The 71,595-nt window shown below is 45.0% G+C and overlaps 4 protein-coding genes across 5 annotated transcripts in view; 2 read left to right on the top strand and 2 right to left on the bottom strand.

Moving 5' to 3' along the window:
• The window catches only part of DNM3 (dynamin 3), a 143,844-nt gene extending 134,269 nt beyond the window's left edge, over positions 1-9,575 (bottom strand). Inside the window, exons 1-3 of the mRNA XM_069967985.1 lie at positions 9,548-9,575; positions 5,546-5,699; positions 3,126-3,261 (exon numbers count right to left, since the gene is read on the bottom strand). Of these exons, the coding sequence (XP_069824086.1) occupies positions 3,126-3,261; positions 5,546-5,699; positions 9,548-9,575 (318 nt within the window). The remainder of the gene's footprint in view (positions 1-3,125; positions 3,262-5,545; positions 5,700-9,547) is intronic.
• A 7,231-nt stretch (positions 9,576-16,806) lies between these two features.
• METTL13 (methyltransferase 13, eEF1A N-terminus and K55) lies at positions 16,807-27,261 on the bottom strand. Of its 2 annotated transcripts, none has more exons than XM_069967612.1 (8): positions 26,861-27,261; positions 24,816-25,578; positions 22,637-22,836; positions 22,309-22,504; positions 21,368-21,529; positions 20,663-20,875; positions 19,828-19,959; positions 16,807-17,833 (listed from the first exon to the last, which is right to left on the bottom strand). In XM_069967612.1, exons 1-8 carry the CDS (start codon positions 27,011-27,013, stop codon positions 17,559-17,561), a joined length of 2,094 nt encoding a protein of 697 aa, XP_069823713.1. In that variant the 5' UTR covers positions 27,014-27,261; the 3' UTR covers positions 16,807-17,558. The 2 variants fall into 2 exon arrangements, with proteins under 2 accessions (XP_069823713.1, XP_069823714.1); XM_069967613.1 differs by having other exon boundaries at positions 24,816-25,612; positions 26,861-26,943.
• A 278-nt stretch (positions 27,262-27,539) lies between these two features.
• On the top strand, positions 27,540-36,136 carry ITPA (inosine triphosphatase). Its single transcript, XM_069967614.1, has 9 exons — positions 27,540-27,650; positions 28,692-28,749; positions 28,954-29,018; positions 29,733-29,806; positions 31,839-31,870; positions 33,330-33,445; positions 33,531-33,607; positions 34,584-34,710; positions 36,010-36,136. Exons 1-8 carry the CDS (start codon positions 27,588-27,590, stop codon positions 34,687-34,689), a joined length of 591 nt encoding a protein of 196 aa, XP_069823715.1. The 5' UTR covers positions 27,540-27,587; the 3' UTR covers positions 34,690-34,710; positions 36,010-36,136.
• Positions 36,137-46,219: 10,083 nt separating this feature from the next.
• VAMP4 (vesicle associated membrane protein 4) lies at positions 46,220-68,193 on the top strand. The gene is made up of 8 exons (XM_069967611.1): positions 46,220-46,317; positions 47,055-47,191; positions 53,969-54,015; positions 57,361-57,411; positions 62,956-63,056; positions 63,880-63,959; positions 65,213-65,264; positions 66,973-68,193. Exons 2-8 carry the CDS (start codon positions 47,126-47,128, stop codon positions 66,999-67,001), a joined length of 426 nt encoding a protein of 141 aa, XP_069823712.1. The 5' UTR covers positions 46,220-46,317; positions 47,055-47,125; the 3' UTR covers positions 67,002-68,193.
• The last annotated feature ends 3,402 nt before the right edge of the window (positions 68,194-71,595 follow it).

Raw genomic sequence — 71,595 nt, 5'->3', positions numbered from 1 at the left:
ACAAAAAACATGAAAAAAGAATAATTAGTGATAAGGTTTTATAATATGTTATGTATGGTCAGCAACAAGATGGTGTCCCTTTGTTTGTAAGGGTGATCTCCCTCCCCCCATACTGTAAGAATATACTGATTTGGACTATATCCTGAGTCCTATACATTACATGGAAGGGCCAATGATTTTAATGGTCACCATGTGATGCATCATTTTTCCTGTGGGGGCGCTGTACATTTGCTGCTTGGTCGATCTGCAGCATAAAGGCGATCACTGGGAATCAAAGTCATTTTATGGAAACGTATATTAGAAACACACGTTCCAATGGGTATAACTATATCATATGGGTCTATTTTTTACCCATTTCTCTCTTAACCCAAACAAAAAATACCATCAAAGCCTTATAAATAGAATTTTTTTTATACCAAAGAAACCAAGAAACCAAGGCTTATGCTAAAAGTCATTCATTTATTTTCAGATAAAAAGCTTTATAAAAAAATATTATACAGTATATCACGTATTCCAAAAGATTACAAAATGGCGTCCTACAAACACACTGCCTATAGTATATCATATACCAACTAAAATAACCAATGTTCTGAATCACCACAAATATAAGTACATATAGGAAATATAAGAGGGCCTCCTAAAATAAGAATAAAGCACAATTCTGGCCGCCCCTTAATAACACAATAACGTATAATAAAATCAAATCCATTACCAGTCTTAAAGGGGTACTCCAGAGAAAAAAATATGGAATGTTTTAAAATCAACTGGTGTCAGAAAGTTATATAGGTTTGTAATTTATTTCAGTTTAAAAATCTCAGGACTTCCAGAACTTATCAGCTGCTGTATGCCCTGCAGGAAGTGGTGTATTCTTTCCTGTCTGACACAGTGCTCTCTGCTGCCACCTCTGTCCATGTCAGGAACTGTCCAGAGCAGGAGAGGTTTTCTATGGGGATTTGCTGCTGCTCTGGACAGTTCCTGACACGGACAGAGGTGGCAGCAGAGAGCACGGTGTAGATAGACTGGAAAAAAATACAACACTTCCTGTAGGACATGCAGCAGCTGATAAGTACTGGAAGACTGGAAATTTTTAAATTGAAGTAATTTACAAATCTGTACAACTTCAGTTGATTTGAAAGCATTTTTCTTTCTTTATCTGGAATAACCCTTTAAGATGCACCCTGCTCTCTACCAACAGGGGGCAATAACAGCTCTCTACAGATGCTTCTTCTGGTGAGCTGCCCGGCTTGGCCTAAAGCCAATCAGATTCCTTATTGAAATTTCGGAAAAAAGGTGAGAGTGTAGGTATAGAATCGTTATTATATAATATTTTAGTATACACCAAATGTAAAAGTATACACACAAAATGCTCCACGCGTATCACTGCTACATTGCGGCTTCGTCAGGAGTCGCCATAGCCGCAATGTAGCAGCGATACGCGTGGAGCATTTTGTCTGCTACTGGAGGACGTGTTATTGCTTGTGGGTATGATACATCCATTATTTAGGACTGTATGTGTACTTTCTTATTTTGTGTCATTTTTATATTCCCCGTTTGAGTCCCATCCCTGTGGCTCCACCTGGCCTGTAACATTGTAGCAGTGTGATTCACCTTTATTACAGCTGCTGCAGGGTTTCTTTTCCCTTAATGGGATTTTAGATGTTTTTAACTTTTGCCGGTTTTCAATAAAGTTTATTATTACTGCAGTTATTACTGGTGTGCGCTTGACTTTTTTGCCGCATTTTTCTCCTGTCCCTCTCTCTATTTACATTGTTGTATACATGGGGTAGTCAGCTGCACCCACATTCATTACTATTTTTACGTAAGGTGGTGCCCACCCTACCTCTTGTGTTTTGTATTGCAATTAAAGTGACACTGTCAACTCCTTTTTGCAAGTGGGCGGGGCCTCACAGCTTTAGCACCACTTAGCCCCGCCCCCTCCTCGGCCATTGGAACAGGCTGGCCTAAAGGGACCAAAGGTGGGCGGGGTTAAGTGGTGCTATTGCCGCGAGGCCCCGCCCACTTAACACAGTCTGCAGTTGATAAAAGATGACTTTTTACTTGAACAAGCACCATGACGTATGATATAAAATAAGGTATGAAAACCGCTAAATTTACCCTTTACACCTGTGTAGAGATGTCAGAATACAAAAAGGAGGAGACAGTGTCACTTTAAGTTCCATTTACTTCAATGGAACTGAGTTTGAAACCCCACCCAATCTGGAGACAAGAGAGGGGAAAAAGTGGCCATGTTTTTGTAGCGCTGGATAACCCCTTTAACCCTGTTCAATCCTCACCCATAATCTAAGTTTGTGTGGAATAGATTTCTATTACATGAATTTGTAGTTTGGCTGCAACACATCCTAAAGCTGCTGAAAATCCTTACTTCCTGGTCCACTTTGTCTTCACTTCTCTGCCCTCCCCCATCCCTTCTGAGACAGAGATCACATAATCTCTGTCTCTTCTGTTGCCAGTCAAAATGTAACACTTCATCTGTAACTCCCCCCACCAGTGACATCACAGAGTGAGGGAAACAACAGCCTCTCCTGAGTAGTATAGGGGGAAAGGAGACACTGTTGTTTCATATCTCTCTCTCTCTCATCTATGGATTTATAGATAAATAGATAGATAGACACAGTGGGGGAGATTTATCAAACAAGGTGTGAAGTGAAACTGTCTCAGTTGCCCCTAGCAACCAATCAGATTCCACCTTTCATTTTCCAAAGAGTCTGTTAGGAATGGAAAGTGGAATCTGATTGGTTGCTAGGGGCAACTGAGCCAGTTCTACTTTACACCATGTTTGCTAAATCTCCCCCAGTGTTTACTGTGCAAAGTAGAAGCAGATGGAGCCTGTGGTGGGCAGATAACTACAAGACTGGGGCAGGTAGCCAGCAGTTGGTTCTGAGGTGCAATGAATGCTGGGAGATGTAGTTTCTCAGCCAGGTGCCATGATGTAAAACTCGGATCATTTGTAAAAGTTTGAATGTGAGGCTAGGAGCAGTGCAGACAAGCGGGAAAGGTGTCAAACAATCAGTGGGTGGGATCGGTGAGTGAACCTTTATGCTTCGTGTGCATTTTCATTTTTTTATGGAATCACTGGAGTTCCCCTTTAAGTGAAGGATTTTTACCTTCAGCAACTCGAACGGAAAACGCTCATGAAAGATCCGATTGATTTTCGCTCCGCTTGATAGCTCTAAGGTGTCTACCTGATGCCCCGATCCTCCGATTCTCTTCTCAAAATCTAGCGCAAACTTTTGTACCAACCTTCAAGATATATAGAAGAAAAAATGGCATCAACAGTTCAAGAAAAACATTTAAAAAAAATGTATAAATGTATGAATGGGGTGACTACTTCTTCCCCCATGCCATGCCCCCTGGCTAGCATTACTGCGCATATGCAGGATCAAAATGCATGCGTTTTTTTAAACGTACACAAAAACAAAGTTGACCATATTTTTGTGTACGCTGAAAAAAGAAACATGCATTTTGATCCTTTTTTTTATTTTTTATTATGGAAGTCAATGAAAAAACAGATACACAAACAAATGCATCAGTTTTTTTGCAAAAACTTATGAAAAAAAAAGCTAAACCCAGCTTTACACACACTGGGCGATATGTGGCCAATAACAATGATGGGGCATTAGGCCTCATTCACACGGATCCCAAAAAAATGCAGTGTTTGTTCACAAAGTTAAACTGGTTCAAAAAAGATGCCCAACCACTAAAAAGGACACATGATCGCTTTCAGCCTAAAACAATTCTTGGGGGACATCCCATAGACTTTCACAAAATTGCCGATCCCATAGACTCCAATTGGCGAATCGGTATAAAAATCTGGGTCTGTACTAGTACGTCCTTTTGTTTTTTGCTGATCGTATTGCACACTCGTGAATTGAGGCATGTGTGAATAGTCCAGTAGAAATCAATGGACACTAACTTAGATACATAATTACAGACTCAATTACGGAACGTGTGAATAAGGCCTAAGGCTCCATTCACACATTCCATAGATTGTCAATGGCTGTGGGCTGATAGCTATGGAGACCCCAAGGAAGTGCATCTGTGGCGTTTTGCCACGGGTGTTGCTGGTCTGTACAACCCTCGCAAAAACCTGTACTTCAAGTAAAGTGGTAATGAAGTTATGCCTAAGTTTTGCCACTAGATGTTGCTACTAAATATCTATGTACCTATATATTGCAAAGCTGTAGTGAGCAAGGGGTTATTGTTTCTATGTTATCTGTGCACCAATGAGAGCTCTTTCTTTTCTCCAACTATCTCTGTACTCCTTTTTCCTTTGCACTCTCTTCTCCACCACTCACAGTAGTTATAAAAATACCCTGTGGGAAGTTGTCACATGGGGAGAGGAAGTACACAACCACACTTAGGGAGTCTTACCTATGTCTAGGTAGAGAGAGGACGCAAGACAAGATGGTCCCTGCTGTAGTTCAGCTGGGCCCTGGCTCTGCCAGGTCCCCCACCAAGTCCAGTGTAGTCTAGTCTGGAGTGTAGTAGTGGACGGACACACATGGGAGACACAGACTCGTTTCTTAAAGCGTAACTGTCATGTTTTTTTTTTATTGCAGAAATCAGTAGTATAAGCGATTTTAAGAAACTCTGTAATAGGTTTCATCAGCCAAAAAAAGCCTCCTTCTGTACTCAAGAAGCAATCTCCCAGCCTCCCCCCCTGACTTCTTATCTGTGCATTATCAGGCAAACACGTCTTCATTACAGAGAAGCCAGTGAAGACGGGCTCTGCTCTCTCCATTGTAAGCCTATGAAGGGGGGAGGGGCTGAGGGAGATGAGGGAGCAGGAAGAGGTGACAAGAAGGTCAGCTGTTTGTAGACTCTCTGGGCAGCTAAAACGCTAAATTCAGGTGTCAGAAAGGTCAGTGCTTATCTATGAACTTACTGAGAGAAGATTGCAGGGTGTTGTGCTGTGCTGGACTGCTCCGTGCTCAGTCACTCCTAACAGCCCCTCCCCTCTCCATAGCCACATAATGGAGACACAAATCCTGCTTCATCTGATGTGAGGGGGGAGGCTGGGAGATTGCTTTTTCACTACAGAAGGAAACTTTTTTTAGTACAAACCTATTACAGAGTTTCTTAAAATCGCTTGTACTATAGATATTTAATGTTTTCAGAAAAATGACCCTGAGATGACAGTTACGCTTTAAAAGTTACCCTTATTCCGAATATGTAGTGATAAACCACTCAAGAGAGGACAAATCAGGGATCTTCCCAACCCATGCCGTTGAACATCTCTAAAGGTGCAGGACAGTATCCTGAAACAAGAGGAACTGATCCGGATAGAGCAAAGTTGCTATAAGCCTACGTAAGTGCAGGTGTAACCAGGTAATTTTTGGCCACACAACTAATTCAGGATAGCATAGGAGGGAGGATGGGTCAATCATAGAGACTCTGCGCTCCGGTGTAAATAATGGTATATTCAGCCCAGGGCATAGCTGGTTAACGCCATGCTGTGCCCTGATCTACCAACTAACCCGGTTGTAGTCACGCGCAATCAAGCAAACATAGCTTAACCACTTACTTTAACAACACTTTGGTCTTCCATATTGGCACCTCAGCCATGAGATTTTTTTCAGCCTCGGCATCATGTTCTAAGGAAGATGTCTGGCTTTGCGGCGCTGTATTCTGTATGTGGTTGGTGGACGGTTCCTTCATAGGACAAGATGATAGAAGAACTGCATTATACATAGAATGTTGTGTAATAAAATAAGGAGATCACATACATCCAATACTGGGATATGTGACGTACATGATGTGTCTATACACTGCACAAAGCAGAGGGCATCCTGTGCCACTATATCTCTATAGCACACCCCCAGAAGCAACAGTAGCAAGCAGAACATTATAGAGCAGTAATGATCAATGTAAGCTGCAAATCCACCACTGGAATGATATGTAACATTTACTAGAACTTTTAGCAGCTTATCTGTTTCTCTTCTGCTTCCCCCTTCCTCTACGGGCAACAACTGTAAACTGATCCCTCAGTAAAACTTAAAATCTGTCTCATCTAGTTTTCTTTGCAATTGATTTATGTGAAGTTTAAATCTTTGTCTATTATTAAAGATGAGCGAGCTGGCCGGCGTTCAGGTTCGTATGAACCCGAATCAACGGCTTTTGAATCCCGTTGTCTTCCCCGTCTGTGGGTAAGGTGGAGACAGCCTGAGTACGAATCCCAGCTCACTCATCTCTATTATACTACAGTTTAGACTAATCTAACCTACTGATAGCTCTTTATTGTGCACAGGGCGCTGAGGATGAAGGTATGTCTCTTACTCTTCTTATGATTATGAGGGAAGTGGGCTGCGGGAGGCAGGCCGGATCAGTTCTCTGGGGGCTATAGCTCCGCCTTCAGTTCTCCAAACTGCCTTACTGGAGACATAATTTCACTAGCAACTGCATGGGAACCACGCATAGGATAAAGGTAAGACACATACCTTCCTCCTCGGTGCCCAGTGCGCAATAGTGAGCTATCAGTAGGTTAGACTCATCTCACCTGCTGATAAATCTCCTGTTTTTAAAGGGGAACTATGAAAAACTTAGCACAGGTATGCCGCCGACACTAAACCTTACTATAATGTAGTTCATTTCTTTAAAAATGGCAATAGGAAGCATACTGGTAAACAGTGCCAGGTTGTATCTGAGGCTGTATCTGCTGGAAAACAGTGCCAGGTTGTATCTGAGGCTGTATCTGCTGGAAAACAGTGCCAGGTTGTAAATGGGTTTGTATTTGCTAGTTAACAGTGCCTTCTAAAAAGGTAAATCAAGGCTTCCTTCTCTCTTTTTTTTTTTTTTTTAAATTGTTCTTTATTAAAATTTTCAAAAAATACAACCATTAGCAATATAGAATACATTTGACAAACACATAAGTAAGCTCATAGGTGAACTCATAAACCCAACTCAAATATTACATCCTCCCTTCCTTGATCCGACCTATGTATTTATATTTATTTCCCAATTGCTCGTGGTAACAAGCAACACGAATAACATACAATTAACCCTATTCCAGGGCGGTAGTGGGGTAGAAACAAAAGAAAATTTTTAATTCTAGTCATATGTTTTCTTTCTGTTCTACAGGTATTTTCACTCTTTATATTTCCTCTCTTTTTTTTTTCTTTTACTACTTAATCAAAAAGATACTCTTTACTCAACACTCCCCAGTTCTGCCATTTTTTATTAAATTGGGTTATCTGATCTCTCTCTGTTGCGATGATTTTCCCCCCTTTTGTTGTATCACTGCCATTACTTCTTTCATTACTTCAGCCAATATTATGCAAATTAACCCTCGATGGGTGAGTATCTTATTAATTCATATCAACAATAACCCTCGTTGGGGAGACTTAGATATATTCACAATAATAGCCCATATGTCTCTCCAGTAGTCCCCTATGACAGGGACAGGTCCAAAATATGTGTGTTAGGGGCCTATTCCACGCAGCAATAATCGGCCTGATTCGGCCGATCATCACTCCGTGGAATAAATACAACGATCCGCCGATGACAACGATCATCGGCTGATGGTTGATATAGGTTTGAACCTATAATTGTCGGGCGCCGACTGCGCATCGATACGTGTAATAGCGGTGTGCAGCCGGAAACTGAGGATTTACATTACCTATCAAGGCTGCAGGGCTCCTCTTGCGGTCTTCTTCTCCCTGGATCCCATGTGCTGCAGCGGACAGGCCGCTCAGCCAATCACTGGCCAGGACAGTTGCGGACAGTAATTGGCTGAGCGGCCTGTCAGCTGAGAGAGGCCGCTCAGAAGCTGGAGCGCGTGGGACCCGCGGAGAAGAAGACCGCAAGAGGAGCCCTGCAACCTGGATGGGTAATGTATAAATTTTAAGCAAGGGCTGCAAGGACATCAGTAACGATGTCCATGCAGACCTTGTTAAACAATAATCAGGCCGTGGAATAGGCCCAATAAACGAGCGCTGATCCCATGTTTCAAAAGGCTTTGTTTTTCTTTAAACTGTCCATCCGTCCATCTCATTGTAAAGAGTTTTCAGTCCTTTCCTATTCGTACAGAAATATTGAAACAGTAGTTTCCTGCAGGGTCTAAACTTTTACGTTTGTTCCCGCAGGAAATGACTGATTCGTAGACGCTGTGACACCTCTTTGCTACTGAGATTGTATCTACACTGTAGTTCTGAGAAGTGAACCAATCTGTTTTCCGTATACAACTGTTTAAGCTATTGGCTTCCTTCTCTCTTCATCTCGGCAGCAACAGCAGCAGCTTTGTGTAACCCCTTCATTGCTGTGATGCTGCAGCCGTTTCTTTCCCTTTCAGCTCACATAGCACCTTGCAAACCCTGTGCATCAATAACCCCTTCTCTCTCCACCCTATCTATAGTACTGTACTGTGTAAATCATCAGCGAAGAACAGTAGAGCAGCCTGTTCTGCCTGGGCGGTCTATCAAGAGCAGAGAGGAATATACTGCGCTGTGATTGGCTAGGACACTAAGAGGGGAAGTCCATATGTGTGTACTGCTGGTAAGCAGCCATCATGGAAGGGAGACTTAATGGCCCAACAACATCCCCTGTGACCACTTTGAAGGGTTAATCTAACAGAACAATGCAGCTATATAACAATCTTTTGAAACAACAGGTACGCTATAAGGGCCCTATTCCACCGGACGATTATCGTTTGCATAATCGTTAACGATTAACGATCTTAAACGACCGCTATTGCGAAAGACCTGAAAATGTTCACTCATTTCCATGGAACGATAATCGTTACTTATGATCGTAATTGCGATCGTTTTTCTTCCCTATTGCATTTGTATCTATTGCGAACGACCAAACGACGTCTTATTCAATGTGAACGATTTGCGAATGAGCAACTATAAAAATAGGTCCAGGTCTTATAAAGCGATCAACCATTTCAACCGAACTAATATCGCTTAGATTCGAACGATTTAACGATAATCTGAACAATAATCGTCCAGTGGAATAGGGCCCTAAGCGTGATATTATAGAGATGAGTGCTACCTGTACTCTCTAGGGATGAGGAACCTTCGGCCCTCCAAAATTACAATTACCATGATGCCTGGACAGCCAAAACTAAAGCTTGGTTCTCCAGGCATGATGGGAATTGTAGTTTTGCAACAGCTGAAGGGCTGGGGGAGCTCTCTAGACGCGGGCTGTATGCCAGCCTTATATAACCCTTCCATGTGACGGCAATGGAGAAACCATGGACAATGTTGACATTTCACCAGTAAGATCACTTCATTCGGTGGTTGCTGCATGTGGCTTAATGGAAGACTAAGGGGAAGCCAATTCTGCATAGCATTATATATGAGGAGTACTGGCTGATCTCAGGCTATGAAGAGCCAAGCAATGACTAGCTCACTGGATTCTGCACTTCATATACATTTACCATATTAAATTTCACAAAACTACAGGATAGTATACCTGCGTGGAAACATCCGGAAGATGTGGTGTATCGAGGTGGTCCGCCATGTGTCTGTACGCCAGATGAAATAGAAAAAATCTGTCTGCTAGCAGAGCGGCGTGTATGTCCTCTTACCATCAATATCTTGTTGGCTATGATTCATCACGCCACTAGATCTCCAGATACTGAAAGCCTAAAAGCCGTACAATAAGTGGAAGAAGAGAGGAACTGAAAGATGTGATCAAATTCTCAATGGTCTTAAAGGGAGTTTCCTATAAAACTATGCATCCAAAGAACAGGACATAGACAAAGGTGGCAGCAGAGAGCACAGAAGAAAAAAAAAAAAAAAAAAAAAGGAAAAATTGGCCGCACCCTTATGCCTCTGTTCACACTGCAGGTTGCACGCTTCATGTGGCTTAAGTACAGACAAAAAAATAAGGAAAGTGCAACAGCAACCTACAGGTGCAAGTGCTTACCATACATACTCCTCTCGGTGTACATGCGATAAAAACCTGCTCTATGGATATTAAAAAATTAGGATCTTAGCAAACTATTTGATCAAACAAAATGTCACCAGGTTACAGAGTGCCCCATGTCACCAGGTTACAGAGTGCCCCATGTCACCAGGTTACAGAGTGTCCCATGTCACCAGGTTACAGAGTGTCCCCCCATGTCACCAGGTTACAGAGTGTCCCCCCATGTCACCAGGTTACAGAGTGTCCCCCCATGTCACCAGGTTACAGAGTGTACAGTGTGACCAGGTTACAGAGTGTATAATGTCACCAGGTTACAGAGTGTATAATGTCACCACGTTACAGAGTGTATAATGTCACCAGGTTACAGAGTGTCCCATGTCACCAGGTTACAGAGTGTCCCCCCATGTCACCAGGTTACAGAGTGTCCCCCCATGTCACCAGGTTACAGAGTGTCCCATGTCACCAGGTTACAGAGTGTCCCATGTCACCAGGATACAGAGTGTCCCCCCGTGTCACCAGGTTACAGAGTGTCCCATGTCACCAGGTTACAGAGTGTCCCATGTCACCAGGTTACAGAGCGTCCCGTGTCACCAGGTTACAGAGTGTCCCGTGTCACCAGGTTACAGAGTGTACAGTGTCACCAGGATACAGAGTGTCCCATGTCACCAGGTTACAGAGTGTCCCATGTCACCAGGATACAGAGTGTCCCGTGTCACCAGGTTACAGAGTGTATAATGTCACCAGGTTACAGAGTGTCCCCCCATGTCACCAGGTTACAGAGTGTCCCCCCATGTCACCAGGTTACAGAGTGTCCCATGTCACCAGGTTACAGAGTGTCCCATGTCACCAGGTTACAGAGTGTTCCCCCATGTCACCAGGTTACAGAGTGTCCCATGTCACCAGGTTACAGAGTGTCCCATGTCACCAGGTTACAGAGCGTCCCGTGTCACCAGGTTACAGAGTGTCCCGTGTCACCAGGTTACAGAGTGTACAGTGTCACCAGGATACAGAGTGTCCCATGTCACCAGGTTACAGAGTGTCCCATGTCACCAGGATACAGAGTGTCCCATGTCACCAGGTTACAGAGTGTCCCATGTCACCAGGTTACAGAGTGCCCCGTGTCACCAGGTTACAGAGTGCCCCGTGTCACCAGGTTACAGAGTGCCCCGTGTCACCAGGTTACAGAGTGTCCCATGTCACCAGGTTACAGAGTGTACAGTGTCACCAGGTTACAGAGTGTACAGTGTCACCAGGTTACAGAGTGTCCCCCCATGTCACCAGGTTACAGAGTGTCCCGTGTCACCAGGTTACAGAGTGTCTCAGGTCACCAGGTTACAGAGTGTCCCCCCATGTCACCAGGTTACAGAGTGCCCCATGTCACCAGGTTACAGAGTGTCCCGTGTCACCAGGTTACAGAGTGTCTCAGGTCACCAGGTTACAGAGTGTCCCGTGTCACCAGGTTACAGAGTGTCCCATGTCACCAGGTTACAGAGTGTCCCATGTCACCAGGTTAGAGTGTCCCGTGTCACCAGGTTACAGAGTGTATAATGTCACCAGGTTAGAGTGTCCCATGTCACCAGGTTACAGAGTGTCCCATGTCACCAGGTTACAGAGTGTCCCCCCATGTCACCAGGTTACAGAGTGTCCCATGTCACCAGGTTACAGAGTGTCCCCCCATGTCACCAGGTTACAGAGTGCCCCATGTCACCAGGTTACAGAGTGTCCCCCCGTGTCACCAGGTTACAGAGAGTACAATGTCACCAGGTTACAGAGTGTACTCAGAGGCATGGTCCCTACTCTAGCATTCTCATAGTGGCAATGGCCTCTCCTGGGCTGAACAAGCCTACGACTGGGCAGCCACACCCTCCACATACAACAGAATAAAAGGAAAACCTCTATGCCTCTGTTCACACTGTTGCACTTTTTGTAGTTTTTTTTTCTGTACTTGAGCCAAATGTGGTGTGCAATCTTCAGTGTGAACAGAGGCATAGACCCCTTGGAAGTCATAGTCAGTTTCTTTCTATAGCCATTGAGATTCTAGAACGTTTTTGGCCAATTTTAGCAGAATTAGCAAATAATTTAACAGATTATTAGACTCCATTATAACAAACCAGGTGATATCTACAACCAGTTCCCTGTCTCATGTACCATACTAAACCTTCTATAAATAACCATCGATCCCCCCCCCCCCCCCCCCCCCCCCCCCCCCGTATTATACCAACAACCTGCACATATATAATACTGATTACTCACAGCCGTGATACGTATGGGTTGTTTTATGTATAAATGATACAGACATTGAGGATTATTTCCAATCATAAATAAATTACTGACATGTGAAATAGTGGTGATGTGTCAGATAAAAGGAGTATAAAATACTTACATAGAGACATGAGTGAGGAGATAGCCGGGAGCAGGTCACAGGCTCAGTGTCTGAATGTCAATGCCGTCCCTGAGGCGGAGGGACACACACAAAACACTTCTTGTTCTACTATTAGGCAGAAGCTTCATTCACATCCCAGATGAAAACATTACATCCCCTTAATCATTCAGCCCAAATGTAAAACACCCTCATGGAAGTGTGTAACACAGAGAAGAGACATCATGTAAGTGTAACACAGAGGTAACATGATCATGTAAGTGTGTAACACAGAGACGATACATCATGCAAGTGTGTAACAGAGGCAACATGATCATGTAAGTGTGTAACACAGATGAAACATCAAGTAAGTGTGAAACACAGAGGTAACATGATCATGTAAGTGTGTAACAGAGGCAACATGATCGTGTAAGTGTGTAACACAGATGAAACATCATGTAAGTGTAACACAGAGGTAACATGATCATGTAAGTGTGTAACACAGAGACGAAACATCATGCAAGTGTGTAACAGAGGCAACATGATCATGTAAGTGTTTAACACAGATGAAACATCAAGTAAGTGTGAAACAGAGGTAACATGATCATGTAAGTGTGTAACAGAGGCAACATGATCGTGTAAGTGTGTAACACAGAGGTAACATGATCATGTAAGTGTGTAACACAGAGCTGAAACATCATGTAAGGGTAATACAGAGGCAACATGATCATGTAAGTATGTAGAACAGAGATTAAACATCAAGTGTGTAACACAGAGGTAACATGATCAAGTAAGTGTGTAACACAGAGCTGAAACATCATGTAAGTGTGTAACAGGCAAAATGATCATGTAAGTGTGTAATACAGAGATAAAATATCATGTAAGTGTGTAAGAGCTGAAACATCATTTAAGTGTGTAACAGAGGCAATATGATCGTGTAAGTGTGTAACACAGATGAAACATCATGTAAGTCTTACACAGAGGCAACATGATCATGTAAGTGTGTAACACAGAGATGAAACATGTAAGTGTGTAACAGAGGAAACATGATCATGTAAGTGTGTAATACAGAGATAAAATATGTAAGTGTGTAAGAGCTGAAACATCTTTTAAGTGTGTAACAGAGGCAACATGATCGTGTAAGTGTGTAACACAGATGAAACATCATGTAAGTCTTACACAGAGGCAACATGATCATGTAAGTGTGTAACACAGAGATGAAACATGTAAGTGTGTAACAGAGGAAACATGATCATGTAAGTGTGTAATACAGAGATAAAATATCATGTAAGTGTGTAACAGCGCTGAAACATCATTTAAGTGTTTAACAGAGGTAACATGATTATACAAGTAAGAGGTGACACAATCATGTATATGTGTAACACAGAGGCAACATGATTATTTAAGAGTGTAATACAGATGTTAACAATTTATGTAAGTGTGTAATACGGAGATAAAATATCATGTGTGTCAGAGCTGAAACATCATTGTGTAACAGAGGCAACATGGTCATGTAAGTGTGTAATACAGGGCAACATGGTTATGTAAGTGTGTAATACAGGGCAACATGGTCATGTAAGTGTGTAATACAGGGCAACATGGTCATGTAAGTGTGTAATACAGGGCAACATGGTCATGTAAGTGTGTAATACAGAGGCAACATGGTCATGTAAGTGTGTAATACAGAGGTGAAGAGATCATGTAAGTGTGTAATACAGGGCAACATGGTCATGTAAGTGTGTAATACAGGGCAACATGGAAATGTAAGTGTGTAATTCAGAGGCAACATGGTCATGTAAGTGTGTAATACAGGGCAACATGGAAATGTAAGTGTGTAATACAGGGCAACATGGTCATGTAAGTGTGTAATACAGGGCAACATGGAAATGTAAGTGTGTAATACAGAGGCAACATGGTCATGTAAGTGTGTAATACAGGGCAACATGGTCATGTAAGTGTGTAATACAGAGGTGAAGAGATCATGTAAGTGTGTAATACAGAGGCAACATGGTCATGTAGGTGTGTAATACAGGGCAACATGGTCATGTAAGTGTGTAATACAGAGGTGAAGAGATCATGTAAGTGTGTAATACAGGGCAACATGGTCATGTAGGTGTGTAATACAGGGCAACATGGTCATGTAAGTGTGTAATACAGAGGTGAAGAGATCATGTAAGTGTGTAATACAGGGCAACATGGTCATGTAAGTGTGTAATACAGGGCAACATGGTCATGTAAGTGTGTAATACAGAGGCAACATGGAAATGTAAGTGTGTAATACAGGGCAACATGGTCATGTAAGTGTGTAATACAGGGCAACATTGTTATGTAAGTACATGTGGTCTGCTCATGCACACAAGTTCCTGTACATCTGGGTGACTTGTTTGGTCTAATGGTTGCAGTGGTTTTAAACACTTTTCCTCCATGTGATAGTCGATGTGATTCCACACAGATTTGTGGGTCACTTCATTTACCAAAAATTACTCCTCACTAGTGATGAGCGGACCTGTGGCCATTCTGGTTCGCTCAAAGTAATAAAAAAATAATAAAATTCGCAGACCCGGACTTTTAACACAAACTTTCGGCCCTCGAAAATGGCTGTAAAATGGGGTTGGGAGGCTGCAAATGCAACCAACGTGTGACTAACAAGGCAACTGGGTTCAGGAAAGTATTTAAAGTAAGATTTAAAAAATTAATAAAAATACTTCAATTAACCGAATAAATAGATAATATTGAAAGAGGGCGTGGATGTCAAGGTGGAGAAGTAGGTAGAATTGAAAGGTAGAGGCCGAGGTGTAGGTGGAGGTTGCTGTGGAAGATAGAGGCCGAGGAGGAGGAGTAGGTGGAGGTTGCTGTGGAAGACAGAGGCCGAGGAGGAGGAGTAGGTGGAGGTTGCTGTGGAAGACAGAGGCCGAGGAGGAGGAGGAGTAGGTGGAGGTTGATGTGGAAGATAGAGGCCGAGGAGGAGGCAATAGCCAACATTGCAGATTTGCACATAGGCTCCTTAATGAGGCCGCGGGACTGACAGGTCATCTGGGGTACACGCCTTGATTATATTTAGTTTCTGCACATTGGCTGTGGATAGGCGGACCCACTGAGGACATCCCCTGCAGTGCTAAATACCCTTTCAGAGAGCACACTGGGCAGGGCAGGGCAGCACCTCCAAGGCATAGAGAGTGAGCTCTGGCCAGGTGTCCATTTTGGAGATGCAGAAATTGAATGTGGAGAAGCCGTCAGTCCGCACCAGGAGCTGTGCTGACCCACATCCACCATGTACTTATAGTTCTGCCTCCTGCCGATGGTGTTGGTGCATTTTGCAGCACGCTGAGGAAGGTGTTCCATGTAGCGGCCATGTCCACCCTCCTGAGGCAATGCAGGTCCCCAAGCTGTGGTGGTGATCTCCTCCTCCTCGGCCTGTTGCTCCCCCCAAGCCCTCTCTGACAGTAGTGCCCTTACCAGCTTTCTCTTTTTTGTATACCCTTATTTTTCTCTGCCGATCTACTACAGGCATTAGGGACATGATGTTATCCTTATAGCAGGATCCAGCAGGGCGGCCACCCAGCAGTCAGCACGGTTTAGGATTGTGGAAGCACACGTTTTTCAGGTACTGCGGCATTTAATGGCTCATATCAGCCAGGCTGCCCCCTGTGAGGGGTGGAAGTGTCATCCATTGGCAGATTGGTGGAAGACAACCTCATCAAACACTGGCGGCTAAAGCCTCCACCTGACTGATCATTCGCTGATTGATATCAGGGCCTAGTAATATACTGTAATCCCTGCTTGCACTATCTCCTCTATCCCCTCCCTAGAGCAGCAGCAGCACCACAGCCACATCCCTTCTTCGTTCTTTGTTTGGCCACTAGGTGTCTCCCTTCCCTGTAATCTGCTGTCCACTCTCTGCTGCTGGAGGAAATCTGTCTCTTGATTAAGACAAACTACAGTAACTGGGAGCGGGGTGTCACAGCTGCAGCAGCTCTCTGCTCTGTGTAACCCTTTCCTTGCTGTGATGCCGCTGCCTTCTTTCCCTTCTACTCACATAGCACCTTGCAGGTCCGGTGCATTAGTAACCCCTTCTCCTGTCACATGCCATCTAGTAGTGTACTGTATAAATCAATGCCCTGCATAGTGCCAGACAAGGTTTTCATCACCACATGACTATTATTTAGTTTTTTGGGGAGCAAAAAAATAAAAAATAAAAAACTCTTCAACTGGGTAACTGTAGCATATAAATGCAGGTAATTACTCAGTGGAGACTCCAGATGTTGGTGCCATCTTCTTTACAATTTAGCAGCTGAAAACACCCCTGAGGTTCAAGATACCTTTCTAGTAACAAAATCCTTGTGAAAATCACATGCCCAAAAATGTTTCTTCTGTAGCTACGGAACTTACACCATACCCAATAGTCAAGGTGCTCTAGCTCTTTGGCTGTCCGGGCATGATGGGAAGTGTAGTTTTGCATCAGCTATAGGCCGGCCGGATATCGGAGATACATCCTATTACTGGGAAAGGCTCCTTAAAAAACAAGTTGTAGTTTGCTTTTTATTTAAAAAATCAGGACTATGATCATTACATGGAGTTTATTTTTTTTTTTACAGATGGGAACGCTTCCTTCTGGAGGAGATTCTGGCCTGAAACTTTCAACTCCGAAGGTAAACAGTTGGCGAGGTGGTGCTGAGTACATCTGGACATGATGGACATATTGGGCTCGGCTGCCACACAAGACCTATTTAGCCCCTCAGTAGAGCAGGGGTGTCAAACCTGTCTACCTCTAGATGTTGCAGAACTACAATTCCCATCATGCCCAGACAGTCAAAGCTAAAGCTTTGGCTGTCCAGGCATGATGGGTATTGTAGTTTTGCAACATCTGGAGGGCCATGAGACTGACACCCCAGCCCTGGGGTATCCCCAACAATCAGCTATGATCAGTGGGATCATCCTGACATAAGTGTGCAGCTTCTCTGCAGTGCCACCACTGGGGATATGAAGCATTACACAGCGACCACTCACACCTATAGGTTGTGTTTGTAATCCAGCATAGGACGGGTCCTCCAATGAGATGAGGATCCTGAACAGAAGACCCCTCCCCCCATTAACTTATACTTCCCAAACATGTATGAAACTTCTCCCCCCATTTCCTGCCAAATGCTAATATAGACCAAAAGTTTTAGGAACAAATATAGGAACAGCATATGACTGAATCCATTTATTAAAATGCTCCCCCCGCCCCAACCGGCCGGTTTCGGCATTGAACACATTATGATCTGGTATCCACGTCCACCATGTGCATTTGCTCCGGAGATTCCTCAGAACCTCAGATGATCTGAACCGACTTGAACATGTCAGCAAGGACAAAGGTTTCATCCCATGTCGTCCCCGGCCTCCTCAGCTGCTTCTCTAAGCTTTTCGCAGACTCCTTTAGATCAGAGATTTCCTTACTCTGACCGGACACAGGGCGGCAAAACAGAATCTCATTCACTTCATCTTCAATCTTCTGCACATAAATTAAAGGGAAAACCTCATGGATTGTGCTGATCACTTGTCCCTTTAATACAGGGTCCCGGCACACCAGGTTCAGAATAAAGAGTCCTGTACAGAAAGAAAGAAGAGAGACCATTATCATTGGGCAAAAATAACCTATCCCCCCAGGATATGATTGTTGGGAATTGAAGACTTAAAGGGAATCTGTCATTAGGTTTATTTCACCTTTAAAGAGGGCAGCATAAACTAGTGACAGAAATGCTGAACAGATCGGTGTATGACTTACATCATTCTGTTCAGCCGTTCTCCTAATATGCTGGAGAATAGGATTCTTACCACACCCCCCCCCCCCCCTCCCAGCTGCTGATTGACAGGCAACTGCCTATACACAGCATGGATAGATAACTGCCAATCAGCAGCTGGTGGGCGGAGTTTTCTGCTTCTCATGAATATGCAGGACTACTGGGCTCATGCACATAATGGAGAGGACTATTTATTGTCCATGTTATACAAGAGGATATCTCTGGATCAGCTGCACAGAACTATGGAAGTTATACATCATTCTGTTCAGCTTCTCTGTCACTAGTGTATGCTGCCCTGAGATAGGACACCAGAAACCTGCTGACAGTCTCTTTAACCCCTTAAAGACAGAGCCAATTTCGATTTTTGCTTTTTTATTTTTTCCTCCTTGTGCTTAAAAGGCCATAGCACTTGCATTTTTCCACCTAGAAACCCATATGAGCCCTTATTTTTTGTGTCACTAATTGTACTCTGCAATGACAGGCTGAATTTTTGCATAACGTACACTGCGAAACCAGAAAAAAAATAAATGTGTGGTGAAATTGAAAAAAAAAAAAAAAAAACGCATTTTGTTTATTTGGGGGGTATGTGTTTTTACGCCATTCGCCCTGGGGTAAAACTGACTTGTTATATGTTCCTCAAGTCGTTACGATTACAACGATATGTAACATGTATAACTTATATTGTATCGGATGGCCTGTAAAAAATTCAAACCCTTGTCAACAAATATATCTCATTTAAAACCGCTCTATTCCCAGGCTTAGGCTCCGTTCCCACTGAGCAAAGGTAGCGGAATTCCGCGACGGAATTGTCCGCCGCGGAATGCCGTTAGCCTCCCGCTCATAATGGGAGTCTATGGGAGGCGCGCGCTCCTGCCCTGTCCGCGCTGAAGAATGAACATGTTTTTATCTTTTATCCTTTGGTCTATGGGGCTGTGTCAGGTGTCATTTTTTGCGCCATGACATGTTTACTTTCTATCGGTACCTTGATTGCGCATATACGACTTTTTGATTGCTTTTTATTAAGAATTTTTTTCGGATTTGATGCGACCCAAAATGCGCATTTTTGCACTTTGGGATTTTTTTGCGCTTACGCCATTTACCGTGCGAGATCAGGAATGTGATTAATTAATAGTTCGGGCGATTACGCACGCGGCGATAGCAAACATGTTTATTTATTTACTTTTATTTATAACCTGGGAAAAGGGGGGTGATTCAGACTTTTATTAGGGGAGGGGGCTTTTTATTGATAACACTTTTTTTTTATTTCCCCCCCCCCCCTGGGGTTAGGGTTATTGTCCCTGGGGGACTTCTAGTATATACACTTTGATCTCTCATTGAGATCTTTGCTGTATAGTTATACAGCAAAGATCAATGAGATTGGCACTCGTTTCCTTTCGGCTGCTGCAGCCGATAACAAACGAGTGCCGAGCCGGGGACGGCGCCATCTTGGAGCGGTCCCCAGCCGGCATCAGTCACGGAGATCGCTCCTCCGGGACAACGTCCCGGGGGAGCGATCTCCGCCACTAGACACCAGGGAAGTGCTGCATCCGGTAATCGGATGCAGCTGTCATGTTTGACAGCTGCATCTGATTACTGTATTAGCGGGCACGGCGATCGGACCGTGCCCGCTAATACCCGCAGTGCGGGCTACAAGCGGCACCCGGGGTCGCCGGTCTGAACACCCTTACCGGCAATAGGGTGTAAATATACGCCCTATGTCATTAAGGGGTTAAATTCAGTTTTTGTAGATTTACCTACCACATCTGCTGGAGGTTTGTACTAAGTATCTACAACTCTTACCATCATCTTTTAAGATCTTGCGGACATTCTGTAAAAATTTCTTCTCTACAAAAGCAGGTGGAGGGCAGCTCATCCCCAGGCTGGAGTCCTTGCTGTCCACGTCGAACATTACCACATCGTGAGACGCTTTTCCTACAGGGAGACAATTATGGTATTTTCTGCTTTAAACGCCATTTAATTTTTCATACACAAATCTATAATCTACATACAGGGCTGAATCTAACTAATACAACCTGTATGACAACCCAGAGCTGCATTCACAGTTCTGCTAGTAGATAAGTTATGGGGGGTTTAGTAAAGTTATGGGGGTTTAGTAAAGACCTTGTTTAATTTCTCTGCAGTGCCACCTCAGGAGAAGTGAAGCATTACACACAACCTACTGATATCAATGGGCTGTTTTTGTAATGGTGGACAGGAGAGGTCCTTCATGCTCTTTGCAACCTTTCTCCATTCCGACCATGAGATGAGGATCCAGCACAGGAGATCCTACTCCATTAACTTAAGGTTCCATGAATACAGAAAGGTCAGTGGTGTAGCTACCATGGAGTCAGACCATGCAACTGCTACGGGGCCTGTGCAGCAGGGGTGCCCAGCAAAGCATGGTCTGCCTCCATGTTATTCCTTCCTAGAGCAGCATACTTATACTCACCCGGCTCGGCACAGTCCCTCTGCGTTCGTTCTTCTGGTTCCACAGAGCATGACTGACATCACTCATGTGGAAGGGAGCTGGGAAATCAAAGTAACGCTGGGGGACTGTGTGAGGGGGGGGGATGAATCCTAGCTACACCCCTGAGAGGGGTCATCTAGAATAAAGCAGAAATAACAATGCTCTTACCTTTTTCCGCCAGGTCATTGATGTGAGCCAGACCATCGGCAAGATGAACCTTTATCCGGTCATCTAAAGAGAAGCCGAACCAGCGGCAGGCGACATCCAGCACCGCGGGATCAATCTCCACAGCTTCAACGTGTGATCCCAAGAAGTAATCGTGGATGAAAAGTGACAGGCTGCCCCCGCCGAGCCCCACCACCAATACCGATAAATGCTGGCCTGTAAAACATATATACTAAGCCTATCAGAGGTGTGGGATCTGTAGCGGACCTGGACATCATCAGTGCTAAATCATCATCTAGACCAGGGATGGGGAAACTTTGGCCCTCCATCTGCAAAACTAGAATTCCCATCATACCTGGACAGCCAAAGCTAAAGTGTTGGCTGTCCCGGCATGATGGGAATTGTAGTTTTGCAACAGCTGGAGGGCTGAAGGTTCCAACCCCTGATCTAGACCAACAAACTCTGCCTAATGCAAAGTGTCATAACTCTGCCAATACCCACAGAGGTGGTAACATACTTAGAGAAGCGTTATCCTGAATAGTCGATAGGTAGGGGGTCCAAAAACCCTGGAGAGCAAGGGGTCTCCCCGACAGCTGCGGCTGCCAAAGACCGAATAGAGAGGACATAAAAGCTGATGTGACCACCTCATCCGGCTGACAGGTGCCCCCAGCAGTCAGACAGTTACCAGTATGGAGCATTGGATTATACCTAGTGAGACCCCGGGGCTGTGAAGCAGAGACAGTCCAGAGATCATGGCTCTGTGGTGCTCACAGCACAGGAAGCTCTTGTCAATCACAGCAGTCGTCTCAGGATCCACCTTATCATTCGGTTTCTGCTGCTTCTTCTTGTCTTTCCTCTTCTTTTTCTGACCTGGAATGAAAGACACGGCTGTCAGATGGGGCGTCCATTGTCACGCTCTTCTACAAATAGTGAAAATAGTGAACACTCAGACTGTACCAAGAAAAACATTAAAATATAGAGAAAAAAGGTTTGATGTCAAAAAGTTACACAGATTTGTAAATTACTTGTTTGTAATCTCCAGTACTTATGTCCTGCAGGAAGTGGTGTATTCTCTCCAGTCTGACACAGTGCTCTCTGCTGCCACCTCTGTTCATGTCAGGAACTGTCCAGAGCAGCAGCAAATCCTCATAGCAAACCTCTCCTGCTCTGGACAGTTCCTGACATGGACAGAGGTGGCAGCAGAGAGCACTGTGTCATACTGGAAAGAATACTCCACTTCCTGCAGGACATACAGCAGTTGATAAGTACCGGAAGACTATAGATTACCCCTTTAATTGGAAAACAAAAGTGCTTTAGATCCGATTGGATACGATTGAAGCCTACGCATAAAGGACTTTATTGCGGTTGTCTCTGATCTAAGCTGTAACAAACCAAAGGATGTGTGATATCACTGCCATACTGTATGTGTACAGACTGCACTAACCCCTAGACAGCAGGACTGTATACACATCAGATGTTCACTTGCAATGAATAAGAGAATGTGCGGCTGATGGACGATTTATAGAACATTATAAAGACTCTGTAGCCGAGCACCAATCACAGACTGCCTAAGGACCCTTATAGGCCAGCGTTCCCACCATAGTTCAGTTTATCCCCAGCCCCCCATTACCCTGCCCCATGGTCCTCACCGCTCTGAGTGTTACCGGGCAGCAGCCGAGCTTCTGACTGGACGACATTTTGGTTACTGAGGAAAATAAGACGCCTGAAATAGCTTGTTCCATCTCCTCGCACGTCCTCCACCACGTAGTCGCCGCTCAGATCACTCACACCCCGATACTGGACGGTCCGGACCCCAATGTCTCCACCGGCTGACAGAAACGGGATCTGTGCAAAAAGAGAAAAGGAAACATCAGGGCCGGATCAGTCTCTCAGGACCCCACCATGAAACCACAGCATCCTGAGGACTTCTATGGGACCACCTTGTAATGATGAGGGGGGGGGGTCCCCAGGCCTTACCTGCTGGTTATCAGGCAGCCCCGGAGGAGCAAGTTCCAGGACTTTGGCCGACAACTCGGACTGGATGGCTTCCATACTCTCATACTGCTGATCTCTATGTAAGGCCACAATGAGAAGGCGACGGAATCCAACGCTTCCCGCCAATTGCCTCCGACCCATCTCTGAACCGAAAAGCCATTCTGTCTCCCTCCCCTGAGGAACTGAAAGAAATGCAAGAGGTCAGTGAGCTGCGGACACAGAGAGGTGAGGGGGGTTCCCTCCACTTATACTCATGATTCCAGGAGTTATGAAACCCATTTCGCAGCACATGGTCCATATATACGAGAGCGTGAATGACCCCCAAGGGCTGTGCTGACAGACAATGATGGCAATAAGAGGGTAATTACCCCTGCAGCCCATCCTGTGTGCTCTCCTCCCCATCTACAGCATGAGTGATTCCCCCTCCCCATGCAAACTGCCTTTTATGTTGTTTCCCCCCTATCTACACACATACACAGCCTGTACAGTTATCCCCCCCAGCAGCACCATGACTGCCCTGTGTGCTCTCCTCCCCATCCTCACTCATATACAATGTATGTGATCCCCCCGAATACTGCCCTGTATATCCTCTCCTTGTCTAAACTCAAAATGCAGCCTGTGTAATCCTCTCTTTCTCCACGCACGTGCTCTCCTCACCATCTACACTCATACACAGCCTGTAATTACCCCCCACCACCACCGACTGCCCTGTGTGTGCTCTCCTCCCTATCTACGCTCATACACAGCCTGTACAGTAATTCCCACCCCCGACTGCCCTGTGTGTGCTCTCCTCCCTATCTACGCTCATACACAGCCTGTACAGTAATCCCCACCCCCGACTGCCCTGTGTGTGCTCGCCTCCCTATCTACACTCATACACAGCCTGTAATTACCCACCACCACCACCGACTGCCCTGTGCGTCCTCTCCTCCCTATCTACACTCATACACAGCCTGTACAGTAATCCGCACCCCCGACTGCCCTGTGCGTCCTCCCTATCTATACTCATACACAGCCTGTACATGATGACTAAACCAAGCCTGGACACAGTTGTGTTACACGAATGTATATGGCTGTATCCCGGATAAGGTTATAGGTTACATGTATGTATATGGCTGTATCCCAGATAAGGTTATAGGTTACATGTATGTACATGGCTGTATCCCAGATAAGGTTATAGGTTACACGTATGTACATGGCTGTATGCCGAATAAGGTTATAGGTTACACGTATGTACATGGCTGTATGCCGAATAAGGTTATAGGTTACACGTATGCTTATGTACATGGCTGTATGCCGGATAAGGTTACACGTATGTACATGGCTGTATCCTGGATAGGGTTACACGTATGTACATGGCTGTATCCTGGATAAGGTTACAGGTATGTACATGGCTGTATCCTGGATAAGGTTACAGGTATGTACATGGCTGTATCCTGGATAAGGTTATATGTTACACGTATGTACATGGCTGTATCCTGGATAATGTTATAGGTTACACGTATGTATATGGCTGTATCCCGGATAAGGTTATAGGTTACATGTATGTACATCACTGTATCCCAGATAAGGTTATAAGTTACACGCATGTACATGGCTGTATCCCGGATAAGGTTACACGTATGTACATGGCTGTATCCCAGATAAAGTTATAGGTTACACGTATGTACATGGCTGTATCCCAGATAAGGTTATAGGTTACACGTATGTACATGGCTGTATCCCGGATAAGGTTATAGGTTACAGGTATGTACATGGCTGTATCCTGGATAAGGTTAGAGGTTACACGTATGTACATGGCTGTATCCTGGATAAGGTTAGAGGTTACACGTATGTACATGGCTGTATCCCAGATAAGGTTACACGTATGTACATGGCTGTATCCTGGATAAGGTTAGAGGGTACACATATGTACATGGCTGTATCCCGGATAAGGTTATAGGTTACACCTATGTATATGGCTGTATCCTAGATAAGGTTATAGGTTACACATATGTACATGGCTGTATGCCGGATAAGGTTACACGTATGTACATGGCTGTATCCCGGATAAGGTTACACACATGTACATGGCTGTATGCCGGATAAGGTTACACGTATCTACATGGCTGTATGCCGGATAAGGTTATGATTATATATAAAGGTTTTCCACCATACTCACTGATGAAGATGGCGAAGTGATTGGAGAGAGCCAATAGTGAGGGCCGTATGGTTGGACTGTCCACCACATGGAAGGTATACCGTGTCCTCCCCGAGACGCCATCACACAGGTCCAGCGACACCTCCGGGGAGCTCTGGTTCTGGTTCAGGCGGCTCCGGATCAGGGCGTAGCGCTGTCTTTCTTTCACCATGTCCATCAGTTCACCGGGACTCGCACAGCGCACTGATTTTCCGCCCTCATCATCCGGCATCATTTCTAAGACTTGAGGGAAACCCGGCACGGCCTTCACCTTAGTCATCACGAAGACGAACACCGGCAAAGGGAAGCGGCTGCCTGACTCCTCGCTGCTGCTCCGAGACACCTGGTGGATACGAACCATCCACCCTCCCTGAGAGAAGTGCCAGACCAGCTTGTCCAGGACATGGGCCTGAGCCAGGGACACACACACATAGCGCCCCCCGCACTGCAGGACGCGACCGATCTCAGTCAGTAACTTAGTGGTGGTCTCCAGCGTGGCGGCGTCTGTGTCGGTGAGGATGGCGTCCAGCGTCCCCTTATCCAGCACCGCCTGGAAGTGGCCGTCACTGAAGGAGGTCTGGGTGGCGTCCATCAGCTGGAAGGTCATGTTGGGCCTTCGGCTGGCATTGCGTTCGTTCATCTGGCGGATGACCACCTCACTCACGTCAATGTTTGTCAGATTCTGGCAGCCGGCATCGTAGAGCCGCTCGCTCAGCTCGGAGTTACCGCATCCCACAACCAAGACCTGGAGGAAAATGGACCCGGATTTTCAAAATGGCCTTTAATGTACAAAAGAAAGTAACATCACCGCAAGTGTGTATAGTGCAAATACAGCGCCACTACCTCCGTCAGTTTGTGTTTAGTATTGCAGCTCAGATCCATTTTAAGAGCGTGGACCAGAGCTGTAATACCACACACAGGGGGGACAAGTAAGAGATTGTGGGGTCCGACTAGTACTGCACTCTGCTCTCTCCGACGGCTCAATAGGAGACGCGGGTCATGTGCCGTAACCGTGGCTTTATTCAAAACAAAGGAGACGGAGGCGATATATATATATATATATATATATATATATATATATATATATATATATTAAGCAGCAGGGGGCGCAGCACACACACACATATATACAGTATATGAGCAGTAGGGGGCGCAGCACACACACACATATATACAGAATATGAGCAGTAGGGGGCGCAGCACACACATATATATACAGTATATGAGCAGCAGGGGGCGCAGCACACACACATATATACAGAATATGAGCAGCAGGGGGCGCAGCACACACACATATATACAGTATATGAGCAGCAGGGGGCGCAGCACACACACATATATACAGAATATGAGCAGCAGGGGGCGCAGCACACACACATATATACAGAATATGAGCAGTAGGGGGCGCAGCACATACATATATATACAGTATATGAGCAGTAGGGGGCGCAGGACACACACACACATATATATACAGTATATGAGCAGTAGGGGGCGCAGCACACACATACATACATATACAGTATATGAGCAGTAGGGGGCGCAGCACACACACATATATACAGAATATGAGCAGTAGGGGGCGCAGCACACACACATATATATATATACACAGTATATGAGCAGTAGGGGGCGCAGCACACACACATATATATATACAGTATATGAGCAGCAGGGGGCGCAGCATACACATATATACAGTATATGAGGAGTAGGGGGCGCAGCATACACATATATACAGTATATGAGGAGTAGGGGGCGCAGGACACACATATATATACAGTATATGAGCAGCAGGGGGCGCAGCACACACATATATATACAGTATATGAGCAGCAGGGGGCGCAGCACACACATATATATATATATATATATATATATATATATATATATATATACAGTATATGAGCAGCAGGGGGCGCAGCACACACATATATATACAGTATATGAGCAGCAGGGGGCGCAGCACACATATATATATATATATATATACACAGTATATGAGCAGTAGGGGGCGCAGCACACACCTTATCCTTAGGTTTGATATACTTGTGCAGCACAGAGCACAGCTCCAGGTAGCCTCCATACCACTCGAAGGCCCGCTCCCCCCGGCGGCGGAAGAACTGCTCCCAGTACTCGCTGGAGGAGAACTCCTTACTACTGCGCGGTAACAAGTTCATCTCTGCTGCTGCGGCTCATGGCTGTCACATGCTACAACAACTTCCGGGTCACGCCGCTCACTAAAGGCTGTGGGCCGAAGCGCGTGTTCTGATTGGCCGTTGATTTGATTTCTGATTGGCTGTTCATTTGCCGGCGCTGCTTTTGATTGGTCTGGGGGCGGGGACTGGGCAGCTGCTTTGGTTCTGGTCTCTCCACGTGTTAATGTCGTGACTTGTGTCTGTCATTAGAGGGGGGAGTGTCAGTCATTAGAGGGGGGAGTGTCAGTCATTAGAGGGGGGAGTGTCAGTCATTAGAGGGGGGAGTGTCAGTCGGCGACATGACGATATTCCTGGATCACCGACAGCTTCTCTGTGTACACAGGTTCCCCCAGTAGGCACAGAGCAACCTATAGAATGTGCACAGCGGCATCTAGTGGCAGCTCTCACACATTACACTATTAATACAGATAGGGAAAAAAAGTGACAGCCGGAAATTACTTCCGGGTCGTGGTGATTACGAGAACTAGAGAATGATTCTAATTGGTTGCGAGGTGTTAGGGGCGGGGCCTGTGTTGCACGCTGTGTGTGAGCAGTGATGGCTGCAGTAACCGGCAGGAGCGTCGTGTTTGTTACCGGAAATGCGAAGAAGCTTGAGGAGGTGAGTGACCCCGGGGTATAGAGCGCCACCTGGAGGAGGAAGGAGGAGGTGAGTGACCCCGGGGTATAGAGCGCCACCTGGAGGAGGAAGAAGGAGGAGGTGAGTGACCCCCAGGGGTATAGAGCGCCACCTGGAGGAGGAAGAAGGAGGAGGTGAGTGACCCCCAGGGGTATAGAGCGCCACCTGGAGGAGGAAGAAGGAGGAGGTGAGTGACCCCAGGGGTATAGAGCGCCACCTGGAGGAGGTGAGTGACCCTGGGGTGTAGAGCGCCACCTGGAGGAGGAGAGTAGGTGAGTGACCCCAGGGGTATAGAGCGCCACCTGGAGGAGGAAGATGGAGGTGAGTGACCCGGGGGTGTAGAGTGTCACCTGGAGGAGGAGAGTAGGTGAGTGACCCCAGGGGTATAGAGCGCCACCTGGAGGAGGAAGATGGAGGTGAGTGACCCGGGGGTGTAGAGTGTCACCTGGAGGAGGAGAGTAGGTGAGTTTCCCCGGGGTGTAGAGCGCCACCTGCAGGAGGGAGGAGGTGAGTGACATGGGGTATAGAGCGCCACCTGCAGGAGGGAGAAGGTGAGTGACATGGGGTATAGAGCGCCACCTGCAGGAGGGAGGAGGTGAGTGACCCGGGGGTATAGAGCGCCACCTGGAGGAGGTGAGTGACCCTGGGGTATAGAGCGCCACCTGCAGGAGGGAGCAGGTAGCTAATGTCTCTGTCTCTCTCTCTCGCCCGCCCGATCACTGATGTCTTTGTTTCTCTCTCTCGTCTGGTCGCTGATGTCTCTGTCTCTCTCGTCTGGTCGCTGATGTCTCTGTCTCTCTCGTCTGGTCGCTGATGTCTCTGTCTCTCTCTCTCTCGCCTTGTCGCTGATGTCTCTCTCTCTCTCGCCTGGTCGCTGATGTCTCTGTCTCTCTCTGTCTCTCTCTCTCTCGCCTGGTCGCTGATGTCTCTGTCTCTCTCTCTCTCTCGCCTGGTCGCTGATGTCTCTCTCTCTCTCTCTCTCTCTCGACTGGTCGCTGATGTCTCTGTCTCTCTCTTCCGCAGGTCATCCAGATACTCGGAGATAAGTTTCCTTATAGGCTTGTAGCTCAGAAGATTGACTGTAAGTGACTCCCTGGAGGTTGTTGTGTTATGTTATGGTGTAGTGTGGTGTGTTGTTATGTTGTGTGTGTGTGTATATATATTGCCTGTGTGTGTATGTATGCATATATTGCCTGTGTGTATATTACCTGTATAGACTGTAATAACTCGCTCTCACCAGATCACCTATTAACCCTTTGTATCTTTCCTTGTGTTTTGTGCTCAGTGCCCGAATACCAAGGAGAACCTGATGAAATATCAATTCAGAAGTGTAAGGAGGCGGCGAGACAGGTATAGACTACAGTGCACTGTGTATGTATCAGCATTAGCACTTGTTCACATCAGGATTCTTGTATACACGGCGCAGATACATCTGAACAAGGTCTAAATAGGCTGCAGACCTATCTGTGGCTAAGAGGCAGGGGCTCATTGGCTTCAATGGTAGCTAGTGACAGGGTAGCATAAACTAGTGACAGAGAAGCTGAACAGAATGATGGATCACTTACATTGTTCTGTGCAGCTGATCCAGAGATCTCCTCCTGAATAACATGGACAATAAGTAGTCCTTTCCATTATGTGCATGAGCTCAGTAATCCTGGATATTTATGAGAAGCAGAAAACTCCGCCCACCAGCTGCTGATTGGCAGTTATCTATCCATGCTGTGTATAGGCAGTTAGCTGTCAATCATCAGCTGGGGGAAGGGGTGTGGCATGATCCTATTCTCCTGCATATTAGGAGAACGGCTGATCAGAATGATGTAAGTAATACAGCGATCTGTACAGCATTTCTGTCACTAGTTTGTTCTGCCCTCATTTAAGGCGATATAAACTCGATGACAGATTCCCTTTAAGGAGCTACTTATAGAGCAGAATTCACAGTTACAAGCAGTCTACGACCTCCCCCGCAGTACATGACGCTTGTACTGTGCATTGTGTCTGAGCTGGTTCTGATGGCCACCTGGTCTTATAACATTGTATGACGTCTTCTCCTCTTTTCCCCCTCAGATTCGGGGTCCGGTCATAGTAGAAGACACGTGTCTGTGCTTTAACGCTCTGGGTGGTCTGCCTGGCCCTTACATGTAAGTGGGTGAAGTACAGAAATGGCCTCTCTGGTCTATGTGCTCCCGGCCTTCCTCATGAGGTGCTATGTGTCCAGGGACCCCACTGATAACCAGGACAAGGGTCGCTCCCCCTCACTGCAGTACCCGACACATTCATAGAGAGTACAGCATGAATAGGAAGCACATCCACACTATGTACAGGACATGGACACCTGTCAGTGATCACCTGACGAAGCACAGAAGTGCAAAACACGTGTCAGGTGGTTCCAGTCAGTAAGTGTCACTGTCTAAATTTTTTTTTTTTTTCAGAAATCAATAGTACAGGTGATTTTAAGAAACTTTGTAGAAAGAAAAATGCTTTTTTTTATCATAAAAAAGCAGTTTGAGGCTCTCTCCCCTGTCTTCATGGTTCTCTATGGAGAGGGGAGGGGTGGAGGGAGATGAGGCACCAAAACAGGACAACAAAGAGTTAATTTACATCCACATCACTGGGCTATCTCCTCTGAAGTCAGCACTGACCTCTCTGACCTCTGAATACCAGCTTTCATACAGCTCCCACTGTGTAATCCTTTGTTCTCTGCTGGTGACTAATCTCCCTCCTCCCCCCTCCCCTCTCCATAGGTTACACAGGGCTCGACTGATGTAAAAGAGTCGAGATTTCCTGATAATGAGCAGTGAATGGGGGGGGAGGGGGACCTGGGGAAAGTCTTTGTGAATGCAGATAATGGCAGATTTGCCTAACAAACCCAATTAGAAAGTTTCTTAAAATCGCCTGGACTATTGATTTCTGCAAAAAAAAAAAAAAATGAAACGACAGTGATACTGTAAAGGGAACCTATCATGGCGGAAATGAGGGGGTGTGATTCTAAGACCTGCGCTGGGTGATGGACCAGCACATTTCCTTATCATTAGGGGCATTTTAGCCGTGATTGGTTCCCTTTAAGAATTCTCCCATCTGGTCTCCCTTTACTACTTCTCCTCTTCTGACCTGTACATTGCTTTTTTTTGCTTGTTTTCCCTTCTGTGATGTTGGTGTAAATGCGACTGACGGTCACAGAACTGCACAAAGCGCTTCATCTATTAGTCTACTATGTTTTATCGCAAATGGCCAGTAGATGGAGCCAGAGTACTATGTAACTTATTATTATTCTTTTTTCAGCTCTAATACTGTATACAGGTGTGTAAATAATTGGTGCCTGGCCTCCTTACCAGAACCCTGTGTATCCCCCTGCTGGAAACTCTCCCTTGAGCAATAACCATGTAAAAGTTTAAGCATTTTTAGCATTAGACATGTCTTCTTTCGCTGACTAATTGATGTTGGTACTTTCCTACAGTCAGTTCTTACATGCCCTATAGTGCTACCATTTTGACTATTTCTGCACCAACATGCACACAGTGGAGATTCCTAGTAAAATCATATGTCCCTCTCTAGAAAGCATTTTAATTTGAAGGTGGTAGTTCCCACAAAAATGTTTTTCTTTCAAATCAACTGGTGCCAGAGATTTGTAATTTACTTCTATTAAAATAATCTCCAGTCTTCCAGTACTTATCAGCTGCAGTATGTCCTGCAGGAAGTGGTGTATTCTCTCCAGTCTGACACAGTGCTCTCTTCTGCCACCTCTGTCCAGGTCAGGAACTGTCCAGAGCAGGAGAGGTTTTCTATGGGGATTTGCTGCTGCTCTGGACAGTTCCTGACATGGACAGAGGTGGCAGCAGAGAGCACTGTGTCAGACTGGAGAGAATACACCACTTCCTGCAGGACATACAGCAGCTGATAAGTACTGGAACACTGTAGATTTTCTAATAGACGTAAATGACAACTCTTTATAATTTTATGAAACCATTTGATTTGAAAGAAAAAAGCAAAAACATTTTCGCTGGAATGCCCCTTAAAGTTTAATCGATCAGCTGAGGTGCGGGAAAACGCCCATTGGCTGGTGGTATTTTTTGAGCGGGCAATAAAATTTATCGGCTGCACTGTATTAATGATGACGCTATACTATATACTCCGCGGTGACTCCTCTTTAATAATGTTCCTTGTGTTTTGCAGAAAATGGTTCCTTGAGAAGTTAAAACCTGAAGGTAAGATGGAGACTACAGAGCCGTCCATTATACTGAGGAGAGGGTGCTGCTCCCGTATAATTATATGGCGTATCCCCGTATGAGTGTGACTACTCCTGTGTTATATATGGCTGCTCCTGTAGAATTATATGGCGTATGAGTGTGACTACTCCTGTGTTATATATGGCTGCTCCCGTATAATTATATGGCGTATCCCCGTATGAGTGTGGCTGCTCCTGTAGAATTATATGGCGTATCCACGTATGAGTGTGACTACTCCTGTGTTTATATATGGCTGCTCCCGTATAATTATATGGCGTATGAGTGTGACTACTCCTGTGTTATATATGGCTGCTCCTGTAGAATTATATGGCGTATCCCCGTATGAGTGTGACTACTCCTGTGTTATATATGGCTGCTCCCGTATAATTATATGGCGTATCCGCGTATGAGTGGGACTACTCCTGTGCTATATATGGCTGCTCCTGTAGAATTATATGGCGTATCCCCGTATGAGTGTGACTACTCCTGTGTTATATATGGCTGCTCCTGTAGAATTATATGGCGTATGAGTGTGACTACTCCTGTGTTATAATTATACGGAAGCAGCCATATATAACACAGGAGTAGTCACACTCATACGCGGATACGCCATATAATTCTACAGGAGCAGCCATATATAACACAGGAGTAGTCACACTCATACGGGGATACGCCATATAATTCTACAGGAGCAGCCATATATAGCACAGGAGTAGTCACACTCATACGCCATATAATTCTACAGGAGCAGCCATATATAACACAGGAGTAGTCACACTCATACGCGGATACGCCATATAATTATACGGAAGCAGCCATATATATGGCGTATCCGCGTATGAGTGTGACTACTCCTGTGTTATATATGGCTGCTCCTGTAGAATTATATGGCGTATGAGTGTAACTACTCCTGTGCTATATATGGCTGCTCCTGTAGAATTATATGGCGTATCCGCGTATGAGTGTGACTACTCCTGTGCTATATATGGCTGCTCCTGTAGAATTATATGGCGTATGAGTGTGACTACTCCTGTGTTATATATGGCTGCTCCCGTATAATTATATGGCGTATCCCCGTATGAGTGTGACTACTCCTGTGTTATATATGGCTGCTCCTGTAGAATTATATGGCGTATCCGCGTATGAGTGTGACTACTCCTGTGTTATATATGGCTGCTCCCGTATAATTATATGGCGTATCCCCGTATGAGTGTGACTACTCCTGTGTTATATATGGCTGCTCCCGTATAATTATATGGCGTATCCGCGTATGAGTGTGACTACTCCTGTAATATATATGGCTGCTCCTGTAGAATTATATGGCGTATCCGCGTATGAGTGTGACTACTCCTGTGTTATATATGGCTGCTCCTGTAGAATTATATGGCGTATGAGTGTGACTACTCCTGTGTTATATATGGCTGCTCTCGGGTTCCAGGTCTGCACCGGATGTTGGCCGGGTTTGAGGATAAATCTGCTTTTGCTCTTTGCACGTTTGCATACAGCAGCGGAGAGCCGGAGGAGCCTGTCCTGCTGTTCAGAGGGAAGACCCCGGTGTGTATAAGATGAGGAGCCCCTCCTTCTCTTCTCTCTCTGCATTTCAGTTGTCTGACATCATAAAATCCGTCCTTATTTTTAGGGTCAGATTGTGTCCCCTCGGGGGCCCCGGGACTTTGGTTGGGATCCCTGCTTCCAGCCTGACGGCTTTGATAAAACGTAAGAAAATTCTGATTATTGTCGACTGAAAAGACACGGGGGGGGGGGGGGGGGGGGGGGAGATTAATCAAACATGGTGTAAAGTGAGACAGGCTCAGTTGCCCCCGGCAACCAATCAGATTCCACCTTTCATTTTCCAAAGAGTCTGTGATGAATGAAAGGTGGAATCTGATTGGTTGCTAGGGGCAACTGAGCCAGTTTCACTTTACACCATGTCTGATAAATCTCCACCAGAGGGTCTGATCTGTGGGGGTCCAGCTGTTGCAAACCTACAATTTCCATTATACCTGGACATCCAAAGCTTTAGCTGCCCAGACACAATGGGAATTGTAACAGCCGGAGATGGAGGATTTTCATAGATTTCTTTAACAAATCTGCTGCATGTTACTTGTTTTAGTTGTTTTCTTGTTGGGCTTTTTATAAAGTCAGGCGTAATGTCTCTATATTTTACCTGTGTCGGAACGTGGCTACAATAACAGATCTGCTGCATAGAGTGATATGTTAGAGTAGTGTACCTAGTTACTGTGCAGTACATACCTGAGCCACTAGGTGTCGCCCTTGCATTAATAATCCTGCTGAAGAACGCACTATAACATATATAGCATTATAACATATTGTACACTTATAGCATCGTTATTTGCTTTCAGCTTTATAAAATAGTTTTTTGGGTTTTTTTCTGCTCTGAAAGGACATGAAAAACATGTATGTTAAAATATTGAATGATAAAATGCTGGTAATTTATTTTATTTATTTTTTTTAAAGTCTACTTCTGGTTTTCCATATTCTATATATATATATATATATATATATATATATATATATATATCTATTTATATATGTGTGTATTAAATATATATCTCAGAATTTTTTTATTATTATAATATATAATAATTTTTTTTATTACATACACACGTAATCTGTTACATAATAGCTCCACTTTCATCGCCACAATAAATCTTTCTTTCTATGTCTCCAGGTACGCAGAGCTGCCAAAAGAAGTGAAGAATAGTATTTCCCATCGGTACAAAGCCCTGAAAGAAATGTCCGATTATTTTATCCAGAATGGCGCCCCCAAAGGCTGAGAGGGAAACCTATCCATACAGGTAACCATTATGGATAGGTTATTGTAGGCCGCCTACCTTTCTATACTAATGGCCAAGGATATGGGGGAAACTGATCATGCGTTTAACCCTTTAGATGCCATGATCAGTACTGATTCACAGCGCCCAAATATTGTATTGAATTGGTGTTGCAAAAAAAAAAAAATTGGAGTCCTTTAAGCAGCACTCCATGTTTTTCTTTGCCCCTATCAGACACACTGACCATTATGTGTCCCACCAGTGCCGTTACAGCTGTATCAATGTGGTCAGTCCGGGGTGTTCACTCACATGTGCATGCTGCTGCTGTTGTGTGTGTGGAATCAGTACATACAATAATTATACACCTCCACTATGGCTGTGTTCACACTTTTTTTTTTTTTTTTTACTTTTTTTTCTTTAGTTATTGAAAACAAAAGTGCAATTGCTATTTTACTGCAATTGTGCAAATCACAGTAAAGTAATTTTATGTGCATTTGGAAACTTGCAGCGACCTTGTGTGAATACGACCTAAAGATTTCAAATCTTCATTAAACACTTTAAGGGAATATGTCACTTGGTTTATTCCACCTTAAATGAGGGCAGCATGAACTAGTCACAAATGCTGAACAGGTCGGTGTATTACATACATCATTCTGTTCAGCTGTTCTCCTAATATGCAGGAGAATAGGATTTTTGCCTCACTGACTATATACAGCATGGGTATCTAACTCCTAATTAGCAGCTGGTGGGCGGAGTTTTCTGCTTCTCATGAATATCCAGGACTACTGAGCTCATGCACATAATGGAGAGGACTACTTATTGTCCATGGTATTCAGGAGGAGATCTCTGGATCAGCTGCACAGAACAATGTAAGTGATCCATCATTCTGTTCAGCTTCTTTGTCACTAGTTTGCTATAAACCGTCTGACAGAGTTCCTTTAAATTATGACTATAGGTCAAATCCCTTTCTCCTCATGGTGATATTTCTCAAAAAAAGTGTATTAGGACTGCACATTGTATGAACAGACACCAACCCGCTGTACCTGGGCGTACAATGAACCCTGTGTTGCTCTGATTGGCTGACCTGTGGTGATGAGACTCCGCCCCCTTTTCTCTGCAAAGCCAGAGGCATCATGGGAATTGTAGGCAGCAGTAGAATAATCATTTCTGTGGCCAAATACACAAGAGCTTGTACATTATTCCCTAATAATACCCCATGCTGCAAAACCTAGTGGCGGACCCCTCTATATAGCTTGTATATCATATCTCATCATTGGTTCACTACTCAGTATTACCATTGTTCCTTGGCTTCTGTCTTTGCAGAATGGACATCTATGAAGTTGGTGCAGACCGTAATCCAATCATCTGACGGCTCCTGATATGTGGCACCGAGTGTACAATACATTATTTGTCTCTTTTTATAAAAATTTAGGGTCTACCTTGTATTTAACTACAGGAAGTATTAATTACGGTAGATAAATGCGAAATGGGTCCAGACAAGGTGCATCTGCTGCCTCGTCCCTCATGAGGTTTTCCCAAACATGGAGTAAAATGGTGGAAAAACTTGGTGCCTTCATGTAAGGCCTGAAAACTGATATATAAACTATATATTTTAAAGGGGTTGTTCACAAAAAAAAAAATTAAATCATCTGGTTCCAGAAAGTGCTAGGGCTTTGTAATTTACTTCTATTAAAAAAATCTCCAGTTTTCCGGTACTTACTAGCTGCTGTATGCCCTGCAGGAAGTGGTGTATTCTCTCCAGCCTGACACAGTGCTCTCTGCTGCCACCTCTGTCCATGTCAGGAACTGTCCAGAGCAGCAGCAAATCATCATAGAAAACCTCTCCTGCTCTCCAGACTGGAAAGCATACAAAACTTCCCGCAGGACATAAAGCAGATGATAAGTACTGAAAGACTTGAGATTTTCTATTAGAAGAAATTACAGTTTCACTTTACACCATGTTTGATAAATCTCCCTCTTGTCTGTGAATATATGACGGGCAGGCCCTGACCGGTGTAAGAACACATCACAGTATCCGGCTCAGACACCACTGATTCTCGGGTTCCATCAGCACCGAAGAACTAATGGTGTCCGTCCTGTTCTCATCCGGTCCTACTATAGAAGGTGCTAGATCTATGGAGAAGGATTGTGCAAGCAGAAATGGAGTAACTCTAGAAGCGCTCTGTCCCGGATAGCACACGCTTTCTGGAAGTCTGTGAGTAATTTTCCAGGCAGAAGACAACCGGCCCTGGCGGCATTGCGTTTCCTGTGGAGGTTGCCAGCCTGCGGCCCAGTGAGTTACAAAAGTCCCCATCTGTCCGGAAATAGGTCTTATAGGAGAGATCCCAGAATCGGGGTAATGAGATGGCTGCCCGTCCTCCGTCCGAAAACTTTACTTATTGGAAATGGATTTCAGGTTGTGGATTGCAGAATAGCTCCCCTCACTAGCGCCACCTGTAGGCAGGTATCCTGCACTGTGCAGCTTCTCTGACGCTCCCTCAGCCTGGCACAAACATCCTCCCTCACTTTAACCAGTCCCTTTAAGTACAACAATGTACATGCAGTCTATATACGTATAAATCACAGTCTATAGCTCATTCTCATCTTTAAAGCGATAGTTGAGCAAAAAAAAAATTCAAAAAAACTGGTGCCAGAGGTTTGTAATTTACTTCTATTTGAAAAAAAATAAAAATCTCCAGTCTTCCAGTACTTATCAGCTGCTGTATGTCCTGCAAGAAGTGGTGTATTCTCTCCAGTCTGGTACAGTGCTCTCTGCTGCTCTCTGGACAGTTCCTGACATGGACAGAAGTGGCAGCAGAGAGCAGAGAATACACCACTTCTTACAGGACATACAGCAGCTGGTAAGTACTGGAAGACAGGACTTTTTTTTTAATAGAAGTAAATTTACAAATCTCTGTGACAATTTCTGGCACCTGCTAATTTGAATTTTTTTTATTTTATTTTTTTTTGCTGAATTATCCCTTTAAAATAAAGGGCATGGGGGGGGGGTCATAACAAGCAATACTAAGGGTCCATTTTATCTGCTAAAGATTTGAAGCCAAAGCCGGGAACAGACTATAAACAGTGATCAGGTCATAAAGGAAAGACTGAGATTTTTCCTCTTTTTAAATCCATTCCTGGCTTTGGCTTCAAATCTTTGGAAGATAATCTGTCAGATAATCTTTCTGTGTAAATGGACCCTTACTCATCTCTCCCTGTGCTTCCCCAGTATAGAGTCGCTGCTCTGGGACCCCAGTGGGGCTCTGGGATATTTAGCAGGGCTACGCCGCTCAGCCAGTCCGTGCCAGGGGCGGGGCACCACTGCAGTCACTGATTGGCTGAGCGGGCTGTCCATCAGCCAGGACAGGCTGAGTTTGGTGATGTCACGACTCACAGAGGACAATGCCTGTTGGCAGGAGTCCCAGAGATGATCAGGTGGCGCATCGCGAGCATGGGGAGAGGTAAGCAAGGCTTCATTGTTATTTACTCCCCTGCCCCAGCCGCCTGTCCAAAGTTTGTTACGGCTGGACTTTTTACATCAACACAAGAACAGTATTTAAAGGGGTCGTGAAGCAAAGTTGGTAACATCAGATGTGCTATTCATAGTAAAGTAACTTACTGTACTGTTCTTCTCCCTCATGTATCTAATAACTTCCTGGTTTCCTCTCTGAACACTCAGACCCTGAGTCATCAACATTGTTCACACGTTTTCTTAATGACAGAGACCTTTTCCCCACGTCAGTCGGTGAGAGGGTGCACATAATTCAGATACTCCCCAGTGTCCTCCCTCTTTGCAGACCTGTTAACGTGCACCTGTTGCGTCCGAGCACTGACATGACCTCTCCGCCAGACATATAAACCTCCCATACTGTAATGTTATTTCCTGAGTCACAAGATCTAGTTTCCCCTTGTGCAATACTCCCCCGAGGCTGTGACTCCATCATCCTCAATAAAGCGGCTCTAAGGTTCTGTATGGCGACCGCCAGCGGCTCGGCTTTATGTAGGAAATCGCATAAATACACGGAAGTCATTGAGATCAACTCTAGAAAAGCTTAGAGGAAGCTGGCAAAGCCGTCCGATTCTGAGCAGCATTTATGGAATACATCTAGGGGAAGTATAACGAGTTGAATATATTATAGGAAGATCTAAAAGGGTCTGTATGGATTTTTTTTTAAGGAGTTCTCCGGAGAAAATATTTTTCTCTTAAATCAACTGATTTCAGAAAGTTATGTATATTTGTAAATTACTTCTATTGAAAAATATCCGGTCTTCTAGTACTTATCAGCTGCTGTATGTCCTGCAGGAAGTGGTGCATTCTTTCCAGTCTGACACAGTGCTCTCTGCTGCCGCCTCTGTCCATGTCAGGAACTGTCCAGAGCAGCAGCAAATCCCCATAGAAAACCTCTCCTGCTCTGGACAGTTCCTGACATGGACAGAGGTGGCAGCAGAGAGCACTGTGTCAGACTGGAGAGACTACACCACTTCCTGCAGGACATACAGCAGCTGCTAAGTACTGTAAGACTTTTAAATAGAGGTAAATTTCAAATCTATATAACTTTCCGAAACCAGTTGGTCTGAAAGAATTCTTTTTCCGTTTACAAACTTGCGTGTAAAAATCGAGAAAAGCTGGACTAAAGTCACTTATTTAGGTTTGAAAATCCTTAGATGAATATTTCCAAATTAGTCTCAGCTGCAGTACAAGTAGATATCACCAAGTATAAAGGCAGCAGTAGGAATTGTAGTTAGATGGTGCACAGGGTCAGGTGGGCGGAGTTTGGATGTAGGCCAGTGCCAGAACTGGTAGATTTAGACAGAGAAATCATTCATCATTCGTGATTCCAACAATACTAGCATGCACTGATTGCTTTGTGACCACCAGGGCGATGCAGGAATTGATGATAGGACAGACGACTAAGAGCTACAATGGGATGAGGTTGGTATAGCCTTCCAGTTTTTGCATTGAATATGCTAAAGAAGAGCCCGTGGAGCCTCATTGAAGAGTCTCGAAAGACAGGACTAGCCAGATGTCCCTCCGGGAAGGACCCAGCTAAGGGGCAGCTCCTGTAGGGAAACAACCAAAACCACCATATTAAGTGGCCCTATAAGTCAATGTAATGACAAGGGAAAAACCAAGGCCAGGTATCTATCCACAGACAGCTGTTTCAGGGTGTTGCCCCTCATCAGTGTGTAGTAGTTTTTGCATTTAGTTAGTCCTAGTAGTGATTTTTACTGGTGCGTTTACACAGAGAGGTTTATCTGGCAGATTTTTGAAGCCAAAGCCAGGAATTGATTAGTAAAGAGGCAAAATCTCAGTCTTTACCTTATGACCTGTTCTCGGTTTATAGTCTGATCTTGGCTTTGGTTTTTAAAAATCTGTCAGATAAATCTGTCTGTGTAAATGCACCATAACGATAAATGATCGCAAACAAGATTGTTTATTGTTAACCTGACTTCATTCACCATATAACACAGAACGATTTTTCATTCTAATATTTGTATATTTCGTTTACACAACCCTTCAAGGGACTAAATATACAAAAATTAGACCAAAGGTAGACCAGAAACCCTCTGCTCTTCTTGGTAAGGGCCCTATTACACGGCCTGATGTTGAGGAGGAATTGAGCATCGACTTGTCAGGTCAGCGTTCGCTTCCTCCTCGTTCCCTAAGCTATTACACGTACAGACATCAGGAGGGAGGGGCTGCCTGGCTGATCTTTAGATCGGGTGGCCCATAGAAGAGAGCAGCGGTCTGCAGAGTGTCAGGCGGCAGACCGCCTCTATCGCCATTGGTATTTTAGAACATGCTGAGAGAAAGAGATCAGCTGACATTGTGCATATCGGCTGATCATTGCCATTCAACATGAGCTATCACACAAAACGATTATTGGCCGTTAATCGTTTTATGTTATAGGGCCGTAAGGGGCACCTGGTTAATCGTTCAGCGCTAGTTTCCATACGTCTTTATGAGGCTTCCCTTATGGAGAAATAATACCCCCCCCCCCCCCCCCCCCCCCCCCCCCCCCCCCCCCCCCACAGTCATTTATCAGGAAATGGAAAAGAAAAAGCCAAAAAAAAGTCATAATTTCCCGCATCTCCGCACACTCAGAATTTTTGTATTTTTTGGAAGGAAAGCAATGAATGATTGTAGTTATTACCCAACCATATGTCACCACTTCCCAGTTACAGAACGGTTAAACTCAAGGATCTGTATTGTTTTCAGAAGAGATAGATGGCCCCAGATAACCAAGAGACCTGGAGGAAACAATCCGAGTCTTGGATTATTGGGTTATGGGCTGGAATCAGTCGCTGGCTCCTATCCCCCCTATTATTCATCAGATCTGATTGCTTTCACAGAAGCTCCGAAGACCCAGCGGAATGGCGTGTGGATGTTTATAGCACTCCTCCGCCGCTCCGAGGTGATGTACGGGGCAGGGTTTAGATGGAAATGTCGCAGGGCAGGAATGCAGGCTTATTTTCCAGGCAGACGGACAGCATCAAGGAAATATTTTGAGTTTCAAAAAATAATTCTCTACTAGTATTTCCATAGAACAGAAAAACATGACATATGCGTCGTCATGCTGAGACTAGGCAGGTAGGTCTTCTCTATTGGGTCAAGACAAATGGAGAACCAAAGTAGTTGTGTCTATAAAACAATGACAAAGCTAAATTCTGCCCTACACTGTGCCCGGTCTACGGTAATTTACATCTATAAACCTTAATATCGTCAAATCCAAGGAGAGCTGGGTGCGTCCCGACCTTCAAAAAGCAGTCCACATTTAATTCTATCCCTCCCCTGCTACGTGCTGGCGCATATACTCACCAATGATGATTGGTGTCCCGTGGTGCGGCTTTAGTCCAGTCATATTGTGCAGCGCAGGCGCCCATGTGACCTCTTCTCCAACTGGACTCCATATAGGGAGTCCCGAAGTCAGGGTCTCCAATGCATCTCTATAAGACCGCTCTCCTGAAGATGCATTGGAGACCCTAACTTCTGGCCTTCAATAGCCCTGGAGAAAGAAGAAGGGTCAGAAGAGCTATGGCGTCACCACCTGCGGGGTATGAACGCGCCACAGGACACCGACCATCATTGGTAAGTATATGTGCCAGTGGGGGGAGGGATAAAAAAAAATTGGACTGCTTTCAGGTTTTTTATCTTGTTTTTAAAGACACAGGGGGAGATTTATCAAACATGTTGTAAAGTGAAACTGGCTCAGTTGCCCCTAGCAACCAATCAGATTCCACCTTTCATTTTCCAAAGAGTCTGTGAGGAAAGAAAGGTGGAATCTGATTGGTTGCTAGGGGCGACTGAGCCAGTTTCACTTTACACCATGTTGAAAAATCTCCCCCATAGTCAAGAAATGGTGGACATGTATAAAAGAAAGGCTGAGACAGGTCATAAAGGGAAGACTGAGATTTCTCCTCTTTTCATATCCATTCCTGGCTTTGGCTTCAAAACTCTGTCAGATAAATCTTTCTATGTAAACACACCATTACAGTGACTCCCACTACTCTTATACCACCAGGACTTATGGGGGAGCAGAATTATGCAACAACCAGTCAAAAAGGATAAATCTCTGGTAGTTCGTATCAATGTAAGAAGGTGACAAATAACAAGAATAGGAACTCAACAGAGGAGAGGACCTGAAAGGTAATGAAAATAGATGACTGCAGAAGAAGGTGATGAGAATGGCAGTGTGGAATCAAACCTGACAGATGATGACCAGGAATAGACTACTAAAACCTGTACTTTCCCTAGAGCTATGATTAACATATCACAGTCCCTGCAAATATCCCTAATGAAAACCCTAATCTGCAAAACTGACCCTAACACCAACACCAAGAAGGCTCTAGTACCCAGAAACCATACACAAGGCTGGACACATACTGAGCAAGAACAAGAAAAACTGGGAGAAACAAAAACTGGAAGAAACACTGCAAAACAAATGCCCAGCATATGCTATAATCCGCACCACACTGCAAAATCACAGATATTTAGGGTGCCTTCACAAAAAGTGAGTTAACAGTCGATTTCACTGATTTTACAGTAATTTATTTTTTACAGTAAAATTCACTGCGATCCTCTGTACCTATAGCCCTATGGCCATTCTTCCAGTGGATTTTTATTTTGCTGCGACACTATAGAGACGGCCTTGTTTAACTAATTAAAAATAATAGACAGCCCCTGTTTGCTCATCTCTACTTATCACATTAAGCAAGGTGCTAGGCTGCACAACGACGTTCACATGGTGTGAGTGTGCTACAGTGTAAATCCAGTAAAACAAGAATGATAATTATAGAGCAGGTTAATGTAATGCAGATTCTCTTATCTACATAATGTAATTACATTCTGTTACTATTAAAAGCAGAAGTGACAGTCCGTGGTCTATACTGTGATCTGAGCAGAACATGCAGCCATAGACATACGCATTACAGGGGATGTCCAGGGGGAAACAATTGGCAGTATAACAACAGGGAACAGAGACAATTGCTTCCGGCTCTCGCCATAGTATGGGCAACATCGTCAGGGGAGTCGGTGTATAGGCCGTGTTGGCATGCTGTGCACTCCATTCCTTGCAGCAGTGGTTTTCCCTTTCCTGTGATTATATGGGGTCTAGGTAATCAGACCCTCAGTGATCACCTCCCCCCGCCCTCCAGCTGCTAATTAACAGCTGACTGCCTATACACAGCGTGGATAGATAACTGCCAATCAGCAGCTGGTGGGCGGAGTTTTCTTCTCATGAATATCTGGGACCACTGGGCTCATGCACATAATGGAGAGGACTACTTATTGTCCATGTTATTCAGGAGATCTCTGGATCAGCTTCACAGAACAATGTAAGTGATCCATCATTCTGTTCAGCTTCTCTGTCACTAGTCTATGCTATCCTGAGATAGGACAGCAGAAACCTACAGTACTGACCAAGTCTCTTTAATGTGTTCTCTAAATCCCAAGGTTATCAGAAATTTTGTGTTTCTCCATTTGTCTTCCCTTTGGCAATTTTATAAAACTTAGCCAACTTAAAAAAAATAACTCCATGAGTTTTTAACTTGAAGGAAAACGACCAGCAGGGCCAGACAGGGGCGGAACGGTGCCCTGGGGGCCAGTAGCCCCACCCCCGTGCTCCAAACTGCCTTACTAAATGCTGGATTCAACGACAAACTGTACAGAAATGGCATTGAGGATGAAGGTAAGAGAGATACCTTCATCCTCAGCACAATAGATGGCTAATTGGTTATCCGCAATAGGGAAAAAAGGATTGTGCAGTTGGATTTTAACATTTCGATTTTTATGACCTCAGGGAGATAAGCTGATGCCAGGTTCCCCAGCTAACTTATCTATGACCTGAAGTAAAGCCGACAATTTACGGTTAAATCTCATAGTATTAGGTTAGAAAAGTTTAATCTCTTCTTTTGAGAAATAAGAACGAAATCTCTCCAATACTTTGTTATCATTTTGTGCACAGTCAGGAGAAGGGATTTATCGGACCTCGGATGACTTTTTCCTGAGGCTTTTTTACTTTTATATTTTTCTTAGATCTGATCTGGAACAAACTATGAGTTTCTGTTACTGGCACGGGTTTCAGAAAAACAACAGGGATTTGGAAACATCTATTGGGTAACTGGGGACATTGAAACGCTAGGACTTCATTTATGGACACTGTAGGATTTTTTTTTCTTTACCTTTTAGACTAAGGTTTAAATGTGTTATTAAACGGGTACACCAGGAAAAAAAAAATAATTTCAAATTAACTGGTTTCAGAAAGTTATATAGATTTGAAATGTACTTTTATTTAAAAATCCAGTACTTATAACCTGCCGATTGTCCTGCATAAAGTGGTGTAGTCTCTCCAGTCTGACACAGTGCTCTCTGCTGCCACCTCTGTCCATGTCAGGAACTGTCCAGAGAAGTAGCAAATTCCTATAAAAAACCTCTCCTGCTCTGGACAGTTCCTGACATGGACAGAGGTGGCAGTAGAGAGCACTGTGTCAGACTGGAAAGAATACACTTCATGCAGGACATATAGCAGCTGATAAGTACTGGAAGACTGGAGACTTTTAAATAGAATTACGAATCTTTATAACTTTCTGAAACCAGTTGATTTGAAAGATAACATATCCCTTTAAATTAAAGACTCATGCTCGCATATTTTTAATATCAGTCTGCAAACTGATATTTTTGCTTTGTCACCGGACACCTCAACACTGATTTCTCCTCCGCTGCTCCCCCACTTTCAAAATTCAAACCGGCGGAAGTTCTCCCAAGTTGGTCAGATTACAGGGCCCTGATTGGCTGAGTCGCTGAGTAATTTTGGATCCTCTACCAACTATGGAGACCAGAATTATTTTTTTTTGGACTTATTTTATAAAGATTCTATTATACTATCGGGTTTACCAGAATCGCCATGAAGGGCGGGGGGACTTGGTGTGTACAATGGTTAGGTAGGTGGTATGTGTAACATCTACATGATGCCAGGACACAAGGTCTCCAGTAGAACATCGCCCATCACACTGCCTCCACCATCTTGTCTTCTTCCCATACAGCATCCTGGTGCCATCTCTTCCCCAGGTAAGTGACGCTCACTCACCCGCCCATCCACATGATGGAGAACATGACCCATCAGACCAGACTTCTTCCATTGCTCCATGCTCTATTCCTGATGACCACTATAGATACTTTCAGTGGTGGACAGGGGTCCCATGGCCGCTCTGAGCTGCGATTTCCTGTGTCATCTGACTCTTCTGTGGGATCGGACCAGACAAGGTATGGGGCGCTCGTTCACGAATCCCGGATAGGTGTCCTGGATTCCTGGGACTGCCTTGGAGCGCTGGACAGTCCAACACTGACTTTCCGAGGCCGATCACATCTTCCTCCTGGCCCGGCGACTACTTTCCCCTGCAGTAAGAAGTCACGGGGCCAGGAGGAAGATGGGAGGCCCTGGAACTGACTGTTCCTATAGCCACCAGTCGCCATTGCCACCACACAGGGGTGCCAAACTCGGGTCCTCCAGCTGTTGCAAAACTAGGATTCCCATCATGCCTGGACAGCCAAAGCTTTAGCTGTCCTGAGTGTGACCCCTCTGCTCCAGATAATCCATTATTGACGTCATCTGTCAAAAAATGGCTGATTGCCGTGAGACGTGGATTGTCACAACGTGGACACTAAAACGGTGTCTAAAAGCCTTGAGCATTTCTGGTAAAAGTAATCGAATATTGGCCATTGTTTACAGACGGGGCTTCCCATAGCCAACACTGTCACCCTCACCACCATCATCCTCCTCAACAAAACTAAGGGATGAAAATATTATGTAGATAAAAAAAATAAAAAATAAAACACCAAAGAATGAATCATCTTTTTTTTTTTTTTTTTTTTCAAATCATGAAATTCCTCTATAATCAAATCAATAGAGCTGCAGTATGCATCACCATGGTAATAGGACGGGAGTACAAACATGGCGGCGGTCTCGGCTTCACCACATCAAGTGCGCCTGCGCAGCTCTGTCATCTCGCTCAATCACGGAGCGCAGCAGGAGCGCAGCAGGAAGAGCAGTCGAGCGCCGAGTGATGATGATGATCGGTAGTGGATGAATCGCGGTGGAACTGCGGGGGGAAAGCGACGTCACCGGGAGCTCGGTAATTGGTTTCATGGCCCTGAGAGCGCCCCCCAGCGCTGAGGGTGTAATGTAATGGTCCGGACTGATGGACACCCTGGTCTGTGTCCTGCCATTGTCTCCGGGCTCCAGTCACACACAGTCATCACCTGTGCCTCATAGCTGCAGTGTATACAGGACTGTGCGGTATATACCGGCTATACACTATATACATGGTAAAGGCCTGGCCTGTGGGGGGGCAGCAGGGCCTGCTAGGCTGAGGCCCAGGGCTGCAACACTACAACTCCCAGCATGCACTGGTCTCCTCAGCCTACTGGGGGTTATAATCTTGCAGTGAGGCCTCCTATATAGTCCAGTGGTCCTTAGCTGTTATGGAACTACATCTCCCAGCATGCACTGGTGGGGGTTATAGTTTTGCAGCTAGGCCTCTTATCTAGTCCAATGGTTGTTCATTGTTGTGGAACTACATCTCCCAGCATGCACTGGTGGTCTTCAGCCTGCTGGGGGTTATAGTCTTGCAGCTACTTCTCCGCCTGATCTATCTTCATACAAAAGTTCAGGCATCGGATAAACACACGAGGCCAGTTGCTGCCACCTCCTCAGATGCTGCCCGCTGGCCTTAAGGCCGTATAACGATTTTAGGTTAACGATAAACATCTAGTTTGCGATCGTTAGTCGTTAATCAGTAAAAATCGCTTGGTGTAATAGGACCCTTACTCCCTGTATAGCAGTCGGTCACTTATTCTGGTTCTTTTGCAGCGGCCAGAAGCTGAGTAATAACGTGTCAGGTCGATCTTCTCGGTTCCGTCCTGTAGGATTCGCCCCGCACCATGCCTCCAAAGTTCAAGCGGCACCTCAATGACGAGGAGGTCACCGGGTCAGTAAAGAGCGAGAGGGTGAGTATAAGTGTGTACACACAGGCTATGGCCTCTATACACTCAGTTTAAGGCTATGTTCACTCATTGTATTTCTGTCGTTATTTCTGTCAGTCTTTTGGTCAGTATTTCCGTCAGTATTTGTAGCCAAAACCAGGAGTGGATCTGACGGCAAAATGATAATGAAAAGATTTGCATAGTTTTTGTTTTTTCAACCCTCTGCTGGCTTTGGTTGACAAAATACTGATGGAAATCCTGTGTATGAGCAGAGCCTCAGGCCGTGTTCCCATGTGACCAGTGTCGGGGGAGGCTGCAGCCTGTCGGTTTCCATTGTCGATTTTACCCTTTTCTTAGTAAAAACCCAAATGGTTCAATCTGCTGTAAAACCTCATTGTAATAAATTCTGCAAAAATCTATGTGAGAATGTAACCTTAAAGGGGTACTCCGGGCTAGGTGTATTACCAGTGTATGGCCTGGGAGGGGGTGAATATAGACGCCGCCGGTCACTTACCTGCCCGATTCCCGTTCTCCCGTTGTGCTGCCGCTTCCTGGTCTGAGTTGCGGCTTGAAACGTGACGTCTCAAGGCAGCTTTGCCATTCAGCGGTCATAGCGGAGTCCCGCCTCGGCCACTAAATGGCTGAGCTGCCTTGAGAGGTCACGTCTCAAGCCGCAGCTCAGAACAGAAAGCGGCAGCCGGACAGGAGAACAGGGCGGCGCGATCCGGGACCCGGCGATGGAACTGAGGAGGTAAGTGTCCGGCGGCGTCTGTATCCACCCCTTCCGCGGCCATACACTGAAAATACATCTAGCCCAAAATACCTCTTTAAGTTTCTCCGATTGTACAAACTTCATCAGTGCAGGAATACATGGACAGCTGCTGCAGACAGGATATAAGAGACCCCTGTCCTCAGGTTGTATGTGGTATTACAGTTCAGCTCTATTTAATTTAATAGAATTGGGCTCCAAAACCCCCACACCCAACCTGAGGACTGGAGAGGCACTGTTTCTGGAAGAAAGCGACCATGTTTTTGTAATAAATCCTTTAAAGCGAACCTGTCAGCACAGCTACTGCCGGAGTAGCAGCAGGGTCAACTCCTAATCCAGAAGTCTGTGTATGTTTGATTAAGCACCAGTGTCAAAGTGTCATTGAAATGTGCACCACCTCAACTGTAATCCAATGGGACGCCTGGTGCGTTACCTAAGATACCCATTCCAGATTCTGGATTAGGAGTTTACTCTGCTGCTAGTCCGGCAGCATCTGTGCTGACAGGTTCCCTTTAAAAATCATATCGGCATCAGTGAAAGGTCCCAGGAAACTGGGAGAAGGAGTGGATCCAGCTTTTCCAGGCACCCTGGGAGGAGCGGCGCGCAGTTCAAATGCAGTTGGCTGACATGCCGACCACCAAGCCTAGCGCTTCAATAGTATTGTAAATTCGCTCATCCCTAGTCGTGTGACATCAATTACATGTCATTGCAGCCCCTGTCTTTAGCTTTGGCGCAGTCCCTGTCTGTAGCTGCAGTGTACACTTAGGGGGACATGTATCATCCGGCGTACGGATGACTTTCGGCGGAAAGTGCCGATTTGCATATTATTTTATTTGCAAATGGCTGATTTGTGAATAAAATATTCGCAAATTGGCACTTTCCGCCGAGTACGCCGGGGGGCGGGGAGGGGGTGTGAAGGGGGCGGAACAGAGTCCGCGCGATTCACCATCCGTTCCGCCAAAAGATACGCCGAAAACCTACTCCAGTCCTCAGCTGGCGTAGGTTTTCGGCCAAGCGCACAGGATTTATGTAGAGGCAGTCCGCCTCTACATAAATCCCCGTAGCGCTGGAGATGCGTGGACATTTTTAAGTCCGGCGTAAAAAACGCTGGACTTAATAAATGTCCCCCATAGTGTGTGACGCTAGGAGCTTTTGCTAGCACTCATTTAGCACAAGGTGACCTCTCACTTCATATCATATCGCTGCGCCCCCCACTTATCAGATGATTTTTTAAATAAACTATGAGATTTGCAATTTACTTCTATTAAAAAAATCTCCAGTCTTCCAGTACTTATCAGCTGTTGAAGTGTATTCTTTCCAGTATGACACGGTGCTCTCTGCTGCCACCTCTGTCCATGTCAGGAACTGTCCAGAGCAGCAGCAAATCCCCATAGAAAACCTCTCCTGCTCTGGACAGTTCCTGACATGGACAGAGGTGGCAGCAGAGAGCACTGTGTCAGACTGTAGAGAATACGCCACTTCCTGCAGGACATACAGCAGCTGAAAAGTACTGGAACACTCAAAGTTTTTTAATAGAAGTAAAAAACAAATCTCTGGCACTTTCTGGCACCAGCTGATTTGAAAGCAAAAATTTTTGGTGAACAACCCCTTTAACCTTGAAGAATCATTCACACTCCGTAGTATAGATCATGTCCGCAGCGGGCGGTGCTATCAGTATTATCTGCATCCTATATCATCTATGGCGGCCGGAGGATAAGTCGGCGTTTCTCGCCTGTAATGTTACATAATGGATTTGTATGCCAAGAAAGTCTAAGAAGCTGAAATATAAGACGGCTCTATCGTTCCGTGGATCCAGCCCGCTGCCATAAGCTAATAGATAGCAGACGGAGGAGCGAGGCTCTGGAGCCGGTGTGTGCACTTAAAGCGACTTTGTACCCACAATCTGTCCCCCCCCAAACCACTTGTACCTTCGGATAGCTGCTTTTAATCCAAGATCTGTCTTGGGGTCCGTTTGGCAGGTGATGCAGCCCTGTGCCAAATGGCTGTGGCCTGGCTCTGCGCCCGTGTCCTGGGTGACAGGTTCCCTTTAAGGCACCTTTGCAATGTTCAGACAGGAGGAAATGTTCCAGTGGCATTCCTAAAGATGAAGAGGGTGGGGAGGAGGGACGGAGGGGTGGTGCAAAGTTAGGGCGCAGACACTCTAGGCCCCGGCCGTTGGGCACAGGGCTGCAAGTTTAAAAGTATTTTTTTAGGACAATAACTGCATCACCGGCCGAACAGACCCCAGGACAGATCTTGGATTAAAAGCAGCTATCTGAAGGTACAAGTGGTTTGGGGGGTCAGATTGTGGGTACAGAGTCACTTTAATCATCCTCGCTGGAGCTTCTCAGTTTGGCTGTTATACCCGATCAGGATTTGTAACATCTTCTCATCTATAACTTGAGATATTACTTCTGGATGGAACAGTGAAGCACAGATTGTGATCGCCTCGTCTTCTGCGTCATCATTTGTAACAGATCAAAGATGGAGAATTTCTTATAATAATAATAAAGGTATTATCCAGGATTAGGAAAACCCAGCCACTTTCTTGTACAAATAGCACCACCCCTGCCCTCAGGTCGTATGTGGTATTACAATTGAGCTCCATTCACTTTATCCCTCCACATCCTAATCTATATGACGGCTTAGATGACCCGCATCTCTGGCATCCTAAACATGTGGCCATGACATAAATGACCATATAAATGTGAGTGTAATCATCAGTAAGGCGGCTCAGTGACCGAGCACATGAAGCTATTACACTATAAGTTGTTTTCCTTTGTGTTCTGTGTGTATATGCTGTAGAACTTCATATATAAGGCCGCAGTATGGACAGGATACTTTAGCATTTCCCTATGTCTGTATCTCTTTCATAGAAAAGCCTGTGCAGATATGCCTCCTGTAAACAAGCCTTCCCTCCAGAGCAGCGCTCCCCGAGATCAGATGTCACTAGGGTGTATATCGGGAAGCCAGTGTGTATCTATTGCTCTGCTACATGATCCTTATTTACAAACTCCAAGTGAACCCATTTACAGAGGTTATCCGGCCTTAAATCTTCATAATTTATCCTTGGGGTCGGCCATGGTGGGGGTCCGACTGTTGGCACGCCCACCAATCGTTTGTTTGAGGCGGCCATGGTCGGGGGCTGACTCTTTGCATGTCCATCATTTGAGGCGGCCATGGTGGCTAGCTGACTCTTGGCACGTCTACCATTTGAGGTGGTCATGGGGGGGGTTGCTGAATCTTGGCACGTCCACCAATCAGTTTAATTGAGGCGGCCATGGTGGCTAGCTGACTCTTGGCACGTCTACCATTTGAGGTGGTCAAGGGGGGGGTTGCTGAATCTTGGCACGTCCACCAATCAGTTTAATTGAGGCGGCCATGGTGTTGGCCTGACTCTTATCACATCCTTCATTTGAGGCGGCCATGGCGGGGGGCTGACTCTTGGCAGTCCACCATTTGAGGCGGCCATTATCGGGGGCTGACTCATAGCTCATCCATCAATCAGTTGTTTGAGGCGGTCATGGGGGGGGGGGGGGGCTAACTCTTGGCACGGCCACCATTTGAGGGGCCCATGATGGATGGCTGACTCTTGGCACGTCCACCGTTTTAGGGGGCCATGGTGGGGGGCTGACTTTTGGCACATCCACAGTTTGAGGGGATCATGGTGGCGGGCTGACTCTTGGCACATCCACCGTTTGAGGTAGCCATGGTGGGTGGCTGATTCTTGGTACGTCCGTCATTTGAGACAGCCATGGTGGGTGGCTGATTCTTGGCACGTCCTTCATTTGAGGCAGCCATGGTGGATGGCTGATTCTTGGTACGTCCGTCATTTGAGGCAGCCATGGTGGGTGGCTGATTCTTGGTACGTCCGTCATTTGAGGCAGCCATGGTGGGTGGCTGACTCTTGGCACGTCCACTGTTTGATGGGATCATGGTGGCGAGCTGACTCTTGGCACGTCTACCGTTTGAGGCAGCCATGGTGGGGGGCTGACTCTTGGCACGTCCACTGTTTGAGACAGCCATGGTGGGGGCCCGACTATTGGCAGTTTCACCAATCAGCTATTCAAGGTGGCCATGAACACAGTAGCCTCCGCACTATAGACATGTGCTGGTCTTTACGTTTGGTAGTCACCGGTGAGTGGGGTTGGGCCTTGTAGCTGTTATTGTCGGGTGTCTGTGCCATTCAGACTATAGGAAGCCATTCTAATAACATACTACCTATTTTTGACCCTGCTTTTTTACTATGTTTTATAGTCGGAGTAGGCGTAATGGAGTTTGGCCTCCGTCCTTTAGGCTTTCTGCCCTGTACAAACCGATGGGAGAGAAATAACTTGTTTACCTCGGTAAATTTCCTGCTCGTAAAAAAAAAAAGTTATGATTTTGTTTCCACTGAGAATGAAATCCCGTCCTGGAGGAAACAATGGCTCCTTGTCCCGCTTGTGTTTGGGCAGGAACGAGGGATTACTGGTGGCCTCTGATTGTGACCCAGGAGAACATGTCTGACATGATGTAAGAGGAATCCTCTCCATATACTCCAGGGACCTCTGTGCCGGTATTGTTGGGACTGGTGCACTTGGCGCCTGTACTCTTCTACCTTTCATAGTCCCATAGAGATAGCTGCACTGAAACAGGAGCATCATAGACCCCCCCTAATTCTCATGACGGGTGGGGGGTCCAGTGCTGGAATCCCCACTGATCAAACACTTATCACCTATCCCATATGTTCTTATTGTAAACCTGCTTTAAAGGGGTTGTTCACTGGTTCCAGCAAGGGCCAGAGATTTGTAATTTACTTCTATTAAAAATTCTCCTGTCTTCCAGTACTTATCAGCTGCTGTATGTCCTGCAGGAAGTGGTGTATTCTCTCCAGTCTGACACAGTGCTCTCTGCTGCCACCTCTGTCCATTTCAGGAACTGCCCAGAGCAGCAGCAAATCCCCATAGAAACCCTCTCCTGTTCTCCAGGCTTGAAAGAATACTCCACTTTCTGCATTACATACAGCAGCTGATAAGTACTGAAATACTTGAGATTTTTTTTAAATAGAAGTAAATTGCAAATCTCTGTCACTTTTCTGGCACCAGTTGATTTGAAAGAAATTTTATTTGTGAACAACCCCTTTAAGTCTTGGAATAAGTCCCTTAATGTCTAGCTATATTGTACATATAATAGGTGGCATACTTGTATAAAGGACAGTGTAGTCTTCTATGCTATTTTGACCTTTGTTTTTGCAGCATACTGATGGAAGCCAAATGGTCGTCAGTCTTTTAGCCTCCATTGAGCTGCCCTAAGAGTTATCCCCTATCCACAGCGTAACCAGCTGATCAGTGGGGGTCCGACCACCCTGGGGGGGTCTCCACTGATCACCAGGATGGAGGTTTCTTGTTCCTTAAGAGAATGGAGAAGTGGTGTGTATGTTCAGCCTCCACTCCATTTACTGAATACAGACCCGTAGAGGGTGGATGGAGGCTGAGCATGCGCACTCGAGGGGCAGAAGACCTCCATTCTGCCCAATGGTCAGACCCCCAGCGATCAGCTGAAATAACCCCTGTGAACAGAGGCTTGACTTGGAAATTAGACTGTGAGCCTCAATGGGGTCAGGCACCAAGGTGAGTGACGACTATCTGTGTACTGCGCTGTGGAATATATTGGTGCTACTATTATACACACACATATATATGTGTATATACAGTCTGAGAAGTTGAGTGAAGGACATGGTTAACTTTTCCAGCTCATGATTGTGATGGTTCACACCTGCCTGTATTGAAGTCTCTCGCCGTGCCGATAAAAATGGCATCAAAACAACAACACGAGCGCAGGCCGGTAATGCGGTCCCATCGGAGTCGGCGGCGACCTGTATAATTATTGATCCTGCTATATTTGTATGATATCTGTACATTATAATTATCTTGTGTATGTCAGTCCACAGAATCTGAGAACAACCCTCGCAGGAATATGAGTAAATGTGAGGATGAGAAATAAAGCAGCCGTCCCGGGAGACCCCCGCTCATGTTTGTCTTTTCTTTTTTTAGAGAAATCTCTTGGAGGAGGACTCCGATGAGGAAGAAGATTTCTTCCTGTAAGTTCTTTATTGATAAAGTTAAATAAAAGATCAAACATACAAGGATATCGTATACGGCTTTAGGTTATGTAGGTTGTATTACAGGGTTACTGTCTGCCCTGTCCACAGAATAGAGGATAACTAGCCGATCTCTGGGACCTGCACCCATCAGGACAATGGTGGCGGATAGTCTGACGTAAGGGAGTGTGCATGTTCAGAAGTCCTGTAGCCTTTAAGCCGTGTCATAGAGACTTGTTATAGTATCAGCGAGAGATGTCAAAAGTTTTCATTGGTCTGGGTCTAAGTATTCACACCTGTACCGATTAAGAGAATGAGCTGGGAGAAGACCATGCTGCAGCATGTCCACTCTCTGCTCTGAATTAGAAAAAAAAGAGGCAGGCTTTGGGTAAATTCTCATGGACGTATCCGCAGCGGATTGCACGCTGTGAGTTTGCAGAAAAATCCTCAGCGGATACCTCCCCTGTCACTTCCAATGTGATTACATACTGGCAGCGGGATTGTCATCCCGCTGCCAGTATGTAAGTCCCGGCCCCATTAACCCCCGCCGTCCGGGATGATATATTACCTGCACCATGATCCGGCCGCATCTGAGGCTCCCGGAGGTTATGCGCAGCCAATCAGTGCACAGCCTCGCCACAGTCACTGATTGACTGCACAGTACCTACAGAAATCAGGAGCCTCAGATGCAGCCGGATCGTGTTGCAGGTAATGTATCATCCTGGGCGGCGGGGGTTAATGGAGCGGGAACTTACATACTGGCAGCGGAATGACATCCGCCGCGAGTATGTAATCACATTGGAAGTGACAGGGGAGGTATCCGCAGCGGATTTTGCTGCAAACTCTCAGCGTGAAATCCTCTGCGGATACGTCTGTGTGAATTTACCCTTTAATTTAATGGAGCTCTATGGAGCCTGACACTTTTTTCTAATTTAGAGCTGGCTGCAGGGGGGTCCTCTCTCGGCTCATTCTCCCAATCGGTAGTGGTGTGAACACTCAGACCCAGACCGATCAAAACTTTTGACATGTATCTATAAGACTATAACATGTCTCTGTGACGTCTCTATGACATGTAAAAAGATTTATAATAATGACTTGTACAGTTTAAGAGGACTGGCGGCTGCTCTATTCACTCCGAGGACAAGATGGATGGACTCCCACCAATCAGCTAGTTATCCTCTTCGCTGTAGACATTGGATCACCCCTTTTTAAATGACCCGTTTAAGATTAGTAAACATGGCAGTATAGTACTGGAGGTAAATGGGGATCAGCTTTAAAGGGAACCTGTTTCATGTTGTCCAAACCATGGACCTCGCCAGGGGTGTAACTAGAAATGCCGGGGCTCCATAGCAAAGAGCCTTCTCCCCTCTCTCCCTCCCGATTGACCACTAAGCTGTCAAGTATTGCCATAACTGCAAGTGCTCGTCAGGACCGCTTAGAGTTGAAGGGATAATTGCATATCTATGATTTACTCAGGAGAACAGGAGTACATAGGGAGAGATGTCACTCAATCCAGCTGGGTGGGGATACCTGGTCCTACACAAGGAGCACCAGACACGAATTCAGTCAAGCATACGCCCTGAGACTTAAATCCTGGTGCACGCATACAGAAGGGAGCATGCTCAGTGTTCTTCTCAGCACCTGCCCCATAGATGGAGGAGTACATGGCGGTAGTAAGGTGACCAGAGCAGCCACTTGGGATGAAGGTGCTGGCTCCACGGAGAGAGAATAGATAGACTGTCAATACAATACGATGAGAGACTCCTTTTATAGGGAGCCGTAAGGAGTGCAGGGGGCTTGTGGGCAATGTAGCGGGAGCCGTCATGTGCTGGGCAGCTGCTTATTGTAGCTTTTGTAAGGTTATATGGCTACAGGGGTATTGAAGAGCGCCAGATTATGTAATAGCCCCTGTGACACGTCTGCTCATTCATTCCATTAAGTTGCCATGACAAATTAAGAAACGTCTATAAAATCCTTTGTCGCTGCAGTATTTAGGCCAGGTCCACTTTCCAATTATTCTTGGATAGACGTTTCTTTTGGGCTCTCGCTCAGCGTATCGCTTACCCCTGAATTCCAAAATAACAATTTGTTTCGGTAAATTAAATGTCCAATATAATCTGTCTGTATCTAAATAAATGATCTGTGATCTGGAGAGAAACCTAACGTACAGGGAGATGAGTATGTCAGTAACCTAAGGAGATAGCCAGAATCTTAAAGGGCACCAAGGATCCCCGTCCCGTCCACGTCTTTAGTGCCCCAAAACATTGCTGAAGCCTAGCTGTCCTAAAGTGGCACTGAGCCACCCTGCCGGGCACTGAGCCACACCGTCCCCAGGTCTCTGCCGTGCACCGTCCATCCCAACCACTTTCCCTGGTGGCACTTTCTCCAGTTTTATCCCTTGTGCCAAACCATTCCTCTCTCTCCCCTCTCTCCTGGGCCGGACCCTGTCCATCCCCGGCTGTCCTCTCCTGGGCCGGACCCTGTCCATCCCCGGCTGTCCTCTCCTGGGCCGGACCCTGTCCATCCCCGGCTGTCCTCTCCTGGGCCGGACCCTGTCCATCCCCGGCGGTCCTCTCCTGGGCCGGACCCTGTCCATCCCCGGCTGTCCTCTCCTGGGCCGGACCCTGTCCATCCCCGGCTGTCCTCTCCTGGGCCGGACCCTGTCCATCCCCGGCTGTCCTCTCCTGGGCCGGACCCTGTCCATCCCCGGCTGTCCTCTCCTGGGCCGGACCCTGTCCATCCCCGGCTGTCCCCTCCTGGGCCGGACCCTGTCCATCCCCGGCTGTCCTCTCCTGGGCCGGACCCTGTCCATCCCCGGCTGTCCTCTCCTGGGCCCGGCCCTGTCCATCCCCTGCTCCGGGCCCTGTCCATCCCCTGCTGTCCTCTCCTGCACTCTGCTCTGTGTCAATCCTCTTCTTCCCCCGTCCTCCCCCTGCCTTGCACAGTTCCTTTGGACAATTCATTCACAAGTACCACTCTCTAATATAGAATAGTTATAACCCCACAACCCCAATATACGGCGGCTGAGAGAGGCAGAGAGCGTTGGGCTTCAGTGGAGACTCTTCATACCCTGCACGGTGCACATTAGAGATACAGAGCAGTAAGAAAGACCCTATACCGCTATACAGTGAGTATTATGTAAGACTATATACAGGACATTACAGACCGGTCACATATAGCAGCGGGAATGGCTGGGAGCCACGTCCAGTCACCTCCATCAGGGGGAGCCCTGTTTACCGGTTTATCCTATGTTTTATTGTCTGTGTTGTTTGCCGTCTGTACTGTGGATGCTGAGATGTGAAGTCACACGATACGGCACTGACGCTGAGTCTTCTCTCTTGCCAGGAGGGGACCTTCTGCACCTAAGTTTGGACCAAGGAATGACAAGATCAGACAGTAAGTCTGTGGGTGACAGCTGGAAAGTGATCTGTGCACGTCTCCCTGCCGCTCGGGGATATTTATAATGCATCTAACCTCTGTCTGCACAGTCCGGGGATGGGATACATGTGACCGGGTGGTAAGGAACCCAAAAGAACAGACAAAAGTGCAAAAAAGGACAAAAACTGGCACCTTTAAGGGGGAAAATAGTTATTCTGGTATTATTTTTGCCAACCTAATCTGTTCATTAAAACTGCGAACAAAACTATGGCTACAAGAACGTATACAGCTACACTGCTAATATCAGACCCTTTAAAGGGGTTGTTCTCCAAAACATTTCTTTCAAATCAGAAAATGACAGAGATTTGTAATTTACTCAAGTAATCTCAATCAGCTGCTGTATGTCCTGCAGGAAGTGGTGTATTCTTTCCAGTCTGACACAATGCTCTCTGCTGCCACCTCTGTCCATGTCAGGAACTGTCCAGAGCAGCAGCAAATCCCCATAGAAAACCTCTCCTGCTCTGGACAGTTCCTGACATGGACAGAGGAGGCAGCAGAGAGCACGGTGTCAGACTGGAGAGAATACACCACTTCCTGCAGGGCATACAGCAGCTGCTAAGTAGACTTAAGATTTTCTAATAGAAGTAAATTACAAATCTTGGCACTTTATGGCAGCATTTGATCTGCTCCTCCTTCTCCTCCTCCTCCTCCTACTACTTCTCCTCCTCCTCCTCCTCCTCCTCCTCCTTCTCCTCAGTTCTTTACTTGGTTTTACCATCACAAAATAGGAGAGGAGTCAGCATAACAGAAAACCACCTCCAGTCGTCTCCAGCTCCATCCAGTAGGGGCTATTTCAGACCCCATGTACCTTTCTCAGGTCTTACCAGTAAGCTCAGGACTTTCCTATATAAGTCAGTGGTGGTCACACAGAGCTGGGGTAGACTTTTACAAATCAGATTTTTAGTTATTATTTAAATTTATTATATTCTGGGGTCTTTCATAGTTTCCTTCTGCGTCTGATGTAAACGGTTTGCTCTGTTGTCTTCGTTGACCACTTCCTGCCTGATGTACATTCTGTAAAGGGCTTCCTGTTATTGTCTACACTGTAGCTGGGAATTCAGCCTACTCTATTTCCCTCACACTACACCTTCATGATTATAACCTCTCCCACAAAGCGGGATGGCTGAACTCCCAGCTAGAGTATCCCACTTCGTTGTTCCACTTCCTGCCTGGTATACATCTGGTAAAGGACTTCCTGTTGTTGTGTACACTGTAGCTGGGAATTCAGTCATTTCTATCTCGTTGACACTACACCTTCATGATTATAACCTCTCCCACAAAGCGGGATGGCTGAACTCCAAGCTAGAGTATCCCACTTTGTTACTCCACTTCCTGTCTGGTATACGTCCGGTAAAGGACTTCCTGTTGTTGTGTACACTGTAGCTGGGAATTCAGTCATTTCTATCTCGTTGACACTACACCTTCATGATTATAACCTCTCCCACAAAGCGGGATGGCTGAACTCCCAGCTAGAGTATCCCACTTTGTTACTCCACTTCCTGTCTGGTATACGTCCGGTAAAGGACTTCCTGTTGTTGTGTACACTGTAGCTGGGAATTCAGTCATTTCTATCTCGCTGACACTACACCTTCATGATTATAACCTCTCCCACAAAGCGGGATGGCTGAATTCCCAGCTAGAGTGTAGAAGAAGTTGGGCTAATGAAAAGAACAGAATGGAAAGTTTGCATTAAAGACCCCCAGAAAAGCATTCAAGACCTTAGAAAAGTAGTGAAATAACTTTATTTACCAAGATATGCTCATTTATTACCCCTTTAACACAACTTTGGGGGGCGCTGTTCCCAGTAAGGAGATCCTCTTATCTACAGATGGGTTTCTGGCTTCACTAGTATTTCTTGCAAGGATTATTAAAAGAACATGCATTGATGGTAGTTACCACCAGTAGGTGGCACTAAAGAGTCTGTTTACTCCGTCCTGGAGTAAAGTTAATTAGCATATTTTTTCCCATGATGCATTGTATCAGCTGGATCTCCCTAACCAGAAACAGTTCTCCATAAACATATAAAAACTTTGATATAGTGTTCAAAGCAGTGAACCTATTGGCATCGGGGTCCCCCTACAACCTTCAGCTACACCTCTGCAAGTGTCAGGATGGCTTCCAGCCTGGTTGGCATTATTGTGGTATGATAATGACTGTGGCGCAGCCTTCCAGCAGAATGATCTCATTCCCCCAGAGCGCAAAGCCATTAAATAATTTCCTCACCCAAATCCAACTTTAAAAAAAAAAAAAAATTATTATTTTGTCCGGGGCTGAATTAGATCCCTGGAGGGTAATAACCTGCGGTGTATAAAACGTGTCTCCAGGATGGGTGACGCCTTAAAAATCGGTAATAGAAGACACTTCTCATTGCATCTTAGAATAGTTAGTGATATTATAATTGTCGGTTCATTTATTGCGTCCTTAAACGTTGGCGCTGGTTCGTTAGGGCTGTGGTTTGGTTCTCAGACTATTTTCCCAGGCTGTAAACTAAAAAAAAAAAATTAAGGAATAAAAAGAGAAATTCAAACCTATCCCATATTATTTGTATGAAGCAATAGTAAACATAGTTGACCCCCGCGCTCTATTTGATGGAGTCAATGGAACCTCTGATGTCATGTTCAGAGGGCTCCCAGAGAAAGGACCAGACATTTATTACCTATGCTGTAGATAAGTTGTCATTTTGGGTTAATCCCCCTTTAAAAGGGATTCCATGTTCCACGATAGAAACTGCTGACAGAAAGGTGCAAGTGCCCAGGAGGCGGGATCTACTTACTGGGTTCCCAGAGCACTTTGTACTGAAAGCCATTCCAGCCCCTCCTCTCATCTATGACTGACAGTTCTAGCGTCCAATCAGGTGATTGCGCACTGGGCACTTAACAAGTTCATCCCATCTCTTGGGCACTTGGGCCTAATGTGTTTCTTGGTCATGACTGATAACCAAAGCGATGGCCCCACTTTCCTTATAGTGCTGCCTCTGATAGTATATTTCAACAGCTGCACAAAAGATGCAGCAACCGTTCATGTGGCCCAGCCGCACCGTTAGTCGTGCATTCTGAAGGCACTGCAAACTAGCCCTGTATTAGGCCATGTAAAAGGACCCATAGCTGTTGGTCAGTCACCATCTCAAAGGAGAAGTCTGGCGCCGGGGGGGAAATATCATTAGTACAGGCGATTTTAAGAAAGGTGTTCTAGGACCCACCCTAGGAAAAGCTGCATTGGGGACTATATTCATTGTACCCCCCCCCCCCCCCCCCTCCATTCCTAGAATAGCAGAAGATGACAACTAGATTTATGGAAAATAAAAACAAACAGTTTATTAGAGAGTTTTTATTATGAGTGAATAGACGGGTTCCTCCTTGTACGTGAAGAGAATTGCTGTTCTGTGGCGGATCCCTCGGCAGCACGTGTGGTGTTTGGACGCGTGAGGAGAATGCATATAAAACCTTCTCCGTAAATGAGTCAAAGCGGGATGTTTTTCCACTTACAGAGCTGTGAATGATTCTTTATTCCAAAACATCTGGGCCACCCTTAACCCTTGGCGCTCATAGTAAAGAACGCTCGTAATTGAAACAAACTTTGGTAAAATCCTATATATAGTGCTATATACTGCACCTGTACGTATAGACAATGGCCCCATTGGAGTCATAATCTGAATTCCTCATTAACCTTTAATGAGTTTTTGGAACATGGGATGAAACATGGGGGAACGTATAAAATTCAGAGGATGGAAACCCAGGACCCCAGCGCTGTATGGTGACAGTGGACCTCTGTGCCGCCCCATACATACCCGTGATGTCCTGGATAATAACATGGTCCTAAACTTCAGTCGTAGAAGGACTTACAGGAGTCTCCTGACTATGGTAAAGGATGGTGGAGTCGACAGCTGATGTTCAAAGTAAAGTGTGAGCGGTGTAAATCACAGGGCAGACGTTTTTTTTTTTTTCCTCTAGTGTTGGTATTTGACCCTTGACCCCTGGCCGCTTGGGAGAGGTTGGGATCACTAACTCTGCAGAATGCAAACAGGCAAATATTTCCTGAACCCAGTTAAATGATCTACTTGCTGTAAATAGTTTGACGACTCCACGGTCCATCATATCCATTATCTGTAAGGATTATGAAGTTTAGATGGCGGCATAATCACCGTCAGATTTATACATACAGAGCTGCATAGAAATATTCTTTACGTCGTTGCCTTGCGGTGAAATGACGGTATATATCACTGCTACCATTCTGGTGTCCACCTGTGCCATGAATACAGAAACCTCCTATAAAGGAGATTCACGTCATGGGAAGTGTAGCTCCATGAGGTGTGTGACCTTAAAGGTGTAGCCTCCTGTGACTTCAAAGGTTTAGCCTCCTGTGACATCGGAGGTGTAACCTCCTGTGACATCAAAGGCGTAGTTTTGTAAGGTCTACTGATCAGAAGTTTACCTCCATATGGTCTGTCCGATCGGAAGTGTATCTTTGTGAGGTCTGCTACGTTGAAATTGTAGCTTTGTGATGATCATGTCATCGTAAATGTGGCTCCATGATGGTCAAGTCATCATAATTGTAGCTCTATAATGGTCATGTCATCGTAAATGTAGCTCCATGATGCTCTTGTCATCGTAAATGTAGCTCCTTGAGGTCTATGTCATCGTGCAGCTTTATGAAGTCTTTATAAATGCAGCTTTATGAATGTCTGTGTCATTAGAAGTATAGCTCCATGAGGTCTATGTCATTGGAAGTTTACGTCCATGAGGTCTATGTCATTGGAAGTATAGCTCCATGAGGTCTATGTCATTGGAAGTATAGCTCCATGAGGTCTATGTCATTGGAAGTATAGCTCCATGAGGTCTATGTCATTGGAAGTATAGCTCCATGAGGTCTATGTCATTGGAAGTATAGCTCCATGAGGTCTATGTCATTGGAAGTGTAGCTCCATGAGGTCTGTCATTGGAAGTATAGCTTTATGAGGTCTTTATGATGTCATGAGAAGTGTAACTTAATGAGTTCTGTGTCATTGAACTTATAGGTCTCTGAGATCTACATTATTGTAAGTACAGTATATCTTCTAGCACCGTGAATAATTATTGAATGATGACAAATAACGTTCTGTGTTTTCAAGATTCTCTTTCCTTCGACTTCCGCAAAGACCATAGGTTTCTAATTTTACAGGAATGATTTTCAAAGGATATTTCCAAAATGCCACTGATAGCTCATCGGGTCTTATACGTAAAATCAATGATGTCTCCATTTGTAATTGGTTTCTAAATGTCTCAATGTTATGTATAGGGAGCCTCCGCTCCCTATAACGCTCCTGATTATCCACTCTCTTGGTTAATGAAGGTTGTATTCCCACTAGGTGCACATTTTTTGAAGTCATCTGTCCCAAAAAGTTTGCTTTAGATCTTGATCGTGTCATTTACTCAGAGCGGCACCCACTCTGCTGTTAAAATTCCGCGCTAGGGGTCTCGTTGACTTGATCTGTTTTTTTTTCTGACTGTTCTCATCTGTTCACAGTGTACAGAACCAGGTGGACGAGGTCATTGATGTCATGCAGGAGAATATCACCAAAGTGATCGAGCGAGGAGAGAGGTTGGATGAATTGCAGGATAAGTCAGGTGAGATGGCTGGGAGTAGATGATGGATGGCTACAATTGTGTGTCAGGCAAATGGCTCTGTTGTACAGTGTATTGCACTGCTTTATGTTAATGTAAAAAAAAATAATGGCTTGATAGGGTATACCTCATAGCGGTACTGCCTGACTCCATCATGTCTTCCTTCCTTGGACCTTGATGATATGTCCTACTGATAATTATAAACAGGGCTCTCCTTTACACATGTTGATGTCCTGCAATAAAGGGCCTATTATCAAGAACGATTATCGTGTGAATTATCGTTATATTGTTCGAATTTGAATGATCGTTTTGGCATAAATGCAGGCAACGATAAAACGACCAACGAGAAATCGTTGATCAATAATTTGGTGCCGACACCAAAATCATTGTTAATCGTACTCTGTAATTACACGTCGTTTCTCCCTTTGCTGGGATCAGATGGAGTCAACGATCATAGTAATGATCGCAATAATGATGGTAGTACCGATCATAACTAACGACTATCGTTCTCGGAATATGGTGAACGATTTCAGGTTAACAAAAAACTATCTTGTTTGCAATAGTTAAAGGGAATGTACCATCAGGCCCGCCTCTAGTGCTTCAGCCCTGGCCCGGTACCCGTGAATAGAATGGCGCTGTACACTGGGACTGTGGGTCGTGTTAAAGCGAATGTACCTGATGGTACATTCGCTTTAAAAATCGCTTTGTCTAAGAGGACCCTTAGTCTGTTGCAGTGGTGTGAGTACGTTTCTTAGCTGGGTCCTGGTGTCTTGGGGGGTTTGGCCACTCCTCTTCATCTTTTTTTTTTTTTTCCTTTGATCCACAGAAAGTTTATCAGACAATGCGACAGCATTCAGCAGCAGAGCGAGACAGCTGCGGAGACAGATGTGGTGGCGGGAGTGCAAGGTACCACCTTCTTTTCCTCTCTTTTTCTTGGGACTTTACTGTTCCAAACAGACAAATGCCTGGTAGAGCACTGTCTCCTCTTCACCGTAAAGAATACCTCCAAAGCTTATGTCCCAATTGATCTTCAGCTCCAGCGTGGATGGACGCAGGCCACACCAGCCTGGCAAGGCAACCATACGATGGCCAGCAAGTTCCATGGATGAATCCGATTGATTGTGCAATGCTTCTCTCCAGGCTGGAGCCAAAGATCAATCCAATTTTAGGCCTACACCTTCAGGATATGTTCAAGCTGAGGAATCGGCAAAGAATTTAAAGATGAATCCACGCTTAAATACCTGCAGATTCTGCTTAAAATTGCATCCGTAAAATATAAACAGAGCAATGTCCCATTGTGTTTGATGGAATTTCCGCTATGTTGTTCACACAGCGGAATTTACGTGCGTTATCTTCCGCTGCGGATCCACTTTCTGCTAGAGAAATCCCATAGGAGTCATTGAAGATTTGAACTTCTGCTTCAATTCCGCTCGAATTCCTCCAGAGCCAAAAAAGAGGAAATTGCAAGCTGAAAACGTTCCTCCTCAATTCCTCGCTTATTCCTCAGCGTGAACACACACTCAGTTTCTGTCAATTGTTCGCTGAGCCAATAACTTTCTCCCCCATTTACCTCATACACAGAAGCACTTGGATTGGCTCACGCTGGTTGTATATGAACAGCTGAGGATAAATATACTATTTCCTTTTACTAATTCTATTATCAGCTCTGCAGCTTACTGGGAGACAATGTGTTATGTATAATGTCACTGTGTGGTTACAGACGTCCCGTTGACAGGAGAGCTGACCATACAATGCGAGCACCCCCAGGATTCTCTGCTACTGAATGTGGACGTGCAGCGGCCATGTAAAACATTGACTTAAACATATAAAACTTAAAAACAAAAAAAGCGAGTATATTGCAAAGCTGCTTACTATTTCACAACAGGTACGCTTTAATGGGGAAACCAATAGGACCGGGTGGTAACAATGCATACAGCCCATATTACTCTAACATGTAAGGACAGCACCAGAACCAGCCCTCCACGCCTGACACCGGCCGCCATGTTCTATTGCATATTACTATACACATCCTAACATATTGTACCACTCTACGCTAGACCGGGGCGACTCTTGGGGAAGACGACCTAGGGGAATTGTTCATTTTTCATTCTGAGCTTTCAATTTTCATACTTGCACAATATGTATTCTATTTCTTCCAGATGAAAGTCATCGTGGCCATGGTCTTCATCTTCATCCTGCTAGTCATTATCGGTACGTATGATGTTCGAGTCTCATTATAGTAATGCATTCGAAAAGTGAGAAATAAAGGGTTAATATAACAAACAGGTCTGGGAATCGTCACGTGTCATCGTGTACTCAGATCTGTTTCCAGACATTTCTGTTCTGACATCTCATGAGCTGAACGGAGAATGAGGGGCCCTGACACGCTATAATACAGTGTGCACAGGGGGTAGACAAGCACTAGAGCCGCTGATGATGTAATAGTGCAGCCTTGGTGATGTCATCAGCTTGATTATCTTCTATAATTAGGCAGCCATGAGTCTTCAAGAGACCTCAGCAGCTGTCTGACTATCCCAGGTTATGTGTATAATGAAAGATACCATAGCATGGCCGGGTTATACGTACAGATCGAGAGGCATGCCCACAGATTGCTGAGGCACATACGACACGGACGCAGGTCCCAGTCACCCAGAACACTTTAATCATAGAAACATGTATAAGTAACGTGCCACTTTTTCCCTTTAAACATATTGGGATGCAGGTTTTGGGTAGAATTCACATGGACTGTACAATTCCGTTGGATGGACGGGCCTTATATTTAAAAAAAAACACAAAAACAGCATTTTGTCTGGACTGTCTTGCTTGCAAACCGGTAGAGATGAGCGCAACTCGACCCTGCGCGAGTCCAGTCATTCAGCACTTGATTTCTGGTGGATGCCGCCCTAGGGAGTCAGGGAAAACCTGGACCATAGGCAGTATTCACCAGGACTCTCTCGGGCTGCATCCAACTTTTTCAACCACCAGTAATCAAATGCCGAATGACTGGACTTGCTGAGGGTCCAGTTGGGCTCATCTCTAATAACCAGACATGCTGACAGTCAATACGACATGTTGCTGGACCTCCAATGAATAAAGTGCTGGCGGTTCATGCCCGATAGAGGTGACTGAGCCGGATTTGCTTGCATGGGCTTTCTGGTTTGAATTTCATGGTCAGTTTGGATTGGTACCAGAGCAGGGACACCTGTAAAGACACCAGTCCCTGCTCCTGTGCACTGAATGGTTAGGCATGTAGTATATGTCTGCTGTATATGTCACTTTTGCTGGGCCAGGTGTAGTAAGTGTTATGTATCACCACTTAGCTTCAGACTATATCACAAAGAGCAATTGGTGATGCATATAGCAATGCTGCTTATCTCCAGAGGCCACCGCGCACATTCACTGGGCCAACGCTGTGCCCAGTCTATCACATGTAACCTGAGGCGCCAGGCATACAGTGTATATATTCTTCCACTTGGTGTACAGGAACGGGGACACCTGCCTATGACAGGCATCCCTGCTCCTGTATGACAGTCAACCAAGAAGGATCCCAAGAAATTCAGATTTGGAGTGAAACCGATTCATGATGAATAGATTTAGTTATCTCTACCGATGAATACAAAGGGAGAAAAGTATTGGGCCAAGGGAGCCGCACTTTAACCAACTATTTAATGGTGCTAAATTATTATTATTATTATTATTATTATTATTATTATTATTATTATTATTATTATTATTAGTTATTATTATTATTATATTATTACATTTTATTATGGTATTATTTTATGATTATTATTAAATTATTATTTTATTTTATTATCTTATTATTCTACTGATTTATTATGTTATATATTCAGCAATATTCACAACTTTTCATGCAGATAGTAAAAACAATTTTTTTAAAAATCATTTTCCCTGACAGTTCCCATCATCCTGAAGTATCGCTCCTAACCATCCGGACGTGAGCCATTCCACTCTCCTACCAGGAACTCTGTATGATCTTTCTTATAATGCTTCAGTTTCCTCTTCTCCGATTAAAGGGACCAGATTAACGATCCTCACGGACGACAATTCCTGAACCGAATATCTGTAAATGAGGAAGAAGAACTGAAGATTATTTTCCTGCTTTTTTCCTCCTTCTTGTCTTTCGGTCGGTTCGGTTACACAGTTTGCACGAGCGAGAGGTAGAGTTGTTGGTGCCCCATCTGAATGCAGGTCTGCCGGGACGAGACAGTGCCAATGTATATACAGCATGAGACCACATGTAAAAGGGAATCCTATACTGTATAAAGTTATTATACATGTCTATAGATACTCACCAGTTACCAACCAGCAGGTGGCAGTAGCTCAGCCATCACAATCGTACTTACCACCCGAATAGTGCAACACGTTTATAGTTTGGGGTAAGTTCACAAGGATCAGATCTGCGGCATAGGCTGGGTTCACACTGTGTGTTTTTGCAACCTTTTAAATGCAAATAACGGGTGAAATTGTGTGCATCCATTTTGGTGTTTTTCCATTGACTTCCATTATTTAAAAAAAAAAAAAAAAAAAGGATCAAAATGCATCTGGTTTTTTAAGCGTACACAAAAACTAGGTTGACCACACTTTTGTGTACGCCCCAAAAAATAACAAAATGCGTTTTGATCCCTTTTTTTATAATAAAAGTCAATTAAAGGAATCAAAACGTATGCACACAAATGCACCTGTTGTGTCATCCGATTTTTGCATAAAAAAAGAACAAAAATCATTGGCTGTGAAATCCAGAGTTGCGGATTTTGTTGCAGATCTAGTCGCAGGTTTTGCCATGCATTATTGATTTGTATTGTGCAAACCCTTCACCGTAGATATTGACACGCTGCAGGTAGAGAAATCTGACCCATGTGGGGGGAAGTTTGCAACGTTTTGGATGAGATTTGGGTATCCATCATCTTATTTCGGGCCCACCGCTCTATGGACACACTGCTAATTCTCACCCACCTATAGGATTAATTTATCTAAATCTTATGCTTTATCAACCACAAGAAATAGAAGCGCAGATTTGCATGTGTAGTGCAGTGTATTAATAATGGACCGGTGATGTCGGCTTCTCGAACAAAACGGTGGTTAATGTTTTCAGAAAGTTATATAGATTTGTAATTTAAGTCTAGTCTATCAGCTGCTGTATGTCCTGCAGGAAGTGGTGTATTCTCTCCAGTCTGACACAGTGCTCTCTGCTGCCACCTCTGTCCATGTCAGGAACCGTCCAGAGCAGCAGCAAATCCCCATAGAAAACCTCTCCTGCTCTGAACAGTTCCTGACATGGACAGAGGTGGCAGCAGAGAGCACTGTGTCAGACTGGAGAGAATACACAGGACATACAGCAGCTGATAAGTACTGGAAGACTGCAGATTTTGTAATAAAAGTAAATGACAAATCTATGTAACTTTAAAAGAAAAATAATTTTGGTGAACAACCCCTTTAAATACAAAGACGTTGAGTTTTAAATGGCCAAAGTTATGATGACCCCCTCTTCTGGCGCACACACAGTAATGCAGATTGGCACTTGTTGGGTATATCTAGGCAAGTGTTCCCTAACCTGCGGCTCTCCAGCTATTTCAAAACTACAACTCCCATCATGGACAACCAAAGTGTGTAATGGTGCAATAGCTGGGGTGGGGGGCTGCAGGTTGTGCATCACTGCTTTAGATTAGGAGGTTAATATGATGCTGGACTTGTGGTTATACTCTGTGTCCTGCAGGGCAGCTTTCCATTTACAGCTATGTCCTTCTTTACCTTTCCTCTTGGTTGCAGATATCCCTTAATAAAGCTATACAGATGTTTATACCATATGTATTCCCCAGGGGTTGTGATATGAATTGCAGCCTGTTAAGGGTTTTGGTAGCCTGTCCTAATATATTTAATTTGTTTAGTGAAAAGAAAAATCAAAAAGGGGTTTTCAGAAAAATTTACATTATTATTTTTATTTTAATTTCTTTAATAAAGTTATCTAACCTTTCAAACCTTTGGTGACCACAGCCACTGTAAAATACATGGGGCTGTGACTGTCATACAGTAAGAACCTGTAGCACTTTCTATAGTGCCACAGCCCCTACAGTGATATGACCTGATATTGATGTCCTGCAGTAAGAATACAAATTTAGTACAATATCACAACATGCTGACAAAACCCCCATCAGGCTGCAAATCACATAATAACCACTAGGGGGGGCCACATATAGCGCAAGCAACTCCAGACAAAATGACTACTAGTCCGTGTTTATAGATACAGGATCCTTCTATCTTATATCTCCTGTACATATACTGTATATACTGCTCGGATTACTCCATGGTTGACAGACAAAACCATGACTGACTGTGTGATCTATGGTATCGGTGGTTGGCAGTGATTATCTACTCACGCACCAGTTCACACAGGGAGGTCCGCATTATTGTGCATCCCATTATGTAGCATTATAAGTAGAGATGAGCAAAAATACAGTAATAAAGTGAATCGCTTTGTTAGCTCTGCAGTCAGCTGCTTTTTAACTTGGTGCCGCTCCTCCCCGGGTGCCTGGAAAAGCTGGATCCAGTCCTGAGAAACTTCTCCCAGCTTCCCACCACTAGATCCAGCTTTTCCCAGCAGCCAGGGCAGAGCAGCACTGAGTTGTAAGGCAACCGGCTGGTAAGCCTACTGCCGATTTAACTTTATCACTTTATATTCGCTCATCTCTAATCATAACCTCTGTATTGTACATGTCCACCACCAGAGATGGCGCTATAATGCTGCCAAACCCTCCCACAGTGCCAGGCTGTCCGGGACTCCGTTCATCTACCAGTGCATGTGTTCCAGAGAACTGATGATGTTTTCCTTCAGTTACAAGTCCTGTCGTTTTGCGATCTCTTATGTTTGTATATATGAGTTTCCGATGTTATTAGTGCATTATGTTGTCTATTTATATAATTTATCTAATTACAGCATTACGTTTCTCTTCCGATGGTTTCGCATTTTTACTGTTCTTGCACTATTTTTTCCGTTCTTTCTATTGGTCCCGTTACCACAGGGGTATAACATCCCATCCCCACTAACACAGTGGCCTGTACATGCTGAATATTTGTTAATCCATCATTCCCAGTCCATTCCCTAACTGTTTTCCCTCCCTTCTTCACCCATCAGCTAGAAGCGGTATTATTGAGAAGAGAGAGCCCAGCTTTATACCATTATACAGGAAAAAGTATATCAGTATCGAAAGTGTCCTAGGATGATCAGGAGGTGTAGCTTCTGTGGGATGGTTGGAAGTCAAAACAGACGATGGTTCAGGAGAAAAGAGAGAGGAGGACTGGAGACTGAGATGTGATGGATTTCACTTTGGACAAGGAATAGTAGCCTGATATATCGGGACCCCCAGGCTGAAAAAGGGAACCTGCGCGATCCATGCATGAACCCTAATAATAAGAATAGGGCTTGTGTACAGAACTTGGCCGGCATGGAACTATATATATAGTCCAGTGAGCCAGTAGAGTTGAGGATGCACGCTAGAAAACCATCAATCCCAGTACGAGAACGTAGATAAATAGGAGTCCAACACCATCCAAGTGGCTGCAGTATTTTTTTGGATACCCAGATACAGTACTGTACAATACTGTTGACCAAAAAAATCTTGTCAAGCATATCCACAGCTTGAAAATCGTTACCACCAGTTCAGTCTAAAAGAAGTCTATTCCAAATTTGTCATTTCCTTTCCCTTTCTACTCACTTGCATTCCCCGACCCTCCACCCCATACACCAATAGACAACCAATAATTGGTAATAGTCTCCATTATATCACCGAGTTTAGTCCCTGCTATGCATCCGCATGCCCCATTTTTAGGCTCACCTATAGCCCCCTTATATTTCTTGCCGATTATGGAAGTGGCAAAGTCTCTTTAAATTGTAGGACTGATCTAAATATGTAAGTTCTCCATACAATGATGCTAATGTGATACCGTAAGTCCCACTTGGAAGAAGATTTCTTCTAATGTAATATACTCTCTATGAAGTTGCCGGACTCGTTCACTACAGATTGCAGCAGATTGAAGACACTGTTTCCCATTAGGATGTCCCCGTCCATTTACAAGTGTGTCGCAATACGTCTCAATAATAAAGTAATCGGATGAAAAATACTGAATGAATTTATCAAAAGCCAAAGGAAAATATTCCATGACGAATAGATGACAATGGGAAATAATATCTAGACCATAATACATGTGGTGTAGGTATGTTAGAACGATGAATCCATTGTGGCTCGTAAGTGAATTATAAAGAGGAGACAGAACATATTATTCTGATTTTTATCTGTTCCTTGACTCATTTCCCGTCTTGGCTAGCCTTCGCCACGGTATTGATGTTTGTTATGATGGCTTTGCAAAAGACTACCGAACGTCTAGTCATGGGGCTTATGTGCCGGCATCCAAAAAAGTGGGAAATAATCAATGGATGTAAAATAAAAGCTTCTATATTCTTGAGTAGATAAAATTGGTGCCCAACAGTAGATATGACTGTTATAATATCTATATAGTAATAATA

This window comes from Dendropsophus ebraccatus, chromosome 4 (assembly GCF_027789765.1).
Source record: "Dendropsophus ebraccatus isolate aDenEbr1 chromosome 4, aDenEbr1.pat, whole genome shotgun sequence".
NCBI classification, from domain to species: domain Eukaryota; kingdom Metazoa; phylum Chordata; class Amphibia; order Anura; family Hylidae; genus Dendropsophus; species Dendropsophus ebraccatus.
Note: the sequence above shows the minus strand (reverse complement) of the source record. Positions and strands in the feature narration are given on the sequence as shown.

Coding starts and splice junctions, on each gene's coding strand:
- VAMP4 (XM_069967611.1), top strand. CDS start 47,126: ATGCCTCCAAAGTTCAAGCGGCACCTCAATGACGAGGAGGTCACCGGG. Junction 47,192..53,968: donor GGTCAGTAAAGAGCGAGAGG/GTGAGTATAAGT, acceptor TTCTTTTTTTAG/AGAAATCTCTTGGAGGAGGA. Junction 57,412..62,955: donor AGGAATGACAAGATCAGACA/GTAAGTCTGTGG, acceptor ATCTGTTCACAG/TGTACAGAACCAGGTGGACG.
- METTL13 (XM_069967612.1), bottom strand. CDS start 27,013: ATGAACTTGTTACCGCGCAGTAGTAAGGAGTTCTCCTCCAGCGAGTAC. Junction 25,579..26,860: donor ATATCAAACCTAAGGATAAG/GTGTGTGCTGCG, acceptor ATTTTCCTCCAG/GTCTTGGTTGTGGGATGCGG. Junction 21,530..22,308: donor GCCCGGTAACACTCAGAGCG/GTGAGGACCATG, acceptor CTTTCATTCCAG/GTCAGAAAAAGAAGAGGAAA.
- ITPA (XM_069967614.1), top strand. CDS start 27,588: ATGGCTGCAGTAACCGGCAGGAGCGTCGTGTTTGTTACCGGAAATGCG. Junction 28,750..28,953: donor TGTAGCTCAGAAGATTGACT/GTAAGTGACTCC, acceptor TTTTGTGCTCAG/TGCCCGAATACCAAGGAGAA. Junction 29,807..31,838: donor GGTCTGCCTGGCCCTTACAT/GTAAGTGGGTGA, acceptor TGTGTTTTGCAG/AAAATGGTTCCTTGAGAAGT.